This window comes from Leucopleurus acutus (genome assembly GCF_964270905.1).
Source record: "Leucopleurus acutus genome assembly, chromosome: 12".
Taxonomy (NCBI): domain Eukaryota; kingdom Metazoa; phylum Chordata; class Mammalia; order Artiodactyla; family Delphinidae; genus Leucopleurus; species Leucopleurus acutus.
In genome coordinates, this window is record NC_139154.1 from 13,476,841 (window position 1) to 13,545,890 (window position 69,050).

The 69,050-nt window shown below is 46.2% G+C and overlaps 2 protein-coding genes across 3 annotated transcripts; one reads left to right on the forward strand and one right to left on the reverse strand.

Annotated features, from left to right (window-relative positions):
• Nucleotides 1-7,548: 7,548 nt before the first annotated feature.
• Nucleotides 7,549-43,806, forward strand: SMYD1 (SET and MYND domain containing 1; the record flags this gene model as incomplete). 2 transcript variants are annotated; one of them, XM_082851243.1, is made up of 10 exons in its annotated part: nucleotides 7,549-7,685; nucleotides 22,751-22,927; nucleotides 25,477-25,690; nucleotides 28,310-28,440; nucleotides 30,814-30,852; nucleotides 33,539-33,728; nucleotides 38,798-38,890; nucleotides 40,933-41,096; nucleotides 42,253-42,421; nucleotides 43,648-43,806. In XM_082851243.1, 10 exons carry the CDS (start codon nucleotides 7,549-7,551, stop codon nucleotides 43,804-43,806), a joined length of 1,473 nt encoding a protein of 490 aa, XP_082707369.1. The 2 variants fall into 2 exon arrangements, with proteins under 2 accessions (XP_082707369.1, XP_082707370.1); XM_082851244.1 differs by lacking the exon at nucleotides 30,814-30,852.
• A 12,477-nt stretch (nucleotides 43,807-56,283) lies between these two features.
• Nucleotides 56,284-62,292, reverse strand: FABP1 (fatty acid binding protein 1). The gene is made up of 4 exons (XM_082851957.1): nucleotides 62,109-62,292; nucleotides 59,996-60,168; nucleotides 58,442-58,534; nucleotides 56,284-56,397 (listed from the first exon to the last, which is right to left on the reverse strand). Exons 1-4 carry the CDS (start codon nucleotides 62,173-62,175, stop codon nucleotides 56,347-56,349), a joined length of 384 nt encoding a protein of 127 aa, XP_082708083.1. The 5' UTR covers nucleotides 62,176-62,292; the 3' UTR covers nucleotides 56,284-56,346.
• Nucleotides 62,293-69,050: the final 6,758 nt, after the last annotated feature.

The window sequence follows — 69,050 nt, forward strand, 5'->3', positions numbered from 1 at the left end:
CCCTAACTAACATGAAGTATTGCTTTACATGCTTTAAAACTTTATATAAATGTTATTATGTCTGCTGTTTATTCCCCTACAGTTTGCTTTTTTCACTCACCATTGTTTTTTGTTTTGTGTTTTTGTGTTTTTTTGCGGTACGCAGGCCTCTCACTGTTGTGGCCTCTCCCGTTGCGGAGCACAGGCTCTGGACGCGCAGGCTCAGCGGCCATGGCTCACGGGCCTAGCCGCTCCGTGGCGTGTGAGTTCTTCCTGGACCAGGGCACGAACCCATGTCCCCTGCATCGGCAGGTGGACTCTCAACCACTGCGCCACCAGGGAAGCCCCTCACCATTGTTTTTTGATGTTAACCTCTGCTGAGATGTGAGGTTCTAATTCATTCCCTTTCACATCTCTATAACATCCATTGAATTAATGCACATGAGCTATCCGTTCTCCTTTCATAAGACTATGAGCTTATTTCCCATTTTTGCTTTTACAGACAGTGCTGCTTTAACCTTCTTGGGCAGTCTCCTTGTGTACACACCTGAGAGTTTCTCTGGCGTTTATACTTAGGAGATGCTGCTGCTTTTTAACTAGGAGGGCTCAATAATACCCACCTCAAAGGGTGCTGTGAAAACCTATGAGGTGGTGCAAATAAAGCACAATTTCAAGCATTCAAACATTAATTCTTGCTGTTAGACTATCTCTCAAATGTATATGAAAAGCTGGGACATAAAGGGTGATAGTCTGGTGCCAGAATGATAAAGAAGTATAATACATGTGCTTCTGTAGCTCCCAGAATACCTAGCTGATTGTAATTTTCTGCCCATGTCATGCTGTTTCTTCACCTCCACATCTCTGCTCCTGCTGCTGTGTCCTTGGGCTTGAAATGGTCTCCTCCAGTTCTGGTTCTCCCCCTCCGCACTTACCCCTGTCTGCTACTTCTCTGAAGCCTTCCCTGATTCCTTAGGCTGCCTTAAGTACCCTTTCCCCTTTGCCTCCTACATCTTTCTCACCATCTTTATATGCTTTTCCATAATCCTCTCTAAATGGTCAATGTCTTAGATACAGGGCCTATGTTTTAATCATCTTTGTATCGGGGCACTGAGTATAGTACCTGGTACATGTGCTGATAAATGCATGTGGAATGAGTGAATTTAGGAATTCTTGGGAGGAAAGCAGTTAGGAGCTAAGGATTTCTAAGAGCAAAGGAAGAACGATGGAAGCAACTGTGCTGCTTGAGTAAGAACACAGGGACCAGAGAGAGTGTAAAGTTTTGTCAATGATGTAATTATACAGGATATAATGGACTATTCAGGAGGGAGCCTGCTCCTGTCATTCTGGAATATGAGTGCTAGGTGTGCACAAGAACTTCTTTGATCCTGTGATTATGCAATGAGTGACTAAATCAGCCAGTGAATACACTTGAAAGCAGTGAGCAACCCCTGGCTTATTTAACACTGCTAGGCATTAGCTGTTATTGGTCTAAAGCAAGATTGGCAAACATCTTCTGTAAAAGGCCAGACAGTAAATATTTTTGACTTTGTGGGCCTTATGGTCTTTGTTGCAGATATTCAACTCTGCTGTTGTAGTGTGAAAGCAGCCATAGAAAATATGTAAACAAGTGAGTATGGCTGTTTTCTTATACGATTTAATTTGTCATCATTGAAATTTGAACTTCATGTAATTTTCATGTGTCACAAAATATTCTTTTGACTTTTCCCCCCAACCATTAAAGAAGGTACAAACCGTTCTTGGTTCACAGGCCCAAAGGAAACTTGTTGACCCCTGGCCTAAATGAATCTTAGCTCTGGGTACGAAGGAAGGTCCAATCCAATGATAAAGGGCTGTTCTTCTACTGAAAAAGGCCTTAGAAAAAGATTTTAAATCTTGCAGCTCCCTTGATTTGCCACCAGATGGTGGTCCCTGCAGATGTGTGACTCAGACAGTGAGCCTTTCAACAGAAGGGATGATTGGAGTTTTTCCAGGTTGTGGTAGATCAGCCAGTGCGGTATTAACACAGGCACACAGACTGTCTCAATGATTCAAAACGGTTACTCGAGGTTTCATTTCTCCACCTTCACACTTATTTGTACATATTCCCTGAACTGCAGCATATCCAACTGACGGGAACACAATCATTCTCTTAAGACCTCTGAGATTGTTTGCTTGAAGATCCAGGACAATAATACAAATACAGAATATGGTTAAAGATTTTAGGGCTGCAATGTGAAATCTGGGAACAGATTCTACCCAAGATGAAAGTTAACCAGTGGAGCTTATAGTAAGGGCTACTTGAAACCCATGTCTAGTCTTGCGATGTTACGCTACTAACTCTCTCCAAAACAGCCCTCAGTCCTGTCCTCTTCACAGCACCTCTTTCTACCCTTTTTTTTGGCTGCACAGCACGGCCTGTGGGATCTTAGTTCCCTGACCAGGGATCGAACCCGTGGCCCTACAGTGGAAGCACGGATTCTTAACCACTGGACTGCCAGGGAAGTCTAACCTTCTGCCCTTAAGGTGCACGACTGGGGAACCAGCATTACCCTTGCTGCCAACAGTTGCCCCACACCCCCTTTAGGGTATGGGAGTACTCAGTAGCCATAGTAATGTCCTTGGCATGTGTGTGTGTGGCCTGAGTCGGGAGGGAAGTTCAGCTAAAATAGAGGTAAATGGGACCATAATGGTCATTCTCGTCACCCCTTGTCTGGAATCTCCCAGCTCAGACCACTCTCCTGGACCAGGGGTCCTTTGACTTGAACAGTCTCATTTTTCTTCTTTTCTCACCACCCTTCTTTATCCAGACATGCCAAAGAAAGAGACTGGATGGTTATTAAAATCATTAACAATGGAACAATTTTCCATCTTTTTGGAGCAGAAAAGGGCTCAACAGAAACATGATTGTGGGGGTCTGTGTACCTCAAGTTTACGATCTTAACAGCTACACCACATTGCCGTATGGTTATGTCCACTCTGCCCTCCTAATTTGCTCTCTCAGGAAATGCAGAATGAATCTACTGCTTCTTCCTTACAGTGATGAATGACGTTGAAGAAAGGTTTCATGTCCTTCCTGAATCTTTTCTTCTCTGGCTAAACAGCCCCAGTAGAGCAATAAGAAAACCTTTCAAAACTCTAGATGTGCTTTTCCTGAGGACGAAGACCAGCAATTCTCGATGGAGGCAGTTCCACTAGTTAGGGGGCATCTTAGAAACGTGGGCGTAACTTTTGGTTGTCACGATGACTGAGGGCTGCTACTCACGTATTGTGGGCAGGGCTAGGGCCAGCAAGAAAGATTTGGATCCCAGTGGGGGAAAAAAAAGAACTGGAGGGGGGCAGATGAGCAAAATATGTTTACATAGGATTTGTGTTAATACGTAATATAGCAGGGCCCTGTGCTCCCTTCCCTCTCACCAGCCTGATAACTAGAGCCGATATCCCCTGTCTCACTGGTCCTGGCCAGAGGTGCTGGATGTCCTGGGAAGCAAGGGACAGCCCTGTACGTTAAAGTTTCTCTGCCCATCCTATACAACTTCAAATATCCAGATGTGTATTTCACTTATGTAAAATTGTTACCAAACTCAGGTTCTGCGGCTCGCTGCTCAAAAGCTAATAATTTGAGAGGCAAGTGTCAGTAGAAAGGAAGGATACTTTAATCAGAAAAGATGGCAATCTGGGGAAAAGTTGGACTCACGTCCAGAGGCCAACTTTGAAGATTCTGCTCAGCCGTGACAGTTTTTAAAGGGGAAAAAGGGGAAGAATCTCAGTGAATCATCGAGGCAGGAGGTTGGGTTCTGCATCATTCTCCGTTAGGTAGACTGGCTGACTCTCTCTTCAGATGTGATCTTGCCTGCGTGATCTACCTGCAGGATTGCTTAAGGGGGCTGTTGGGGGTAGAGAGCTAGTCATTTGTTAGCTGTTTAATTCTTCATTTTTACCTCTTGTTATCTAGGAAAAATATCAACAGATTAGACAAAGCATGGTGTGTATTCAGGAGAACATGTCAGGAGTTAGGTTAAATTGCCTGGTGATCTCATTCCTATAATTAGGTTCTTTCAAGGTTAGAGGGGAACAGAAATGGGCAAACAGGAAAGGGGCAAGAGAGCTGCTTTCAAAATCTTGTTTATATTTATCTGAGTCTAGAACTCTTTTATGTAATCTTAGAGCAGTTTTTGTAAAGTTTTAATGTACGGTAAATTTTCCAGGAAGGCAACTTCTTGTTAACCGAAGAAAGATTATACTTTCTTTCATTCAGAACTTACTAGGAGTCACTCACCATTTCAGAAAATCATGTCACAGACAACAGTGCCTTGTGTGGTATTTGTGTTCCCCAAATCAATCTACATCTTTAGCTCTCACCATCGTAGTGATTCTACTTAGAGGTGCAAACATCTGACTACTTTATCATGTTTTCTAGTGTAGTTGTACTCAAGCATGTGTCTTGTGAGCACATTGACATATTTAATTTACAATGAATATATATACTTTTATTATAATTTAACTTTCATTTTTATTTCTCCCTTATTATGTTAGACCAGTGTCTTAGTCCATTTGAGCTGCAATAACAAAATAGCAAAGACTGGGTAGATTGTAAACAACAGAAATTTATTTCTCACATTCCTGGAAGCTTGAAGTCTTAGATCAGGGAGCCAGCACGTTTGGCTGGAGGTTCCCTTCCAGGTCACAGGATTCTCCTTGTGTCCTCACATGGCAGAAGAGAAGGGCCTAGGGCATCTCTCTGGAGGCTCTTCTATAAGGCACTATGTAATCTCATTCATGAGGGTTCCACCTTCATGATTTAAGTACCCCCCAAATGTTCCACCTATTAATACCATCACCTTTGGGGGTAAGGATTTCTACATATGAATTTGGTGGGGGACACAAACGTTCAGACTATAGGAGTTAGTAATTTATGTTTTTTAAGTTTAAGAACTGATAAATTCTGTATGAATTTTATTTCAGAGCAGCAAAAGGGATTTTTTTTTTTTGCGGTACGCGGGCCTCTCACTGTTGTGGCCTCTCCCGTTGAGGAGCACAGGCTCCGGACACGCAGGCTCAGCGGCCATGGCTCACGGGCCCAGCCGCTCCGCGGCATGTGGGATCTTCCCGGACCGGGGCGCGAACCCACGTCCCCTGAATCGGCAGGCGGACTCTCAACCACTGGGCCACCAGGGAAGCCCAGCAAATGGGATTTTATATAATACTTACTATAATGAGAAACTAAGTATAATACTTTATGTGTTAGTTTCCTATTGCTGCTGTAACAAATTACTTAGTGGCATAAAATAACAAATTTACTATCTTAAAGTTTGCCGGTCAGAAGCCAGAAATGGGATTCACTGGGCTTAAATCAAGGTGTCGTCAGGGCCATGCTTCCTTTGAGGGCTCTTGGGGGAGCAGCTGTACCCCTGCCTTTTCTAGTTTCTAGAAGGTGCCAGCATTTCTCTGCCCATAGCCCCTTCCTCCAATTTCAAAGCCAACAGTATAGCATCTTCAACTGTCTCTCTGACTCTGACCCTCTTGCTTCCACTGTTACATCTCCACCTGACTCTGACCCCCCTAACCTCCTCGTATAAGGATTCTTGTGATTCCATTGGGCCCTCTTGGACAATCCAATCCAGGGATAATCTCCCTCTCTCAAGATACTTAATTTAATCACATTTGCAAAGTCCCTTTTGCTATGTAAAGCAACATATTCACAGGTCTGGGGAGTAGGACCTGGACATCTTGGGGAACCATTATTCTGTCTACCACACTTTAATAATATAATTCTTGTTGTTTTGATAAGGTTGAGACTCAGTTGAAGCTAAAGCACTGGGTTTGATGCTCCCTCTCTCCTTCTGACTTGGGGCAGGTAGATTTCCTCCTTGACCCTGGCTTGGGCTGAACCTGTTCCAGGGGTATAAGTGTCTAGAGAAGAACGACACCATCCCTACCAGGCTGAGCTGCTAGCTCCCAAGGGTGGACTCTGGCTGTTGCCAGGCAATGTGGATGCAGCCATTCTTTTGAAACTAACCAAAAGAACTCCTTTTTAATCATTTTTTTCCCCTGAGAACATGTGATGTTTACTTTTGGGGGGCACCCAGTTTTAAAGGTCTTAACGCGTTTTGGTCTTTCGGATACATCTGAAGTCACTGAGTTATCCTCTGGTTCCAGGGGCTATGCGTTATGACCTAAAAATTGGGATACGTGGTCTGACAGAGGATTCTGCACCTGCTTCCAAGAGTCAAAGAAGTCTCAGGAGATGCAGTTTGGTTAAAGACACTTCAGAATTTCTAGCATATCTTGATGGTTTGGGGAAGATAACGTGACAGAATAAATAAAATAAATTTGCTATCATTTAATAAGTTCTGTACTAAGTACCGAGTGCTGTGCTATGTCCTTTGTGTATATTATCTCATCTACCAGTGAGGTAGAAATTATCACTCTTGTTTTACAGGTACTAGCTCAAAGTTGTCCTAGTAGGCTCAAAAGTCAAACACAGATCTATCTGACTGAGAAGCCAGTTCTTGTAGACTACTACACTCACAGAAACCCGGAGCACAGAAATCTGTACACAGATGCATCCCTGAAATTAAAAATATTACCTTGAAGGTAAGCCATGCTCCAGGTCTGCAAATGTCTTTCTTTTCAACATCAGTGAGAGCTGCCTGGAGATCGAGATGAGTAGCATGTAGTTCAATAGAGATTTTAGAATAATCCTTCCAATGTCCTCATTCCTGGGAAAGAACAAGGTATTGGTATTTTTCTGGCAGCGGACACCCATTTAAGGGAGATTTGATAGAATGATAGACATGAGGCTTTTCATTTTCAAGGCCTACCTCCTCTCATAATACGGCCTGAGTAATACATCATCAGGGAACGCTCAGACCTCCATGCCCCAGGTGGGGATGTTGTGGGAGCCCCAGGTAATACTGGAGAAGAGGGATGTCCCTTGGAGCTTAAATAGTACTGTTATATACACGGCGAAGGGGTCAATTTAGCATCTGCTGCTCTCTGCCAACAATCTACCCGTGGGGAAGGGAGTAGGGAAACAAGGGGCCCATCTCACTTGAGAAAGTCCAAGCCTGACAGCTGAAGGGTCCCAGAGTAGCAAGCATCACCTCGCCTCTTCTCTTGGACCATGTCAGCTGTCTGCTTTGGATTGACAGAGGCATCTGGCTTCTAAAAATACCCTACTGACCAAGGGCTGCCTATTCCAGCTACAGCTGGGCATGACTGCAATCCAGGACTTAACGACTCCTTGCAAAGGAACTTTTCCAAAGTTTTCAGGCCCAATTTGAGAAGCACACCAGCCCATGGTCATTTTCGACTTTGTCAGTTTTGCTGGGAGGTGAATGGGACCCTTCCCAGGTCACTGTCCTCTGGCCTGGCCCATCCCCGTCTCCAGGAAAAGAGGCGGGGGGGGGGGTGGTGGTGAGGGCCCGGTGGCTGAGAGGGGGTAGGGAAGGGGAGGTGCCTGTCCATTTATAGTCTTGCTGTTGGGATGTTGAAGGTGCTGAAATAGCAGCGAGGACAAGGGACTTGGCTCAGTGTTAAATATCTGCCGAGCTGCCCGAAGCTTCTGAGATGACAATAGGGGGAATGGAGAACGTGGAGGTCTTCACTTCTGAGGGCAAAGGCAGAGGTCTGAAGGCCACTAAGGAGTTCTGGGCTGCTGACGTCATCTTTGCCGAGCGGGCTTATTCCGCAGTGGTCTTTGACAGGTACGGAATGTGGGTTGTCTTCTTTTCTCCCATTGGTTTGGCCGGTGCCGCATTCTCGAATACTTTGCTCTCAAAATCGGCAGGGAAAGGGATACAATCCATGTGACCATTGATAACGCAGGGCACTCGGACAGCTAAGTGTTTGCTGGCATGACTGTTTCTGCAGTCATGACCAATGGGATTCGCTCTGGTGCCCGGGAGGGTTGCAAAGGTGAGCAAAGGCTTTGGGGCACGGTCTCAGAACACCAGTGAACTTGGCCGAGTGCGAGTGCTGTGTGTGGAGAGGGTGGAGGGACAGGGAGTGGAGAGGTGGGTGTGTTGCCCTAGGAAATGTTCTCGTATGGAAGCCTCCATGATTTTAGCTTCTGAGGTGTAATAAATATATTAGAGGATTAAGTCATTGCTAAGACTTTAAAAAAGTAATTGTAAATACACAAGTAATCTGGAATCCACTTACCTTTAAAAATTAGAATATCTCCAATGAACTGGAATCCCCTTTCACCTTTCCCACCCCATGTCCCAGTCCCCTCTGTCTTTCCTCAGAGGTAACCCTTGTTATGATTTTAATGTCTTTCCTTCTAGAATGTTCTTGTACTATTACATATATCTCTATCTCTGTCTATCTATCTATCTATCTATCTATCTATCTATCATCTATCTATGTACCTGCCTGCCTATGTATATCTGTACTTATCAAGAAGTATGGCTGTCGTTTGTCTGTTTTTTCTTTTTAACAGAAATGGTGTCATACTTCTTTTTTTTTTCTGGCTGCGCCATGTAGCTTGGGGGACCTCAGGTCCCCGACCTGGGCTTGAACCCAGGCCATGGCAGTGAAAGCCTGGAATGCTGACCACTAGGCCATCAGAGAACTCCCAATGGTATCATACTTTGGATGTCATTCTGGAACTTGCAGTTTTCACTCAACAACATGTTTTGATATATATCCTTATGGGAATTATAAGTCTATAGCCACTTCTTTTAAATCCTCGAAGATCTGTGTTTTTCCTCCCCACACGTAGATCTATCCATGTTGATACATGTGCTATATGGACTGCTGTGGATTTTAACTGCTGTGGATTGTCTAACCTATAAATACATGAACTTTTGAAAATCTGTTCCCCTATTGAGAGACATTTGGTGGTTTCCAATTTTTCATAAAAACAAACATTTCTGTGATCAAAATCCTTGACCGTGTCCACTTGTATACATGTGTGATTATTCTCTAGGATAAATGGCTAGAAGAGGAATCACTGTGCCATAGGGTGTGCTGTTTTCCATTTTAATAGGATCTCCAAAGTGGCTCTATTAAATTACATCCCCATTTCCCCACAATCCTGTCCATACTTGACCACCAAACTTTTAAAGTAGTACTAAATCTTTCTTTATTAACAAAACAAAACCCTGCACTGTGATAGAATCATGGGCAGTATCCTCTGAGCCCCAGAACTGGGGTGACCTGCCTGACGTTGAAGTGGTCTGAATTAAGATGGCTTCTGATAATCTAGGCTTTGTAGTTGGCTCACTGTATGACCATCCTGAGAATAGGCACGGCTTTTCAGAGAGAATTTGAGTAGCATTCAAATTCTCATTTCTTCCAGTTTACCAAGACCTTCAGGGAAAAGGCAGTGAACAGAGTATACGGCTAGCTACAGCTGAAGAATTTAGGGGGGCTGAGATGACAGTAATACCTCTTCAAGGGGAGCGTGTCTTTATTTAGTTGTGTGTGTGTGTGTTGGGGGCAGTTGAGGAGTCAGTTGGATTCAGAATTAAGACATAAAAAGCTAGAAACACAGGAACTCTGAACAATGATCTTGTTACTATTGCTGAGTTGCCACCTTGCCTTTTATGGAACACCTCTAAAAGCCAATATAGCCAATCACGTTTCGTTTTCAAGAGCATTTGGAATTGAGCAGGTTTTCTTTCCATTACAAGCGTGAAACTTAGGAAGAAAAAAAAATGTATCTTCACGCGAAGCTAACATTAACATTGTTGTCTATTTCCTTCCAGCTTATTTTAAAACATAGGTTTCATTTGTACTATTAGCTGGGATCTTATAAACTATCATGGCTTTTCATTTAATGATTTAAGTACCTTGTGCGTTACTATACTCTCTTCATAAACATAGTATTTAACGGCTGCGTGCTTTTTGACCACTCCTTTATAACTGGACATTTATGTTGTTTACCTGTTTTTCTTAGTATAAAGAATTCATCATTCATTTGAAGTAATAACTATAAAAAACTTTAGTGTATGCTGTGGATAAGATTCTAATAAAATCTTATATTATTGTTACAACACTAATAAAAATTAGGATGATTGGAGTAAACAATCTTTAAAATGATTAAAAACAATCTAAAAGACTATTTTAAAAAGTGATTTACCCAGCACACCTGAAATTAACACAACATTGTTCATCAACTATATTTCAATAAAAAAGAAAGATAGATGTTCAAATTACTGTTTCACAATTTTAAAAAAAGTGATATACTCAAACTCATCGCTGCACAGATGAGGGAACTGCTCGGGCGCACCTGAGACAGCCCAGAGAGGCATCAGAGGAAAACTTTGCTCATCCTGTCTTCACTCCAATTTCAGGCTCTTGTGGAGACTCAGCCACTGTAGAGGAGAAAACTGACTGGAGAGGTAGGACCAGGTGACCCACAAAAGTCACTCTATAAAAGAGGCACCTTCTAATCCACGTTATTGCAAGCCATGTTATTTCTGCCTTACCCTCCAAACACAAACATGAAGAAAGATTTTATCTTTAGTTGAGTACTGCATTAAATGAAAATCTCTTCTTGCAAACGATACATGACACGTGCATGTACGTATATATGTATGTTATGAAGCATTACAACAAAGGAACCCCTGTGAAACCACCATCCTACTTAACTAGAACATTCTAATACATGCATCTTCCCTATCTTTCCCTATCCTGTCTCATACTTGTTGCAAAGGTAGCTACAGCAGTATCCTGAATTTTGTGTTATTTATTCCCCTGCCTTTTGAATACTAGTTTTATCACATATGTACATAGTCCTAAACAATATATACTTTAGTTTTTATAGTTTATTTTTCATCTTTTCTATATAGCTTTTTTTTTTAAGATTTAATTTTATTGATTTTTGGCTGCTTTGGGTCTTCGTTGCTGCGTGCAGTCTTTCTCTAGTTGTGGCGAGCGGGGGCTATTCTTCGTTGCAGTGCGCGGGCTTCTCCTTGCAGTGGCTTCTCTTGTTGCGGAGCACGGGATCTAGGCACGCAGGCTTCAGTAGTTAGCATGCGGGCTCCGTAGTTGTGGCTTGCAGGCTCTAGAGCACAGGCTCAGTAGTCATGGCGCACGGGCTTAGTTGCTCCACGGCATGTGGGTTCTTCCCTGACCAGGGACTGAACCCGTGTCCCCCGCATTGGCAGGCAGATTCCTATCCACTGTGCCACCACGGAAGTCCCTATTTATCATCTTTTAAACCATGGTATAATGTTATATGTGGTTTTATGCCTCTTGCTTCTTTCGCTCAAATGTAGTTCTATTATTCATCCATATGGTTTTGTGTTACTAATAAAACGAATAAGCTCTGTGTGTGTAGGTACCACAATTTATTTTTCCATTCTCCTGCAAGTGGTTGCTATGGCCATTTTTGTTTGTATCTCTTGGTGAACAGATACATGAGGTGAGTATCCTAGGAGTGGAATTACCGGTTCATAATATATTTGATATTCAGCTTTAAAATATAATGCTGCTGGGCTTCCCTGGTTGCACAGTGGTTGATAGTCCGCCTGCCAATGCAGGGGACGCGGGTTCGTGCCCCGGTCCGGGAGGATCCCACCGCGGAGTGGCTGGGCCCGTGAGTCATGGCCGCTGAGCCTGCGCGTCCGGAGCCTGTGCTCCGCAACGGGAGAGGCCACAAGAGTGAGAGGCCCGCGTACCGCAAAAAATAAATAAACAAATAAAATATAATGCTGCACTGTGTCATGCTGACTTGCAAGTTGAATTGCGTCTTTGCTAGAATAGACTGGGCTTAGCATTAAGAGCAACGATCCAGGACTTTATAATATAGTCCTTAGTCTGGTTAGGATCTCTTTAATTTTGCTTGTTGGAAAAACAGCTGGTCTGCTTAAACATAAAGGAGCAAGAATAAAAGAAAGATAATCCATTCAGACCTGGCAAATGTGTAGCACTTGGGCTACCATGATCCCTGGCAGACATGGCTAATCAATCAGGCAACTCCTTTCTTCTGAACTCCAATTTGGCCTGAGAGTTCTTTCTAGCAGGGTACTCCAGGGAGCCACTGCTAATCAACCAAAACTGGTATTTAAAAGAAAGCCTATTTGCCGTCCCTTTTAGGTATTTTGGGTTGGGTGCTGGAAAGGGATGAAGGCGAAGTAAGTGGGTAAGGTCAATTTACCAAGGAGTTGTTTTACATGGATTTGGTCTTTCAAAATGGATGAAACCCCAGGGGTGGTGAAGGGGCTGTTCAAGGTTTCTCTCTGTCCTTCTAGCTCTGTACTTTGAGGGTTCCCAGTTCCAGGGAGGACAGAGAATAGGAGCTCCATGATTCCTTAGCCTGACTGATCTTGCTTATTTCTGCATGAGGTGGGGCTAATATGGAAATTCATTATGCTCTCTTGTATAGATTTTTTAAAAACTTATTTTAGAAAATATAGGAGAACCAAAGTAAGAAAATAAAAATTCTCTGCAACCTTAGCATTTACAGAAAACTACTGTTAACCTTCTGGTATATATCATTACAACTTTTTTTTTCTTTAAAAATTGAGGTATAATTGGCTTCTTACAATTCTTTTATGCAAATATGATGCATATAAAATATTTTCTTGATCCCAGCGATTTGTAGGTGGAGGGTAGTGGTGGGAGAAACACTGTATTAAATGTATACCTTGATCATAAAATGCTTCCCTAAATTCAAGATATTAAAATATTTGGGGGAGGTTATTTTACAATGAAAGGAATGTGACACAATATAGTATTTTATCAATTCTAGAATACACGTTTCATTTTAACACCTCTGAAATCGTGATGTATCCTAAAATCTATGGCTCATTATGATTTAATTGGGAGCATTTTGATGCTGTTGTTTCTTAATGGTAAAAAAAAGTAATGCATTTAATAATTGATGATATCTTAGATTCAATGTAATTAACATATACATTTTTCCTTTACACGAAAGTGGAAGTATTGTGCAACTTGTCTTCTTTACGTCACGATATATTGTGAGCAACTTTCCAAACCTTGATTATCCTTTCAAAGCATTTTTAATGACTGTATAATATTCCTCTTGTTGACTGTTGTCCATCTATTTGACAAGTGTTATATTTTGGATATCAAGGTTCTTTCCTACTTTTCCTAGTAGATCTCTCCTTATGTCTCTGATTATTTATTAAAGATGAACTAGAAATATATATTTTGGATTCAAAAGACATTTTTAAGGCTCTTAATATAGATCTCCAAATCACCCCACCAAAGGGGATCAAACCAGTTTTCTCCATGAGTAGTAGAGCATTTGCCTGTCCTTCCCAACTCTGGCCAGCATGGAAAACTATCTTTTACTTTCGTATTTTCCACCTTAACCTTTAAAACTTATTTTAGCGTTATTTTGTTTTGAAATTTTTTATTATTATTAGGGAGATGAAAGGTCCTTAAAAATATGTTTATTGGGGAATTCCCTGGACGTCCAGTGGTTAGGACTCCGAGTTTCCACTCCTGGGGTCTCAGGTTCAATCCCTGGTTGGGAACTAAGATCCTGCAAGCTGCACAGTGTGGCCAAAAAAAAAAAAAAAAAGTTTATTGGTCGTTACATTTCTTCTTTTGTGATTTGTCTATTTTATATTGATGCCCTCATTTTAAAATTATGTGTAGCTCATTTGTTTATTACTTCTTAATGTTCAAGACTTCTAAATTTTCTGAATTCTTTTGCATCATTTTGGTTTCTTAGCTCATTGGATTTCTTTTTTTAATATTTATTTATGTGTTTGGCAGCACTGGGTCTTAGTAGTGGCAGGCGGTGTCTTTAGTTGTGGCATTCAAACTCTTAGTTGTGTCATGTGGGATCTAGTTCCCTGACCAGGGGTTGATGCCAGGCCCCCTGCATTGGGAGTGTGCAATCTTAGCCACTGCACCACTAGGGAAGTCCCCAGCTCATTGGATTTAAATTCTTTTATAGTCCTCAATTAGTTTTGACTTTCTTTAATTTTTCATGTCTTTTATATTTAAAACTCTCCATTTTTCTCATTTTACATGTATCTTTTAAAATGATGTCTAAGCTTTAAGTTTCTTTTTTTTCTTTTAGTTTACTTTTATTCCAGTTACTTATTGTCATTGCATCTTTCATTTTCCTTTTTTAGCTTATTTAGTTCATTTTACATCAAATGGAATGAGAAGATAAATGGTTTTAGTCTTAAGTGTGACTCAGGCCTCAGCAAGGAGATTGGATCCTTATCTTTTCTGTGCTTGGTCTTGGAAGGACCCTTCCAGCCCTCTGAAGTACAACCTCCATCTTTTCCAAACTGTAAAATCAATCAGTTGGTTAACCCAGTTGACCCACAGACTAAGGTCCATGGGGCACAATTTATTACAATATGAATAAAGTCACATCATCACCATCGCCTTCAAACAATACCCACAACCAAAAGATACATGCTCAGCCTGGAATAGATTCCAAAGAATTCACCACGGGCATGAATTTGAAGCATGTTTTACAGTAACATTGAAAAACTTCTCCTAATAGCCATCTACCGATAACAAACTGTTATTTGCAAGAAAGAGGGTTCTGAACTTTTTCTTTTTTAATTGACAGAAGAGTAAGAAATGGGCACCTCGAGCAGAAGATACGGAGTCATATTTCAGGTCAAAATGGGAGAGATAAAAAGTCCTAGCCAGACCTCAAGTCATTTAAGAAGGTCTTAGATATCCTTACCTTTAGAGACACCAACTCACAACATGTCAGAGTGTAGTTTTGCTTACCACTTCTGAATGGACTTTCATAACGCTGCTTTTGAAATTGTTATTAAATTCCAGTTTGCATTTTTGTTTTTGTTTTAAAAAAAATTGGAACTATTAAAAGGTGTTATCAGTTCCAATCCTTTTCCTGGGGCACCTGCAAGCTTTTAGGCCTTTGACACTGAGCTTCTATTGCCTGACAGGTAGAACAGGGCTGTTGGCACAGTCTGGAGATGGAAAGCGCTATTTTCAAGGTTGTATATTTCCTGGTGACAACCTGGCAGAGATGATGTACACGAAGAGTCGGGCCATAGAGGGGAATTGAGTCATATGACCCTGAGGATCTCTTCCAGCCTGAGATTTCTGGGTTGCACCATTTCTTCAGTACATGCAAAGGACTCCAGTTCAGCAAGAGAAGGGTGCTAAGCTAATATAGGAATAAAGCTTGTTCTGATTATTATTTTATTTTAGCATCAAATACAAGATATGGCATAGGAAATGTGCTTGTGGGCATCTCTAGAAGCCAAAAATACGATTTGATTATTCTTTTTTTAACAGTCCCAGATGTCTTGAATTTAGAGTATATCTAGCCTACTGGTTCCTAACCTGAGTCCACGGATCCTTAGCTAAGGAAACACCTATGATTGGAGGATCAAAGTTTATGTGGATGTGCAAGCATGTTTTTTATTTCTGGGGAGAAAGTTATCTCCTTCAAAACGATCCTCAACCCAGAAGAAGGTCAAGACCCACTGAATTCATACAATCGTCCCTTACAGATGAGGAAACTGAGGCTTTCGCCAGGTCACAGGAGTGAGTCATAGGGCAGGTATGAATCTCCCAGGATCTCGTCTGTCATCATTTCTCACTGCCTCCCATGCCCTGACACACAAGTGGGCCCAGCATTGCCTACTTAATTTTCTTTTGTTCTTGTCAGTCCAATGAATATTTAGCCTTAATAAAAGAAAGAATACACACCCATCAATTTCAGAAGAATAAACATCTGGTTCTGGGGCTTGAGAACGGTTAGATCCAAAAACTCATAGGTAAGAGATAGAAATATACATGTGATTATACAGGGAAAAAAGTGTTTATAATAACAAACCAATGTATTAGTTTCGTACTGTTGGTGTAAAAATTACTACAAATTTAGTGGCTTAAACAACACAAATTTATTATTGTACAATTCTGGAGGTCAGAGATCTGAAATGGGTCCACAGGACTACGTTTCCTAGACTTTTCTAGCTTCTACAGAATGCCTGCACCCCTGGGTTTTATCTTCAAAGCAGCTACGTAGCATCTTCTCCTCCTCTGACCTCCTGCCTCCTTCGTATTAGGACGCTTGTGATTACGTTAGGCCACCCAGATGATTCAGGATTATCTCCGCATCTCAAGGTCCTTCATCTTAATTATATCTGCAAAGTCCCTTTTGCCATGTAAGGTAATTCGCAGTTTCCAGGATTAGGACATTGACATTTTTGGGGGGCTATTTTACAGCCTATCACAACTAATCATATGAATTTCCTATTAATCCAATTTATCACAAAAGATGTTAAGTGGCAAGGATAGTGGATTTTTTTTTTAAGTTCTTGACTAGCTCCTAAATGATTCTGTTTAAAGAGTTGAAAGTGCCCAAGAGAATATGAGAATATCTATCTATCTATCTGAGTAGGGAAAAATAAAGATGAGAACATGAGAAAAAGAAAGGTATTTTAAAAGAAATTACTGTCAGCCGGGCTCGTTTGAAAATCAAACCGACTATGAGCTTCTTCAGGTCCCGTGGAGAGAGTTGGGCTTTCAGCCCATGTAATTCTATGTGGGCCCATGGGAACACCAGAATTAACCATGGCATATGCACAAACACAAGTGTAGCCTTTAATCTGGTAACAGCTGGTGGGTAGGTGGTGGGGGATAAATGATGCTATAAATGGAAATAATTTAATAAAGGGATTAGAGAAATTCCTGAACAGATAGTTCAGAAAATGAGTAACTGTGAAAGTATTCAGGTTACAGCCTTAAACATTGGCACTTGATTTTAAGGGTAACCACAGTAGATTTAGAAATATACTTTTAATTTGGTGCTTTAATTTAGCTGTGGAGGTCAGACGTGTTGAAATGTCATATGACCCGTTGTGAGCTGTGTTGCTAAATTTTGTTAACTAATCCTTAAATGCAGAAGTTTGGGGATAATAGCCTTTTAAACATAGATTAGGTCAAATGCCATGTTGTCCCCATAACAATGTCACCTTCACTCATTTGCCTCTAAAGATGTGTTCTGAGCCTGGGAAGAGGGGTTTGGTCTCAGGTAGAATGTGGGAGATGCGTCCAGGTCTGAGTGGGGCGTGTGAACCTTGTCCTGGGAGTCGCGGCAGAGCAAATCTTTGAGAAGTGCTATTTTAATGAAAGAGATGTTAAAAATAAATAGGTAATCCCTAGGTCTGACCTAGGGATGCAGTACCTCCTAACTTCTTCTGCTAAGGTAACTAATCATGCAGATGGGAACCCAGTGATACCCCTTAAGTGTCGACGTGGGCCGTTTAAAAAGGACATTAGGTAGATGCCATAGGGAAAAGAAAGCGAGTGTACCAACTCTGGCCGTGTTTCTCCTTTTCGCAGAAGCCTCCAGTGGCTTCCTTCTGCTGCAGAATAAGGACTTGCTACTGAGAGTTGCATTCCAGGTCCCCCACAGTCCGGTCATTTTTCCAACATCTTTTCCCCATACGGTGCATCCTATGATCTGGTCAAACATCTCCTCCTCTCTCCTGTATGTGCCTGCCCCGACCCCTCCCCCTATGGAAGCCTGTGATTCGTGCCAGTGCCTCTCCATGGTGGAAGAATTTGACCTTCTGAGTACAACTCAACTCATCTTTAGAGGGTCAGAACAGTGCGTCGCCCCCTCCTCGGTGATCACCTTACCAGATTCCTCCCTCCCTCACCTTGAACCCTGCAGCAGGTTCCCAGCACTCCTGGATGGCATGCCTCACCTTGCTTATATATGTTTATGCCCCAGCCCAGCCTTGGGACTGCTTGAAGGCAAAGTTTGTATCTTCTTTGTCTTTAAGGCCCTCTGTCACCTAGCTCAATGCACAGCACATAATAGAAGCTCAATAAATATTTTTTAATAAACTTAAACATTTTTAATTTACTTTTTAAAATTGAAGTATAGTTAAAAAAGAATATAAATAAAAACAAAGAATTAAAAAAATTGAAGTATAGTTGATTTACTATATTAGTTTCAGGTGTACAACATATTGATTCAGTATTTTTATAGATTATACTCCATTTAAAGCTATTACAAAATAATCTATATTTCCCTGTGTTGTACCCTTATGGCTTATTTCTTTCTTTTTTTTTTTTTTTTTTCTGTGGTACGCGGGCCTCTCACTGCTGTGGCCTCTCCCATTGCGGAGCACAGGCTCCCGACGCGCAGGCTCAGCGGCCACGGCCCATGGGCCCAGCTGCTCCGGGGCATGTGGGATCCTCCCGGACTGGGGCACAAACCCGTGTCCCCTGCATCGGCAGGCGGACTCCCAACCACTGCGCCACCAGGGAAGCCCGGTTTATTTCTTTATAGCTTATTTATTTTATACATAGTAGTGTGTACCTCTTAATCCCATACCCCTACCCTGCCCCTCCTCCTTCCCCTCTCCCCACTGGTAACCACTAGCTTGTTCTCCATATCTATGAATCTGTTTCTGTATTGTTATACTCATCCATCTATTTTATATTTTAGATTCCACATATAAGTGATAACAAACAGTATTTGTCTTTCTCTCTCTGACTTACTTCACTAAGCATAATACCCTCTAGGTCCATCCACATTGTTGCAAATGATGCCCAATAAATACTTGTGAAAGAAGAAAGGGGAAGGAACAAGGAAGAAGGAATTGAAAATATTGTAAAGTTCTCTGGGTACTTGAGGGATGTGATGTTCTTTAAGACATGTGCCCTCCCCCTCGATTTTTGAGGGGAGACCACTTTGCAGGATGAGAGTTTTTAAGCAGCCCAGGAAGCCAGCACTGCTGGTCCAGTTCTCTCTGGTTGTGCTCTTGGAGGACTCATCCACCTTGCAGACACCTTCTATTTGCATTTATCTGTCCAGTAACTGGTTATTTCCATACAAGGAGCTGAGCAACAGCTGCCTTTCCATCCCACTTGACTCTGACAGATGACATAGCCCAGGGCTGCAGAGCAAAAAGTGAGCGGGGACCGCTGGCTGGGTCAGGGCACACTCAGGACTGCAGGCAAAGCAGGTAGGCTCAGTGGCTTCCTCTGCCTTCTGTGCTGGGAGCAGTGTCAGCCCTCAGGGACCCCTATGAGAATACTATCCCTGTGAGGATAGTGATGACCTGTACTCTAGAGGGTTGTTGTGAAGGTTTAACACAAGAGAACTGCTAAAAAACATCTCTTTCAATTGCAAAGCATTGTGTGAATGGGACTCTTGTGGGGACTGGGAAAATGAGACTAAGGAGGAGAAATGAGGCTTGGTGAAGGTCACTAGCTAAGCTGGCTGAAAGAAGCACTCTTTCTCCTGTCATCTAAAAAGTGGTTTTAAGTGGGAGAGGGATAAATAGGGAATTTAGGATTAACAGACACACACTACTATATATAAAACAGATGAACAACAAGGACCTACTATATAGCACAGGGAACTATATTCAATATCTTGTAATAACCTATAATGGTAAGGAATCTGAAAAAGAATATATATTATATATATGTATGTATACTGAATCACTTTGCTCTATACCTGAAACGTTGTAAATCAGCTATACTTCAATAAAATAAATAAATTAAGAAGTGGTCTTAGAACTTTAATTGAGGTCTAGTTGATGCATGATATTATATGTTACAGGTGTACAATGTAATGAGTCACAATTTTCTAAGTTTATACTCCATTTTTAGTTATGACAAAATATTGGCTATATTTCCTGGGTTGTACAATATATCCTTGTAGCTTATTTTATACCTAATAGTTTGTATCTCTTACTCTCCTACCCTTATATTGCCCCTTCCCCCTTCCCTCTCCACACTGGTAACCACTAGTTTGTCCTCTATATCTGTGAATCTGCTTCTTTTTTGTTATATTCACTAGTTGGTTGTGTTTTTAAATTATTTATTTATTTAATTATTTAATTATTTATTTATTTATTTATTTATTGCGGTACGTGGGCCTCTCCCGTTGCGGAGCACAGGCTCCGGACGCGCAGGCTCAGCGGCCATGGCTCACGGGCCCAGCCGCTCCGCGGCACGTGGGATCCTCCCGGATTGGGGCACGAACCCGCATCCCCCATGTCAGCAGACGGACTCTCAACCACTGCGCCACCAGGGAAGCCCGGTCGTGTTTTTTTAGATTCCACACATAAGTGATATCATATAGTATTTGCCTTTCTCTGTCTTATTTCACTTATCACTTCCCTTTAAGACATCACGTCTTTTAGATGCTCTCATGGTGGGGAAGTAAAGAAGGGGTGGTATTTCTATCACGGAAGTACCCTTGGCCCCCTACCTATAGGTTCTCTTCCAGTTGGGAAGTCGTCCTCTGTGGCGGCTGCCTGGGAATTAGTGGATGCTGGAAGAGAGCAGGTGCTCAGAGATCACCTGGCCCAACCTCTGACACCTACTGAGGACTTGTTCTGTGCCAGGCTCTTAGCTGCTACTTTACACGTTGTTTCATTTAATCCTCGAATCACTCTGAGAGTGGGAGAATTTTGGAACTTCTTTGTAATTTTCTTCTTGCTTGAGTTTTTTAAGATACCAAGTACGTTTCATTAAAAAATAATAGTTGGACTTCCCTGGTGGTGCAGTGGTTAAGAGTCGACCTGCCAGTGCAGGGGACGTGGGTTCGATCCCCGGTCCGGGAAGATCCCACATGCGGCAGAGCAACTAAGCCCGTGCGCCACAACTACTGAGCCTGTGCTCTAGAGCCCATGAGCCACAACTACTGAGCTCATGCGCTTAGAGCCCATGCTCCACAACAAGAGAAGCCACCGCAGCGAGAAGCCCACACACCGCAACAGAGTAGCCCCCGCTTGCCGCAACAAGAGAAAGCCTGGGTGCAGCAACGAAGATCCAACACAGCCAAAAATAAATAAATAATTTTAAAAATTTAAAAAAGGTAATAGTCATTTGTCTAAATGATATCAAGATCTAAGTGTTGCTATTCTCATTTTCACATAAGGAAACGAAGGCTCAGAGAGGTTAGGGTACTTGCTTGAGGTCACACAGTCAGTAGATACTGGAATCAGGGGCTGAACTCAACTCTGACCTACTGCAGGTCTGACTTTCTGTAATACCCATCCCACCACCAACAAAAAGAGATGGAGACCAGAAAGACAAGCTTTTTTTTTAAACTTCCTCTTCCTGCCTACCTGATACTTCCATACATACTGCCCCCCTCCCGCCCCCCAAGAAAGGGTAGAATTTAGGTTATCTCTCATATCTACATTCATGCTACTTAAAGCTGCAGCATCAGTATCACCTGGGAGCTTGTTAGAAATGCAGAATCTCAGGCCCCACCCCAGACCCGCTGAATTAGAACCACATGATCTCTGAAGATGTGCACACACACTAAAGTTGGAGGAACCCCTCTCTGCATCAGACCCACCCTCTTCCTTCTTCCTAGTTCCAGCCTCGTGGCTAAGCCTTAATGGTAGGTGGGGTGATGGAGAGAAAGGTCAGCCTCATCTCAAGGGGATCTAAATTAGGAGATAGCTCATAATACTTCCTGGATTTCACCAGCTTTTAAAAATTGACTCTAAGTCCTAAAAAAATTGTGGAATGAGATTTAAACAAGTGTGTGAGCCTGTAGAAAATAATTTGGTGATTAACCTTTGGAACCCACTACGTGTTCACTAGGAGAAAAATCATTTCAGATTGATCACGTTTTCTTTTCATGAAAAGTAATTAAACGTTTATTATAGCAAAGTGATTGTAAAGACGCTCATGAGACAATAGGAAGGTGAGATATTATTGAACTGATAGTTGCATTGAGTCAAGCCTCATAAGGGATTATATGCATGACTGTAAAGGTCTCTCCATCACCCAGACTGGGGTGAAATCTATACTGCAGCATCTTGGGGCTCTGTCCCCAGCCTTCTCCCGGTCAAAGCAGCAGTAGCAGCATAGCTATGATGCGCTGCGGATTCTGTGCAACTGTAAGTATGTCAGGGTAATTCTACTCTTCCTCTCTCGTTGGGAAAGCTTAAGGGAATGCAAGGGAGAGAGGAAGACATTATTATGGGAATAACCTTGCATCTACTGTAAGTTATAAATAAGCACTAACCTTTTATGCCCTTGAGTACTTTACGACTAGTAACAAATTACTAGCATCACACCTCACAGCAGATGGGGACACAGCAGTTTGTGGAGTTGGCCACCCATCACTTCCACTCTCTCTCTGAGCCAGGAGAATACATCAGACAACATCTGTGACATCAGTAACCTTGTCCATCTTTACTCCTGCAAAACACGCAGAACTATGACATACATCATAACGTGTAGACTTCATTTTGTGTAAAACATGCCATGTTTCATGTCCCATCATATCGTAAGTAGTTACGATATTTTTATTCTTTGGGGAAAGGGACATTCCATTTCAACAATGAGAAGGATATGTCACACAGTATGCCCTCTCCCGGGCCACGGTGCCAATGACAAGTGACTTTTGGCAAGAGGATTGGGAGGAATTTCCAGCCACTCCCTTGACTTAGGAGACTTCCTTGGTTCCTCCGTTGTGATCCAGGAATACCCTGTGGTCCCCCTATTATAGTGGGTGTTCATGCTGCATGGTGATCCCAAGTTCAAGTGTTCATCCAGCAACTTGTGGTATTCCCGGTGGCTAACGCATAAAGGTTGTAACTCTACGACCCCTTGCTGAATTAAATTGAAGGGCTTATATGAAGAGCACAGTAGAGTTCCCTACATTGGTTTCACTGGAAAATATCTGCCAGAAGCGTAGCTACAGCTAGAGGGGATCTTTGGAAACCCAAGCCCCTTATTTTGAAAAATGAGAATCTGAAGCTTAGAAAGACAAGGACAGCCAGTACCCGAACCCCAGTCCCCCAAAAGCCAGTGTGGTGTCCTCCAATCACAGGTTTTCTCCCTCCATTTCCAGCCTTGTGAACGTTGTGTGCCACACTTGCTTCAAGAGGCAGGAGAAGCTCCACCGCTGCGGGCAGTGCAAGTTTGCCCATTACTGTGACCGCACCTGCCAGAAGGATGCTTGGCAGAACCACAAGAACGAGTGTTCAGCCATCAAGAGATACGGGAAGGTGCCCAATGAGAACATCAGGTCAGAGCTGGGCCCCGGGGTGGAGACTGGGATTCCCAAATGTCAGGCGGGGGATGGCGGCAGGGACAGCATGCCCGGGTCCAAGCAAGCTGGGATGAGTGCAAATCAGGAAAGAGTCCCAAAGAGACAGGATATGGTCCCTTCTTCCGTGCTCTCCCTTGGTCTGGGAAGCCCATCTATGAGGGGATCTCCACTGGTGGAGCTGGTTGCAGACTTGTTCCGTGCGGCTCCCCAGTGTTTAATTTTTTTAAAAAAATTTATTTTATTTGTTTATTTATTTTTGGCCGTGTTGGATCTTCGTTGCTGTGCGCGGGCTTTCTCTAGTCGCGGCGAGCGGGGGCTACTCTTGGCTGCGGTGCACAGGCTTCTCATTGCAGTGGCTTCTCTCATTGCGGAGAACAGGCTCTAGGCTCACGGGCTTCAGTAGTTGTGGCTCGTGGGCTCAGCAGTTGTGGCTCGTGGACTCTAGAGCGCAGGCTCAGTAGTTGTGGCGCACGGGCTTAGTTGCTCCTCAGCATGTGGGATCTTCCCAGACCAGGGCTCGAACCTGTGTCCCCTGCATTGGCAGGCAGATTCTCAACCACTGCATCACCAGAGAAGCCCCCAATGTTTACTTTTTAAAAATTGATCTGCCTGTGTCAAAAAATTAATGAGTGGCAGAGAGTCACCAAAGTGTCCCTTGGTCACAGGCTTTATCTTGTGGGCATGGGTTGCCTAATGGTTAACAAGTGGGCCTTCTCTGCCCTCAGAGTGAAGTAAGGCCCTCTGTCTCATACTCAAAGTTCTGTACTTTCTATGCTGTATAGCACGGGGAGATCAGCTTTGTGATGACCTAAAGGGGTGGAATGGGGAGGGTGGGAGGGAAGCCCAAGAGGGAGGGGATATAGGTATACATATAGCTGGTTCACTTTGTTGTACAGGAGAAACTAACACAACATTGTAAAGCAATTATAATCTAACAAAGATGTAAAAAAAAAAAAAAAAAACTCCCCAAAAAACAAAGTTCTGTGCTTTCTAGGACCCTCCCTCTTGTCCCACGTTAACCACCCGCCTTCTCCTCCAGAGCACTTTGCTCCTTCCAGACGAGGCCTTTCTTGCCCCTGCTCCCTGCATATGCACATTTGGGGCTGCCTCAGGGCCTTTGCTTATACTGTTTCCCCTCTTAGATTGTCTTCTCTGCCTTCTCTCTATCTAATCATTAAGAATGTGAATAAGTTCACACATGAGGTCGACATCCACTACCTCACTTTGTCTCCTAAACACCTCTGTGTTGGAGGAGGGCATTGAGAGGACACGACTTCTGGTTGACCTGCAAGCTGGACCCAGGTCTTCATCCCCTCCCCTGTCCTTGGAATGTGCTCGCTTGCCTTCCCCACCTCCCAGAAGCTGCCCAAGAATGTGGCATTGAGATAGCAAAGTGGTGTTGAAACCACCTGGAAGGTATGACTGAACCCAGTGAAGGCCTCTTTATAAACCCTAAAATTCGGCTGGCAGGGACCAAGATCTTTTTTTTTTTTTAATTTATTTTTTTTGCGGTACGCGGGCCTCTCACTGTTGTGGCCTCTCCCATTGCGGAGCACAGGCTCCGGACGCGCAGGCTCAGCGGCCATGGCTCACGGGCCCAGCCGCTCCGCGGCATGTGGGATCTTCCCGGACCGGGGCATGAACCCGTGTCCCGTGCATCGTCAGGCGGACTCTCAACCACTGCGCTGCCAGGGAAGCCCCCAAGATCTTTTTATCTGTGGCCGCCCAAGACAAGCCTCCTAAGTAAGTCCCCTGCTGATTCAAACTGACACCCACCAATCTGGAGTGGTCTGCCTCTCTTCCTGCCCTCTGTGGATGGGGGCCAGTTTGTGAACCAACACTCTGCAGGTTAGCACGGCAGGGGATACATATTATCCTCACTTTACTTGCCACTGGAGAGGTTCAGGGAGGTCAAGTGACTTGCCCAGGGTCACACAGTAAGAAGTGGAGTCGTCAGACTCCTTCTCCAGTGCTCATCTTAGCCGCACAGTCAGGAGAGACCCAGGCTGCCGCACCTCACTGTGTCCCCAGGCCCCTTCCATGATTACCCAGACCCACGTGACCTGGCTTCTGCCCACCTCTCCACCTTTATGTGATTTCCTCTCCTTGCTCCCTAGCTCCAGCACCTTGCTGTTTCTAATCGTGCCAAGCTCTTTCCCTGTTCCTTTGTACTCGCTGCTCTTTCCCCATCTGCACAGGGCGGGCGCTTGTTCACTCCGCTGGCAGCCAGGGGGTGCCGTGTCAAGCCTCCCCCCATCACCTTGGTTTCCCCTTCCCCAACCGCTCCCTATCAGGTCACCCTGCTTGATTTGGGGCATAGCACTTAACAGTAGTTTAGATTATCTTTTCAACTTAGGTCTCCCCCACTCTAAGAAGCTTCATGCTACAAGAAATTCCATCCGTCTAGTTCAAAACGGTGTCTTGGGCCCGACCCTGTGCCGGGTGTGTACTAGACTCTCAGCAAGCGTTTGTCGAATGAATGAATGAGCGCAGCGAGGCCTCTCTAACCCCGCCCCTCTGCGCAGGCTGGCGGCGCGCGTCATGTGGCGGGTGGAGAGAGAGGGCGGCGGGCTCACGGAGGGCTGCCTGGTCCCCGTGGACGACCTGCAGAGCCACGTGGAACACTTCGGGGAGGAGGCGCTGAAAGAGCTGCGGGGGGACGTGGACACTTTCCTGCAGTACTGGCCGCCCCAGAGCCAGCAGTTCAGCATGCAGTACATCTCGCGGATCTTCGGCGTGGTAAGATTTCTCCCAAAGTGGCCTTGGGGCTGGGCTGGCGCCTGGGGTTGTCCGACGAAGGACCTTCCAGATGCTGCCGGGTCCGTGTGGAAGGGGAGGCCAAGAGAAGCGCTGGAGGGGGGACAGAGACCTCACATGACGAACTTTTACCCAGTTCTCTTTCCGGTCTTCCTTTACTCTGAGGTCATGCCTGACGTGGCTGAAGTCAGCACCCCAAGCGTAAACTACTCATTAGCTCTGAGCGGTAGATTTTGATGGTGATTCACCTTCTCGTTCCTCTGCACTTCCTATATTTTCTCTTCTCCACATTGAAAACGAAGACCCAGTCACTATCCCTTCTTGCCCACCAGTCACTTTGGAAGTAAGACTCTTCCTTTTCCCACATCTGATGTGCTGATCGTGGGCAACCAGGGAGAGGAGAGTAGGGGCTTTCTGGAGGGCACTGCCTTGAGCAACCTATCCAGGCCTCCTGAAGCCATGAGGGTCTGGGAGGATGGGGTGGGAGCCCAGGAGGTCAGCAGTCTCAGGCCGTGGGCTATGGGGGCATGTCTCCCATCTGGCAGGCCCGGCCCCTTGTGGGGTGCTGGTGAGTGGGCTGAGGAAGGGGTTATTGTGATAACAGTAGCATGATCACATGCAGCATCTCTCACCATGTGCCAGTGCTTCTGTAATAGTGAGAGTTCTCCAGAGAAACAGAACCACAAGGACGTACTGTGTGTGTCCATGTATGTGCATATATATATATGGTATATTATACTCTATGCTTTATATTATGGATAGCATATATATATTCTATATGGAGAGAGAGAGAGAGAGAGAGAGAGAGAGAGAGAGGGAAGGAGATTTATTTTAATGAACTGGCTCTTGTGATGGTGGGAGCTGCTGGTAGACCATCAGGCTGAAGACCCAAAGAAGAATTGCGGTTCAAGTTCAAAGGCAGTCCACTGGCAAGATTCCTTCTTGCTCAGGGGCAGTCAGTCTCTGTTCTATGAAGGCCTTCAACTGATTGTATGAGCCCATCTCCATTGTGCAGGGTAATCTGCTTTACTCAAAGTCTACCAATTCAAATGTTTATCTCATCCAAAAAACACCTTCACAGAAACATACAGAATAATGTTTAACCAAATATCTGGTCACCACAGCCCAGCCAAGTTGACAGAAAGATAACCATCATAGCCTTCCAGATATTATTTTGTGCAAAACAAGATGAAGTCCGTGGTTTTAACATTCCTATTTTATAGAACAGAAAGCCTAGGGCCAGAGAGGTTACAGGACTGCCAAAGGTCACACAGTGAGCTGGTGTCCAAGGAAGGTCTAGAAGCAGTCTGTCTGATGCCAGAGTTTCTACTCTCATATGTGGAGTTTCTATGCTCCACAGCCTTGGTGTGAATGGGTGTCATAGACTATCTTGAGTATCTCTAAGGTGGTCTGGGGACTACAGCCAAGGATGCTGTAATCACCAAGGTGTAGAGCTGAAAGGACCCATAAAGATCATCTAGTCTAACTTATTTAACCTACAGATGGGAAAATAAGAGCTCAGAGAAGAAAGAAATTTGCCCAAGGTAACACAGCTTATTAGTGGCACTGACGGGCTTAACTTCATGTACTTGCTGAATGACCAATGAGATTGATGGAGAAAGTGACTGTCCTCTAGTATCAATAACAAATAGCTATGTGCTATACAGATCAGTATATATCTATAAATGTATATTGTGTTATAAATATTATGGATAGCATGTATTTATATATATGATTTTTACATTTGGCAGAAACTTGTGTGCAGATATTAATATATCCTAGGTAATATTTATTCTTATACACTTTTTTATACCCTGAGAGCAGACATTTGGAATCTATTTCTATAAAAAAATAACTTTTTTTAAGGAAAAAGAAAGAAATCAGGTGCCATATAAGCAGTAACCAATTTGATATGCCTGGCATTCAGAGATAAATGTTGCACTCATCAGATTTTAAAATTGTGGACAGGGAGTACAAGGTATCCACCAGACACAAAATAATCAAAAACAGATGTTGATTTTATTTTATGAATAGTTATAGGAGTTGAGAGTAGTCAAAGGTAGCAGAGGAGACACACACACACACAAAGCAGAGAAGGGCACAGAGAGAGAAACCAAGATAGACGCTGGGGAAGACTCGTGAGACCCAGATACAGGCAAAAGGAGAAACTTCTCAGAACCAACATTTCCATCTTGGGCCTTTTTATTTTTTTATTTTATTTTATTTTTTGACTGTGCCACACGGCTTGTGGGACTTTAATTGCCCGACCAGGGATTGAACCTGGGCCCCCAGCAGTGAGAGCACTGAGTCCTAACCACTGAACCACCAGGGAATTCCCATTTTGGGCCTTTTTAGAATACAGCTACCCAAAACTTTCAAGGTGGTGGTGCATTTTAGCAAATAGGAGACTCTCCCACAGTGCTAATCTTGAGGGTCATTTGGAGTCACACAGAGAACAGGAGACTGACTATCTCGTTTCCAGGCTCTCTAAGCATTTCCAGGATGAGACCAGGTTTTCTATTTTTTAAAAAACTTTCAACAGCTGGAGGGTGTTCTGCGCCAAGTCTATGTTAGCTGACTCTCCTCTTTTCCCCTGGGTAGATTAACTGCAATGGTTTCACGCTCAGTGACCAGAGAGGCCTGCAGGCAGTGGGTGTGGGCATCTTCCCCAACCTGGGCCTGGTGAACCATGACTGTTGGCCCAACTGCACGGTCATATTTAACAACGGCAAGTGAGTATGTCTTCAACTTGGGTTGGTATGTTGGGGATGGGGAGACCTTATGGTATTGTCTCTACCCTTGATTTAAACCAAAAGTAACCTGTTGAACCTGAGCTAGCATGGACTCCAAATGGACAGAACATAGAAATTTTATTGTAGAATAATTGTGAATAGGAGAAACATAATGAGGAAGATGGCAAAGAATTCCACGTGAGTAATTTTGGAGTCTCTGTATGTTTCTTGAGGTTGCCTAGATATGTTAGATAACCCTCTAACTACTACATAATTTAGAACTTGAAGCCTGAGATTTTCTATCTAGAGGTCATTGCAGAACATCATCAACTGAGAAGGCGCTTGGCAGGAACAGTCAAGTTCCCAGCAGAAGTCAGAAGGCACACGCAGGGGTTACCCTAAGAGAAGTTAGTAAAAACACAATTGACGGAAGTGTGGGTAGAGTTGAAGAAATTGACAAAGAATGGTGAAATGTCCAGGGTCTAGTGACAGAATGAAACCATTACCACCTTTTGACCTGGAGGGGCAATGGAGGAAGTACGGTTCTTGCAGCTGGTGAGAGCTGTAGCCATAGGAGGGGGCCCTTTCTCCCTGCCCACCCCCGCCACTCCAACAGCTTGGCTGTACCTGTAGAGAAACCAGCCACTGCTAGAACCGTGGTGTGGCAGAGGGAGAGCCAAGAGACTAAATACCCCAACCTCTTTCTCCTCCCATCTTCTGATCTCCTCCCATGGGCCAAACCCCAACCAGAAGCCAGAGGGCCAAGGAACCTGGGTGATGAAGCCCTCAGAGGTCAGCCCTGCCCCCCTGGAAGGCACAGGTCAGGGGACAGAAGGGCAGAGAATGGAATTTGGGGTGGGGCGCAAATGGAGAAGAGTCAGCAAACAGGATGAGCCCCTCGTTGTCCATGACTTAGGCTGGGGGGCTTTGGGGGAATGAGGCCTAAACAATATATCTTTTGCTCTTAGAGGCGAGCTCTTATGACAGGTGCAAGTTGACTCTAAGCCATCAACAATGAGCAGGCTTCCCCCCAAAGATAATGGTTTCTGGTTCTCAGCCAAGAGTCAGGCTTAAGTTCCAATAGAGCGAGGGCTCTGATTTCCCTTTTCCTTCCTATTTCTGGAAGCAAGGGCGTGCATGACAGTAGCACTTGAGAAAGTCACTCAAGACAGGACAGTTCATTTTGCACCCAGATGATTATCTTTCCCCTGCATTTGTATTTCCCTTTGTAAGCCTCTTGGGGTCACTGGCCTGGACCTCATGGAATCCTCCCCAGAGGAGCTGCTGTCTGGAGTTACCCTGGTTGGCAGAGAAGATCAGATTCACATGTGGGGCTGGTCTTTCTGGACACCACTCCCCTAAGTGGTGGTGACCCAGAGCTCTTCTTGTCACCACATGTAGCAGCCACAAGAACCCGGGGGCCCTTTCTTCAGATCATCACCAGTGCCCGCTCTGGCTTCCACGCATCCACTAATTTCAAGCAGCCACATTGTACCCGAGCTTCTTGGATGTTGTGCAAGAGGCGACTGCAGTCACTGTCTAGCTGCCTGCCATAGTGGAAAGAACACTGGACGCGGTGCTAGGAGCCCAATTCTAACCCCAGTAATTTCTGCATACTTCCTGTGTGATGGGTCTCCAGACACAGTTCAAACTGTTCCCGAAATAGACATTCAAAGAGGCCACCCTTATTTGTCCAAGATGCTTGTTAGTGGGACAATAATAGCCTCCCACGTGTTTTCTTAGCACTCTACTTTTATTTTATTCTTTTGGAAAAGAATGCCTGAAGGAAGGTTTATTTCAGTAGAAGAGAAAGCTGAGCCAGGGTTTGAATCATCCAAAGATCTCCTGATGCTGCTTCTTGGTGGCCACACAGCTGGGGACTCTAAGTTGAAGCCCTTATTGGTGTACCACTCAGAAAACCCCAAGGCTCTGAAGGGGTACTCCAAGCCCAATTTGCCCACGATTTGGCGCTCAGACAGGACTGGGCAACCTGGAGCATCTTTCATGAATGGTTCACATACCTTTTGTGCCCTGCCATTGAAAAATACTGTAGCACTCTACTTTTAAATGCGTTGTCTCATGACGGTCTCATGACCAGGTTACAGATGAGAATACCGAGGCCCAGGGAAGTGAAGCAACTTGTCCAGGGCTGAATCCCTTTGAACCCAGAACTTCTCATTCCAAATCCAGTGCACTTTCCACTATAGCAGGCTGCCTCTTGTCAAGGGAGCCCAGCTAGGAGCGGCTGGGATAGAGATGGTTGTGATGACCAAAGCTTTGATGGCATAACCTGGAGTGCTGTGCGCCCTTGCTAGCCATACGGGATAAGCCAATGGTAATGATTTCCATTTGGGTGTCTGTTTTGTTTTTCAGTCATGAGGCAGTGAAATCCATGTTTCACACCCAGATGAGGTGGGTCAGTCTTTGGAAACATCCCTGCTGCTCTGACCCATCTCCCTCACTTGCCTGGTTTGCTGGGGCTGCCCTTTCACGAGACTCCTTGGCTGTCTGTCCGTAATGTCCTTCTGCTCCCCAGAATCTTGTCTTTGCTGGATGCTACGTGTTTAATGCATTTATATTAATCATTTTGTTCCTCACCCACCCACTACCTGCTGTGCCTATGCTTCCCTCTCTTACTCCTCATTTCTCTCTCTCCTCCAACCTCAAAGCGTGAAGGTCCTTTCCCGTCACATCATCTTAGCAAAAACCCACACTCTCCCTTTAAACCCTGCTTATCGTGAAATGAGCACTGTTGATATTACTGACCTACTAAAGGACTCTGTGTTTTTTTTGGTTTTTTTTTTTTGCGGTACGCGGGCCTCTCACTGTTGTGGCCTCTCCCTTGCGGAGCACAGTCTCCGGACGCGCAGGCTCAGCGGCCATGGCTCACGGGCCCAGCTGCTCCGCGGCATGTGGGATCTTCCCGGATCGGGACACGAACCCGTGTCCCCTGCATCGGCAGGCAGACTCTCAACCACTGCACCACCAGGGAAGCCCAAGGACTCTGTGTTTGTTTATAACCTCCAACTTCTCACTCAGACTGGTTCTGAAAATGGTACCCATAACTGTGATGTTTTTGATAAATATTTATTCATAGTATTCTCTTTATTGCTTCTGGTCAACTATGAATTAGTGGTTTAGATTAGATTTTACTTCGGACTTTTCTTAATGACAACTCCACAGCCCCAGTGGGCCTTTTTCTCAAGGTGGGCTTGAAAGTACTTGAAATGATCTTCGGATTAACAACAAAATGCTGTGTGGAAGTTTGGGCCTTGGGAGGGCAGGGGTAGGAGTGGTTGGTGCATCTGAGTCTGTGTTGATGTGCGTTGCGAGGGACTTCGGACGATTCACATCATCTCCTGGGTGTTTGGTTCTACATTTGTAGGGCAAAGGTCAAGGTGAGAGCGTGTCTAGGGACCTTCCTAATTCTAAGTCTCTGTGGCCCTGGACTCTGCTCCTGACCTCTACAAGAAATACTTAAGTTGCCTACTTGTGGCTCAATTAGCTGAACTGTAGAACTGCAGAGCATTAGAGATGGAAGAGGTCTGGGATCCAAAACAGAATAGTGGTCACTATTCCTCCCCTGATTCCCAGTGCCAAGTTAGGTAAAGTGGGGCATATAAGTGTGCATTTCTTATACCTAAGTGACTTGACATTAATTTGGTTTTGAAAACTCTCTCATATCATTGAAATAATTTGAGATACTCTGAGACCTTGTGAGAATTGGATTAACCTTGGTGCGAAGCAAAGCTACTGGCCAACTCAACTGGCCACTGATTTACTGTTGAACGAGGACATGTCAATATAGTGAGCTGCCTCTGTGAAAGGGCTAGTGGGAGCAGAATTGCTTACTTATCCTGTATTATCACATATATTGGGCAAGGCAGTGTACCCCACTTTGAGAGAAGGTTCTTTAACCTTAAGTGGTCACCTCAGGGGCCTGGACATGCAAGTCACAGCTGTTCCTCGCTTGGCTGTCACCTCCGAGCACGTGGAAGGGGCTCCCTCTGACTGGGACCTTTCTCTGGTGCTGGAATCTTCTCCTGCCTTTCACATGGCATCTGAATCAGCCTCTCTGGGAGGTAAAGGAAATGACCATGGACTTCTCTGTAGATGCTTTCCCAGCCCTCTGCATCCTGCCCCTCACTCTCTGGGTGATGGGTTCCCTCTGGGCAGGGAGGCCCCCTGATGTTGGGGGGATACAGGAGCATAGCTTAGGATCCAGCTTGCCGGGCTCACCACTCTTTCTGTAGTTTCTGGACTCCTGGGTGGAAGATGCATAGCTGAGAGGCCCACAGGCTGGTCTCAGCTAGTTTGGCTTAGCTGGGTGTCAGTTGTGCAGTGGGATTTTGTCTTCAGTACATTCTGTATCTATCACATGGTGAGGTGTGTAGTGCTGTAGGTAATTGGAGGGTCAGGTCTAGGCTGGAAGGGGGTTACAATGTCATCTGCTCTCGCTAACCACCTTCAACCCCAAAGCCATGTCCCCCAGTAAACACAACAGTGAACAATGCAGTGGGCTAATAAAGAGCTAGCCTTTATTTGCCTCAGAGATCTGCAGGCATAAGTCTCCTCACATAAATTAGGTCTGAGCCATTGGACCAAAGGTTAAGGTAAGAGAGGGCTTATAATTAGAAACGGAACGGGCCAAGCTTCTGGGTAACTGAATGTGCGTGTTTCTGAGAGAAGCAGTCTCCAAACTAACCAGAAATGACTATCAAGGCTTCTCTTGTTTGGAGTTTTTGCCTTATTATTTCTCCATTCCTTTGTTACAGACAATCAGTAGCTAAATGCACTGGGAGAACTGCAGGCGTGGAACCTTTGTATGCTTTTATGATGGAGCCCAGACCTCTACTGGGAGTCTATTTGAGCTGATTCCAGAGCAATTAGCTGAATGGAGCAGATTTGATTGTTATAATGAGTAGAGTAGAACTCTCCAGAAAACTGTCCTTTACACCACATCTCCCCCTTTTGGGGGGAATGGAGTTTTCTCAGTGTTAGTGGAGGTCGTTGTCTTTGAGACTCAACTTCTTGAAACCTTGAAGAGCATACATCCCACCCCGGATCTGATGGACTCTTCTCCTTTACCCTGCTCCAGAATTGAACTCCGGGCCCTGGGCAAGATCTCAGAAGGAGAGGAGCTGACCGTGTCCTATATCGACTTCCTTAACGTCAGCGAAGAACGCAAGAAGCAGCTGAAGAAGCAGTACTACTTTGACTGCACGTGTGAGCACTGCCAGAAAGGGCTGAAGGACGACCTCTTCCTGGGTGTGAAAGACGACCCGAAGGTACAGGCAGCCCCACCACTGGGGTGCTTCTGGGCATCTTCCCCAGGAGCCAGGCGAGGGCAGATTCCACAGCTAACCAAGGCGCCACTGCCCTGGTGGACAGAGCGGGTGGTGGACAGAGCACGCAGATGGGTCCCAGCTAGCGTCCTGGTACCACTGCTTGCCAGGTGTTTGACTTTGGGGAAGTTACTCTGTTTTCTCATTTGTAAGATAGGAATGATGGCACCTGCTACAGGGGTTGTTATGAGGATTAAGCAAGATGATATATGTAAAAGGAGAGGCATAGAGACTAGACACTAAAGGAGAGGCATAGAGAGTAGACACTAAAGGAGTGGCATAGAGAGTAGACACTAAAGGAGAGGCATAGAGAGTAGACGCTAAAGGACAGGCATAGAGAGTAGACGCTGAAGGAGGGGCATAGAGAGTAGGCACTCAGTAAATTTAAGTTCCTCTTCTTGCCCCTTTGCAGGTTAAGTGATGCTGAGAATTCCATATAGAGAGACCAGATGGGCAAAGAGACTTGTTGTCGGGTTATCACAAAGATATTCCTAGTCCCATGGAAATGGGCAATGGGGAGATGGGGCAATGTTTGGATTGCTTAATATGCTTAATTCCTGAGTAACTGTTGCCTAATTGATGGTGAGACCACTGAGCACTGAAGTCTTACCAAGGGGGATGTCCCCCAGCGCCCCCTTCACAATAAGCAGGCCTTGTAGAGGCTCCTGAAGAAGACCACAAGACCTCAGATAATCAACTATACTTCAATAAAAAAAAAAAAAAAGAGAGAGAGAGAGAGAGACTTAGGAATGAAGGCACCTGGGCCAGGAATGCAAATATGCGAAGAGCATGACCTGCCGGGGGACCTGAGTCCTCGGCTGCATCTCCCTTCACAGACTGCGGTGCTCTGGCCCTGCACCAAATCCCCTGTGGGGAGGGCAGCTTTCCCCCCACCTGTGAGGCCTGCCAGGGAGAGCCTTTGGAATTGCCTATGGTCAGGTCTGAAAAATCACACGTAGGTTTTTAACCGGGAGCCATTCTCCTCGGGGAGGCTAACCCAGCACTTCTATATAATTCACAGTTCACCAGAGCATTTAAGATACAAATATACTTCTGAATTAACTTCTGCATCCTAAGTGTGGGCAGAAACTTGTCTCTGGTTAGAGCAAAGGCTACAAGCAAAACTGACTTCTAGGTTCAGATGGAGGGACCCCTCTCAATGACTTCATTACCCAGTGGTGTCAGTGCTACTGTCCAGATAGCTCTGTTCCCCCACTTGATGCACCTCTCTTTCATTTTCGGGCTATTTGAGGCTTCTTTTGCCACTAACTTATTTTTACTCTCAATATATAATGTTTTTTACCCTTTGGCCAAGCAGTTCTAAGAATTTACCCTGCAGATATACTTGAGTATGTGCACAGGAATATATGTGTAAAGAGATAGTACATTATGGCATTGTTGGGAACAGCAAAATATTGGAAAAAAGCTAAATAACCACCAATAGGGAAATATTTAAGTTAAGAAAATAAACTAATGAGGTAAATCTTTGTGTACAGACATGGAATGAGCTCTCTTTCTTTTTTTTATTTATTATTTTTAAAAATTGAAGTATAGCTGATTTACAGTGTTGTGTTAGTTTCTGGTGTACAGCAAAGTGACTCAGTTATACATACATATATATATTCTTCTTCATATTCTTTTCCATGATGATTTATTACAGGATTTTGAATATAGTTCCCCGTGCTATACAGTAGGACCCTGTTGTTTATCATTCTACATGTAATAATTTGCATCTGCTAGTCTCAAACTCCCAATACTTCCCTCCCCCATCCCCCTCCCCCTTGGCAACCACAAGTCTCTATGTCTGTGAGTCTGTTTCTGTTTCATAGATAAGTTCATTTGTGTCACATTTTAGATTCCACATATAAGTGATATCATATGGTATTTGTTTTTCTCCTTCTGACTTACTTTGCTTAGTGTGATAATCTCTAGGTCCATCCATGTAGCTGCAAATCACATTATTTCATTCTTTTTTATGGCCGAGTAATATTCCATTGTACCACATCTTCTTTATCCATTCATCTGTCGATGGACATTTAGGTTGTTTCCATGTCTTGGTAATTGTAAATAGTTGAGCTCTATTTCTTAAGGGAAAAGAGTTAAGGGGCTGAACATTGACATATGAATTCGTTTCCTAGGGCTGCCATAACACAGTACCCCAAACTGGGTGGCTTACAATAGAAATGTATTGTTTCTCAGGTCTGGAGGCTAAAATCTGAAATCAAGGTCTTGGCAGGGCTGGTTCCTTTTGAGGGCTGTAAAAGAAGGGTCTGTTCTAGGCCTCTTTCTTTGGCTTGTAGCTGGCCCTGGGCCTTTTCACATGGTCTTCTCCTCATGTGTCTCTTTCTCTTCATCTGACATTGTTTTTTTAAGAACACCAGTGCTGTTGGATTAAGGGCCCACCCTACTTGAGTATGACCTCATCTTAACAAATTACATCTGCAATGACCCCATTTCTAAATAAGGTCAGATTCTGAGGTACTGGGGGTTAAGACTGCAACATAGAAATTTAATTTTGGGGGGATGAAATTCAACCCATAACACTGTGTATGCTACCATTTCTGAAAATTAAATTTATTAAATTATTTAAATTAAAAGGGACACGTGCCCTGACACAGATTCACTCACCCCACCTGGGTGTGCAAGCAGAGTCAGTCTCCAAACAGACAGAAGTAGGAGGAGGAATCTGTAACCAGTGGATCAACAATGCCTAGTGTGGAGAAGTTGAGAGTCATCCCTCCCAGGCAGGATACAAAACAGGAATGTGTTCCTTATAGGAACAACCCCATTTTCACAGAATCAAAGGTTCTGTTTTCCAGGAAATGTGTATTGACACTTATGTGTGGGGCACTGAACACAGTACCACAGGAGCTACAGAAAAGAATAAGCCAACAGTGGGTTGGAGACTAGTGTGATTTTATGAGCCAACACTTGGGCAACAAACTATAGGTGAAACTAAAGATGTACGTTTGATGGATGGGTGACACACCTCCGAACCACCAGTCACAGAACTCTACACAACCAGGCAAGATATGGACTCCTCTCACTAATGTGCTTGATTCCAACGGGCTAAGGAAAGCAGACGCACGCTGAAATGACTGGTCTTGGGACCAAGGCATGGTCTGCTAACTAGCAGAATGCTGAGTAGCGCTCGGGCGGGAAGCCAACATTCGGGTCGTCAGGCAGGAAGGCAGCCAGAAGCCAGGAATCTCAGCCAAATCAAAGGTCAAGGTGAAAGTTAAGTCAGGAGTGAGACCTGCCAGAACTCAGAGCATTGATGGATGCATCAGATGCTGGAGTCAGGCTGTGAGACAAGTACAGAACAAATACAGAAGAATTGCAGGGAGGCCCAGATACAGAAGGATATGGAAATGAAGGTAGTCAGAATTTTAGGGATGATCAAGAACTCTGCAGAAGCCAAAGTAAGTGAAGTGGGGAGAAGCATAAATATAATCCCACTTCCTTAAGTGATCTCGACCCTGAGGCAAGCTGTCCTGGGTTCGGGTTCTCCTATTACAAGATGGACACTGTGGAACTGGCTCAAGACAGCTGGGAGCCTGAGGGAAGACCCTTGATCTCCACGTATTAGGGGGCTGTATTTTTAAGGGAACAGATGCCCATTCTCCTGTAACTTTTTGGTAGTTTAGTGACGGTGACCTCACAAAATAATGTGAGCAGCAGATATAAACACAGCTGTTGATCCCAATTCTTTGTGGTGAAAAAATTGGACGACCAGAGAACTGATTAAATTGCTCTAGTTTCGTACAGTGGAAAACTCTAGTTACTAAAAAGGCGATATAGGTATTTTTATATTTATATGCGAAAATATCCACAATCTACTGAGTGAAAAAAAGTAGGCAATAGGCAGAAATATGTTATTATTCGAGTTAGAAAAAGATTGATGCTATTGACATATACACCCTCATGCATGTGTGTACATGCAGAACACACAGTCATACAGACATACTCTTTGTTGATGTGTCTGTGCCTTTGATAGGTCGGTGCCTTTCCTGTACCAGTTGTTACATAGTGTAAATATTTTTCCTCTGTATACTCATTGGAAAATACTCCTCAACGTGCTGTGTCCATCTTCGTGTGGGTTCTGGGCATTTCTGCTGTTTTCTCCGTACTTTTTCATAATGTTTTAATTTTTTACAGTTTGCATATGTTAATTTTACAGTCAGAATAAATAATAAAGGTATTTTTATTTTGGAAAAAAGTTATATTAGATTTGCCCAAGCCAAAAAAAAAAATCTTTTTTCAGAAAAAACTTCTCTTTCTTTAGTATTTTTTTTTTTTTTTTTTTTTGCTGTTGAGTTTTTTGGGTTTTTTTTTGCCACGTGGTACGCGGGATCTTAGTTCCCTGACCAGGGATCGAACCTGTGCCCCCTGCAGTGGAAACGAGGAGTCTTAACCACTGAACCGCCAGGGAAGTCCCCCCAGAAAAGAGCTTCTGATATGGATAAACATAGCAAGCAAACTTTTCCTTTGGTCTTTGAGAAATTTGGCACTTTTTCTTCAAAATTATCGTGCCTTCATGGGAACTGGCTTCTTAATTATGGTACCTCAAATATCAAAACCTCATTTTTTTTTTTTTTTACAAGATCACTAGACTGCTTAGGCAAACATAGGGAGCCTGGTGGGTCTAGATTTCACGGCTGACAAGTTCTCTCATGGATATCCTTTTGGTCTAGACAGGGAAATAGGGACTGGATGCAGAGACACTTGGAAGGGTTGACAGCCCATAGCCACAGGGCCCTCTTTAATGAGCTCCAATGGCAAACTGGAGTATGATATTTTTTGGTCAAGTCCCCGGCCTCTGTCCTCAACCACTGGACCACCAGGGAAGTCCTGAGCTATAGGGACCTTGAGTGGCATTTACAGAACTGAAGCATTCAATGAAGAAGGCATTCATCTTGTGCTACAGTGAATGTCAAAGGTGGCAGCTGTTCAAAGATGCAGTGGGTTGCCTCACAAAGGGGTCTCCAGCTGAATGTCCCCCCCTTTCCCAGCCCTCTCAGGAGGTGGTGAAGGAGATGATACAGTTCTCCAAGGACACGCTCGAAAACATTGACAAGGCCCGCTCTGAGGGTTTGTACCACGAGGTAAGAATTCATTTTTCTTTTTTTGCGGTACGCGGGCCTCTCACTGTTGTGGCCTCTCCCGTTGTGGAGCACAGGCTCCGGACGCACAGGCTCAGTGGCCATGGCTCACGGGCCCAGCCGCTCCACGGCGTGCGGGATCTTCCCTGTCCGGGGCACGAACCCGTGTCCCCTGCATCGGCAACTCACTGAAACTGGGTTTGAGGAGAGCACAGGCAGCCTGACAAATGTCCTGGGGCTGGGGGTGTCTGTGATATCGGGGATGGAGGAATGGAAATGGCAGTGGGTGTCTTGCTTTCTCGCGTCCTGGCTACAGTGTCCAGATCTACTAACTGTGCATTCAACCCTGGCTCTAGAAACACCAGGCGTTCTCAACTGTCAGTACACAAGAATCATTGAAAAAATCCCGATGCTCAGGACAATTCCTCCAGCATCTCTAGGAGTGGGACCCAGACATCAAGATTTGTAAAGCTCCCGAGTGATTTCAACAGGCACCTAAGTTGAGACCCACGGCTAACACTGACCTGCAGAGCACGTGCCTGCACTGAATTCACAAAGGCAGCTTGTTGGAAGTACAGATTCCCGTGTCTCACCCCCTAAGGTGTGATCCGTCTAGTCTGCAACAGAACACAGGGACCATGAAGCAGTATTTTCCCCCCAAGCTCTTTAGACAATTTGGTAGCTAGATTTGAATGGCACTAGGGCATGGCAAGGTGGGAGATTAATTTCTCTTCGTTTCTATCTGCTTTTCTCTGATCTTCATTCGCCTCCTCTTCTCACTCATTCTTTGCCCATATTTGAGCCCTTACTGGGGTGACCAACACACGACATGCTCCTTGCCTCCCGGGAGTTCTGTCAGGTTGCGGGGAGAGAGTCCCATGAACAAAGTGTTGCTGTACAGTACGGAAAATCTATGGCAGCGGCTCGCGGTAGGAGCTGGAGCTCCGGATTCCATTCCTCTGTCGTCTTCTTCGTTTGTCCTCTTCTCTGCTCAAGCTTGGTGGGGTCGGGTGCAGGGCTGGACGCTGCTCATGGGCTTACAAGGATTGTCTTCAGGAAGGATTGTTTGCCAGCTCACAGTTTGTCACACCCCTACCCAGCTGCCTCATGGGCCTCTGGGAGAGTCTCAGAGAAAACTGGTTTCCACGCATTTGAAATGGAAAGGATTGTGTGACATTTCTCCCGTGAGAGTGGCAAGGGAAGGAGGGGAGAACTGTGAACCACTAAAATCTAGAGACCATCTGACTGTGTAGGGTGTAACTGAAGATACGTCTACACACGAATCAGTTGGAAAAGCCCAACTATAAAGGCGCTTGTGGTCGGGCCCGTCTTCTTCCTCACCAGGACCCATGTGGCCTCCTCCTGATGGGTCGCCTGGCCTCTCTCTCTGCCAATCCCTCCCGTACACTTCGAGCAGGGCATGACTGTCCACCTCACTGTGCATAAGGGCCACCCAGGGGCAGATGTGAAGAATGCCACAGTCCCTCCCCCGGGTATTCAGTTTCAATTGGTCTGGGGTAGGACTCAGACGTCGGGATTTAAAAAAGCTCTCCCGATGACTCCAGAGCACAGCCAGGATGCAGAATCATGGGAATGATGGTTAAGATAAAGCTCCACTGCTTGATTTGAATACTTGGTCCATTGCTCCCTTTCTGTGTGACTTTGGCAAAGCACTTGCCGCTCTGTGCTTCAGTTTCCTCGTCTGGGAGAATGGGAATATTAGTAGTGCCTATCTCATTGCGTTGTTGTGAGAAGAAGTACATATATATGTATGAACATGGCTTTCATATCTCCCTACTGACTTCTGTGATACCTCCTCATTCTGCCGTGTCAGCTGTGTCTCCCACTGTTACCCTTGCCATCCCTACATCTTAGCCAAACAGGGCCATTTTGCTATTCAGATCACAAACTTGTGCTTTCCCTTCTCTGCCGGTAGTTTCCTCAAGCTTCGAAGAGTGAGTGTCCAATGCCATCGTGATGCTCCCGTATGTGAGTCAAGCATGTGCTCTGGTGCAGGGATAACAGACAGGGCCTGTGTCTCCTAGGTTGTGAAATTATGCCGGGAGTGCCTCCAGAAGCAGGAGCCAGTGTTTGCCGACACCAACATCTACACGCTGCGGCTGTTGAGCACCGTTTCCGAGGTCCTCTCCTACCTGCAGGCCTTTGAGGAGGCCTCACACTACGCCAGGAGGATGGTGGATGGCTATATGTAGGTGACGATCCTGGGTCTCAGGTAGTCTCCTGGAAATGTGTCTATTCCAGGGATGGCAAAGAGATGGCGTGCCTGTCGCTACCTCTCCCTCCTGCGCCCACAGCAGGCATCAGTAATCGATAACTGTCCTCTTTATAACTGAGTCTTTGTATCGTGGTGTTCTGAGCAATAATGTCTAAATAATCAGATTTGGTACCTGAGATGAAATCTATTTGTCATCCCTGGTCTTTCCCAAATCCTCCAGCTTGTCTATCACTTGGGAGGCATCTTCTGCTTGTGGTTTCCTTAAGGCTAAATCTGGCTTGATTTTAAGTGCTTAGATAAGTTTCTCCCCCCTAACAATCAACAGAGGCAATCTTGTCAGCTTTAGATTTTATTTAAAAAAAAAAAAAAAAGAGGGACTTCCTTGGTGGTCCAGTGGTTGAGACGCCTCGCTTCCACTGCAGGGGGCATGGGTTCCATCCCTGGTTTGGGAACTAAGATCCCACATGCTGCACAGCAAGGTGCAAAAAAAAAAAAAAAAAAAAAAAAAAAAAAGAGGTGTCAGCCATTCTTGCTTATAAATGGTAAAAGGCAGCTCCTTTGCCTTCCCTCTGCTAACGTCCTCTCTTGCCTTATGTGTCCACATGGGCATGTGAATTTGTATTTCTGGCCAAATGAATATGTTGGCATAAGAAAGTTGCATTTTTTTGAGTGGATGTTACTCATAAACAAAATCTGGGAAACCTGTACACCATGTGAAAAGGAAGTCCTGTTAAGAGAGTGCCAAGGAGGTGAAGATACAACCCTGTCCCAAGAAGGACATTCGAATTATGTTTTTTCCCCTGAACTTCCTAGCCCTTTCAAAGGAGGGCTGAAGGCTCCCAGCTCCTTGTACTCAAGTTCCAAGCACAATCCTGACCCCGTTTCCCCATTAGGACTTGGCTCAGTAGCTAGGTCGGAGTCTCAGCTCTTGCAGCCTCACCGCGTGGGGTGTTTGGCATCTCAGTGCATCTCTGTGTGCCCTCGTCTCCCCTGATGGTTGATGCCTCACAGCGCTGGTGGGAGAGTATATGGACTTCATCAGTGAGGTCACTTTATAAGTTGTCAGATGTTGTGCAGATAAAAGGTAGGTTGGGAATATGTGTCATCATTACTCGCTCTGCCCCTGCAGGAAGCTGTATCACCCCAACAATGCCCAGCTGGGCATGGCCATCATGCGGGCAGGGCTGACCAACTGGCATGCTGGCAACATTGAGGTGGGGCACGGCATGATCTGCAAAGCCTACGCCATTCTCCTGGTGACACACGGACCCTCCCACCCCATCACCAAGGACTTAGAGGCAAGTGGCTTCTTGGGGCGAGTCTGGGCTCTCTGAAGATGGAAGCTGAGGGCTAGACTCTGCTTTTGGAAAGACCCTAGATTGCCTGCTAGACCAGAAGGGAATTCAGAAATGCTTAGTCTGCTCCCCTTGTTTTATATCTGAGCAAACTGAGGCCCAGAGAAGGGGAGTAACCTGTCCTTGGTCGCAAAGCGAGTGGATAGCAAAATTGAGGCTTGAACGCTGGGATGCTCCAGGCCTGGACTGAGAAAACCTAATGGTGTGCATGTGTGTGTGTAGCACGTACATTAGAAAACGTGCCGCATGGAGTAGAGTCAGGGAGCACAGGCTCTGGGACCAGACTGCTGGGATCCAATTCCGGTTGGACCACTTTCCAGCTTTGTGGCTACAAATATTGAGTGTGTGGGCCTCAGTCTTCTCATCAGAAAAATGGAGAAAAAAGGGTAAGGTTGTGGCAAAGGTTCAATGAATTGATGTGTGAAAAGCACTCAACAGTGTCTGGTGAGTGGCATGCTCTTCATAGCTGCTGGCTGGCATTGTGCTTCGAGGGCTGATTTATTTGAAAGTGACGGGGTTCAGAGGACTGTCCTCAGGCAGTAGTACAGGGAAAGAGGACAGACTTTGGTGTCATAGAATGTATGTCAGTACATTAAGCTTGTCAAATACAAGTGTTTGTCATTGTATTCACTGCTCTAACCTCAGCCCCTCAACGAAGCCTGGCCCTTGATAAATATTTCTTGAATTAACATATGGGAGAATGAGGGTTTTTCTGTGTGTCACATAGAAATAGTAATCTTCCCGGCCGTTGTAAAGTACGAGGGAATCTCACCCATTTCGTGTATGAGGAAACTGAGGGCTGAAGGGATTAAGTCCCTTGCCTGATGTCCCACAGTGTTGATGGGACTTAAGTTCAGGAACCAGGGTTCAAATCCAGGTCCCCACCTAGCAGTTCCTAAGAACAAACATTCTCCGCTGAGAGCATTCCCTCAAGCTACTCTCTCAGGTGTCTGACTCCCTCTTCCTAACAAATGGAGTCCACTGCCAGGACATTAGGCTCGCAGTGTATGAGTGTGTGTGTGTGTCCTCTGGGGAGGTACAGTTGAATCTCAGTGGCTGGGAGCCACTTACCCCATAGTCTGTCATTTCCAAAAGGGCCAAGGTAGGTCAGAAACCAACACATCCTGGGGGTTTGTCATCACTGTTTTCGGTGTATCCACGTCCCACAGGCCATGCGGATGCAGACGGAGATGGAGCTGCGCATGTTCCGACAGAACGAGTTCATGTACCACAAGATGCGCGAGGCCGCCCTGAACAACCAGCCCATGCAGGTCATGGCTGAACCCAGCAATGAGCCGGCGCCGGCTTTGTTCCACAAGAAGCAATGAGGACCTGCCTGGTGGGAGAGGGGCGCCGTGGCTGGGGAACTGGGGAGACATTCTGGAGGTGGTGGGTTTCTGGGGAGACCCTTGATGAGGAAATCAGCGTAACGCTCAGCCTTGTTGCCGCGGGAATGTCCTACTCTTTTTTCCCAGTGTCATTTCGGTTCAGTTCAATTCAATTTAACCCTATCCCAGACCAGTCCAACTCCTCCTACAAATATTTATTGGGATAAATATTTATAGGATAAAGAAGCTCTAAAGGTAGCTGGAGAGGCAAAATGTAAACAATTAAAGCACAGTGTGATGATAAATGCAATGGCGAACTCTATGGAGGGGGCACAGTGGAGGGCATGTGTCTGGTGTGTGTGTGTGTGTAGTGGTGAGGGTGTCATGGAGGAGATGACATCTGAGCCAAGGGTGGCAGGTACCTGGAGTCTCAGGTGGCCGCTCACCTATCTGTGCAGGTGTCTCTGGAATATTCGGGATTTGCTGACTGGGATGGGTGATGTTCAGTTTCCTCAGGCGAGTGTGGAGTTATGAAGAAGAGACTGTCTTTGGGCCTTTCAGGTCCTACTCAGAGAACTGAAACTTCTTCAGAAGGGCACGTATGCAGAAGGAGGGCTTTGCCCAGACCACTTGAGGCCTCAGTTTAAAGTCTGGGTTCCCAGCATTATTCTGAAACTACTTCTAGAACACAGAGGGGGAGTGTTTCCTTTCCACACTCTCCCTGCCAAGCCCTGTGATTCCCATGACGTGGGGCTACTTGGATAATAGCTGAGATTTTTCTGACCATTGGCCTCCTAGGATTGGAGAAGTCTCTTCAGGGTGAAGTTGAGGGAGAAACTTGGAAACCCACATACCTGATGATCATGGGTCCAGCGGAATTGGCTTTGCGTCTTTTATTTTGTCACGTGTGCCTGGGTGGCCTTTACCAGCTTAGAGTTCATCACTGGCCCCCAGTAAATCTCTATTTTTTAGTAATGAATAACTATGACTTCCCTTGCTTGATTTCTTTCATTGTCCATTCCCTGGGTCCTCTGCTTTCCTTACCAGAAGGAATGTCTAGTCTGGACTCTGCACACCTAGGTGAGGACCTCTCTGGGAGTGTGACCAACTTGCCCTCATCTCCTGGGAGGCTGCTCTGGTTTCCACCCAAGAGTGTGGGTCTTGGGAATCAACCAATCTAGTTGTCCCATTGGCCTGTTATCTTCTGGGATCCCAAACTTCTCACGAATGTTTTGGGGGATCCTGGACAAAAGCCCCCCCATTTGAGAGTGTCACCAAGTCTTCTCTACTCTCTGGGGCCACCCTTGACCCCAGAGCTCTAGCTAACATCTTGAGGTCAGGTGATCCCATCAGGCTCCATATTTGTCATCTGTGCCTAAAGTGTCAGTTCCTCCATCCCCACCCTTTCGTCCTCAGAATGATCCACTGCCTCCCTTGTAACCTGACCAACAGCTCTGCCCATGTGCCAAAAACTTTGTCCAAAAACTCTGCAAAGGTGCCGCCTCTGTGCGGAATACTGCCACCTGGCACCTGGCTCTTCATTGAGGACACCTGCTTCTTCAGAACTTTCACAGGGAGACTGACAGTTCTTCTAAGCTCACGTAAGGATGGCTCCAGCCCTCTGCCAGGGACCTAACTGTGCCAGTTCAAATGGTCTCTCTTCTATCCTCATATGAAACCTTCCCCCAAACCTCTTCCCTTCCTTGTCACTGTCACCTGCCACACCGCTGGTCATTCCCCCACATTCAAGGTCTTCTTTTCCATCCCCTCTTCCTCAGATTTGGTGTCTTCGAAGTCCACTTTCACAGACCATCTAAACACTTGTTTTACAGATTCTTCATTTACTCAATTCCAGGTGTCTTTCCACTTCCCCCATTAAAACCCTCTCTTAGTTACACCCTGGACACTGTCATCCCCCATAATTCCTCCATTTTTTGGTCGCCCTCTGTGGCATGCGGGATCCTAGCTCCCCGACCGGGGATCGAACCTGTGCCCCCGTGCAGTGGAAGGGCAGAGTCTTAACTGCCGGACCGCCAGAGAATTCCCAAGTTCTTCATTTTTGATGTCTGATTCTCTGGTCATTGCTTCCCCTCTGTTCACTTCTCTTTTTCCTCCACCCCTGATTGCTAGATGGCATCGTATTTTCTCCAGTGTGTCCCCCCCTCCTCCTGTCTTCACATCCTTCCAGATAACCAGGGCGTCAGCATCTTTTTCTTTTTGCCCATCCCCCCTTCCTACTCGGCAGAGTCCAGGCCTGGATGAATTCAGCTGTCTTGTTGTTCCTCTGTTGCACCTGGAGGTCTGAGCACAGCCAGGAAAATGTACCTCTCAGCTCGGGCGCATCCACGGCCTCTTCTCCAACCTTAGCTGGCCTTGGGGTGCAGCCCAGGCGTGCTCCCTGTGCTTCTCCCTTTGCCCAGTGGTTATTTCAGGTCCTCACTCCTGTCCTCGAGCGAGTCCTCTGCTTTCAGCAGAACCTCATCTCCTGCTTCACCCAGAGGCCAGGAGATGGGGTTCCTCAATTTCCTCTTCCCGCGTTCACACGTGTTGTGTCTGTGCTCATCCTTCCCGCTTCCGTCTCACACCAGTGGAATGAGAGCCCCTCTCCTCCAAAGCCAAACGCTCCACCTGTGCTTTGGACCCCATCCCCTCCTAGGTCCTTGGGGCCTTGCTTCCCGTTTATTCCTTCTCACCCTGGATTCTTCACATTTCTCTGTCTACTGGCTTCTTCAAAGCAGTTAATAGATGTGCTGGGGAAACTCTGATCATAATCTTCAAGGCTGAGTTTTTTTGTTTGTTTTTTTTTTTTGCGGTACGCGGGCGTCTCACTGTTGTGGCCTCTCCTGTGGAGGAGCACAGGCTCCGGACGCACAGGCTCAGCGGCCATGGCTCACGGGCCCAGCCGCTCCGCGGCATGTGGGATCCTCCCGGACCGGGGCACGAACCCGCGTCCCCTGCATTGGCAGGCGGACTCCCAGCCACTGCGCCACCAGGGAAGCCCAAGGCTGAGTATTTTTAAAAAAGGCTTTGTCTCCCACAGTTATTATCTGCCTTCCTTTACTTTCCATTTCTTCCTGAACCCACTGCAGCCTGGCTTCCTGAGTCCATGAATGTGGCCCTTCCCATGGTTCACTCTTGGGGGGACTTTTCAGCCCTCGTGTGATTTGGCTTCTCTGCCTCAGTTGGCATCACAGCCCATGATTTCCGGGCACCACATCCTTTGCGATGATCCTCTAATGAGGTTTCTCCCCTGGCCCCGTTTCTCTCCTGCCCCTGGCATTTCCTGGAGCTGGTTTTGTTCATTCGGGTCACTCTCAGTTTGTCCTCATCTCTCTCTGCACACCCTCCCCCGTGAGCTCAGCCAGGCCCTTCGTTTAATCACTGCCGTGAGGCTGATGTCCTTAAATCTGTATCCCTCGACCTTGGTCCGCATACCCTCAGCCCCGCATACCCTCTTGAACATTCTGCAGGCCCATCAAACTTGGCGTGTCCAAAAGGAAGCTCTTTCTCTTTCCCTTCTCTCCACCCCGACACCTGTTCCTGCTCAGCGCTGCCCTCCTTCCACCCCTGAGGAGAACATCTGACTTCTAGTCACTTCCTGAGTATCTACCGCATTGGAGACGTTAGTCAGGTCCCTTCAGTCACGGGTCCCCGGGTGGCCCATGTTCTTCTGTGCCTCTCTGAGTTTTGAAACATTCTCTCTAAAATACCCGAAACCTGCCAACTCGTATTCATCGTTCAACACCCACTTTGGAAATCACCCCTTCTGTGAAGTCTTCCCTGAAAGCCTCAGAGTCAGCTGGCTGCCTGTCGGAGTCTGTCCTATTATCCTTGAGTCTCCCATCATCACACTCCCCTCATGGCCCTGTAATTGCCTTTTCACTTGTCTGCCTCCAGCGTCAGATCGTGAGGCTCTGGAGGGCGGGAGCTTCGTTCCTTTATTCATCTTTCTATCCCCAGAACCTAGCACAGGTCCTGGGACCTAGTAGGTGGTCAGTTAATGTGTATTGAATGAATGAATGAATAAGTGAATGAATTTGCTTAGATCAGAGCAGAAGAGACATGAAACTGTGTATCTCGAGTTTTTATGTTATTGCAGTCCACAGAGGCCATTAAATTTTCTGTATTTCCAAGCAAATGAGTGTGGCTTCTTTCCTTCTGACAGTCTATTCATAGAACCCTCTGTCATGATGGAAATGTGTTCTATCTGTGGCCAATAGAGTAGCCACTAGCATCATGTGACAATGGAGAACTTGAAATGTTTCTAATATGAATGAAAAACTGAACTTTTAATTATTTCATTTCAATTATAATAGGTAATGTGGTTAGTGGTTACTGTATTAGTGCAGTTTTAGAGAATACTTCAGTGTAGTTCTCAAGATTATGGACACTGACACAAATTAAGTTCATATCAGCTCTCCTGATATTAGCTAGATGACCTTGGACTGGTTATCTCATCCATGCCTCAGTTTCCTTATTTCTGCTTATCACATAGTGTTGCTATAAGAATTACATTTTTGGGCTTCCCTGGTGTTAGAGTGGTTAAGAATCCACCTGCCAGTTCAGGCAACACGGGTTTAAGCCCTTGTCCAGGAAGATCCCACATGCCGTGGAGCAACTAAGCCCGTGTGCCACAGCTACTGAGCCTGTGCTCTAGAGCCCACGAGCCACAACTACTGAGCTCACGTGCCACAACTACTGAAGCCTGCGCGCCTAGAGCCTGTGCTCTGCAACAAGAGAAGCCACTGCAGTGAGAAGCCCAGGCACCACAATGAAGAGCAGCCCCTGCTCACTGCAACTAGAGAAAGCCCACACGCAGCAACAAAAACCCAACGCAGCCAACAATAAAAAATAAATTAATTAATTTTTAATAAAGAATTACGTTTTTAAAATGTAAGGCTCTTAGAACAGTGCCTGGCCCATCGTAAGTGATCCATGAGCATTCCAACCATGCTTCTATCAGGGTGTCCCTTCTCCTACTAAGAAAGTGGAGGTGAAGGGTAGAGACAAGCAGTGGTATGCTGGACCAGCTCGAGACAGCCAACCGCATACACTTCTTCCCACCTCTGCATCTATCAGCATCATGTTGATAGCCCGCCATTAGCCACAGTGGGAATATTTACATCATGGTAATCGGTTTAACTCTAGAAGAACACATTAATTTGTAGTGTTGTCAATCTATAAATATGGGGTTTGCTACATAACTGTAGCAGAACAGATACTTAGAAAGACCATTAAAGAAATCTTTACTTCAGCTGGGGTGAGCTCTGCATTCTGTAACCTCTATCCCGCAGGGCCTCACAAACAAGTCTAAGACTCTGATTACTACCCCTCCGACTAACCCACGTGTTCACTGCCTCACCAGTGTATTGACAGACATGTGTATTAAAGGCCAGATATAACCACTGCTTGGGAAGATTGCTCAGGGCTTACTTCTCAAGGATGCAGAAGGGAATCTGTATGGAGGCCCTTGGGGAAGAATCTGTTTCTTGTCTTTTCCAGATTCTAAAAGCTTCTTCTAGAATGCCCACACTCCTTGGTTTGTGGCCCCCAGTCAACAACACACCACTCCTTCTCTGACCCTCCTGCCTTCCTATTTACTGACAAGAATACTTGTGGTTCCACTGGGTCCACTGGGATAATCCAGGATAATCTTCCCTTTTCAAGGTCTTCGCCTTAATCACATCCGCAAAATCCCTTTTGCCACGTGTCACTGGTCTGGGGGTAGCATGGGGACATCTTCAGAGGCCATCATTCTGCCTAGCACAGCAGTCTTGTCATCAAGCCCTCAGACCAGTCATGCAGACACAGCAGCAAACCTCTGAGCAGAAGGCTTGGGACTCGCATCCTGATCTCCAGGCACCAGGTGAATGAACCTTCCTTCCCATCCATCACATTGACAGCCATGTCCAACTTACCTGCTTTCCCTTCCTCATTCACCCAGCTTGAACCTATGATGGTGCAGCATTTCCCGACCCACAATGGTTTGCTGGTAAACATTCAGCAACTAAGTTAAGAAGAACCCTGATTGGTAATGTTCGCTGATTTTTCTCAGTGTAACTATTCTCACCATGGCCAGTGCCAAGCTCCCAAGCTGTATGTTGAGTCAGGAGCTGGTCCTAGCTGCCTCCAGTACCCCATGCGACCCATGCCAGGCAGTCGGCCCCTTGCTGGGTCCCTTCTGAACTGGAGAAGGAGTCCCTGCCCTTCTCTGGGAATAAAACCTCTCGGTCTGTGACCCTAGAGATGCTGGTAGTCAGACTCACTGCTGCCTGGAAAGTTCTGGGAGAACACAGCTGGCATCGAGGGAGAAAAAGGAGTTGACAGGGAGAGAGAGAAGTATTGATGACGTTCTTGTAAGGCTTTGGATCCACTCCTGCTTGACAGTTACATGAGTCAGTGAACTACCCCGTCCCACCTTTAATTTTGGCCTAAGCCAGTTTATGTGGGTTTCTTTTTCTTTTTTAAATTTTAATTAATTTATTTATTGGCTGCGTTGGGTCTTCACTGCTGCGCGCAGGCTTTCTCTACTTGCGGCGAGAGGGAGCTACTCTTCGTTGCGGTGTGCGGGCTTCTCATTGTGGTGGCTTCTCTTGTTGCGGAGCTCGGCCTCTAGGTGCACGGGCTTCAGTAGTTGTGGCACGCGGGCTCAGTAGTTGTGGCTCACAGGCTTTAGAGCGCAGGCTTACTAGTTGTGGCTCACGGGCTTAGTTGCTCTGCGGCATGTGGGATCTTCCCGGACCAGGGCTTGAACCTGTGTCTCCTGCCTTGGCAGGCGGATTCTTAACCACGGCGCCACCAGGGAAGTCCTGAGTGGGCTCCTTTGATTCGCAGCTAAAGGAATTCCCATTGTGCTAGTTTGTCTCCATCTTCCCTACGTTCCTTCTCCACCCTTCTCTGCCCGGCTCTGCGCCCAGGAGGGCTGACTTCTGCTTTCTTGTTCAGCCAGTGGGAGGCACTGGCAGGAGATGGGATGGCAGAAGGAGAGAGAGGTGGGTGTTATTCCCCACCATGTTCCCTCTTCCCTGGCCCCTCCCTGCCTAACCAGCGCCTGTTGGGTGGTTCTCGAAGGGTCCCAGCTCTCACTGAGCTCCAGTAATGCTGTCCTCCAGGTTGCCGCTTCAGGCGCATGGGTGGTAATGGTTTTCTGTGGTTGCGGGTCCCTGGGTGCCTCACCTACCCCGTAAGCTCCCCTTATTCAAACCACACCTTTGTATCTGGTGCTTTCATTAAATTCTCATCAAGAAAACCCTTTTGAGTGAGGCTTATTTCCTGCTGATACATCCCTGACATGTATCTTTCTTTTCTAAAAAAATTCAAGTATAGTCGATGTAAAATATTATATAAGTACAGGTGTACAATATAGGGATTCACTAGATAGGGAGTAAGTTTTAAAAGTTATACTCCATTTATAGTAATTGCAAAATTCTGACTGTATTCTCCATGTTGTGCAGTATATCCTATTTTATACATAATAGTTTGTACCTTTGACTTCCCCACTTCTATATTGTCCCTCCCCTCTGCCTCATCCCCACTGGTAATCACGAGTTTGTTCTCTCTGTGAGTCTGCTTCTTTTCTGTTACACTCACTAGCTTGTTGTGTTTTGTAGATTCCACATAGAAGTGATGTCATACAGCATTTCCCTGACATATATCTTTCCAATTTACTTCTCACACCTAGTCACTAGATCCCATTGACTCTAATTCCTAAATGTTCGTGAACCTTTCCACTCTGCTCCATCCTCACAGGCACTGCCTTGGTTCAGGTCCCCAACATCTCTTGCCTGGACCATCGCCGCTGTCTCTTCATGGTCTGTCTGTATTCAGCCGTGGCCCTCTCTTTGATCCTCGACACCATGGCCAGAATGATTTTTCTACAGTGCCTTTAGTATCATGTTCCTCTTGCAGCTGAAAACCCTTCAATGATTCCCTACGGTCTCCAGGGTCAAGTCTAAACTCCTTACGAGAACATTCATGACAGAGACTCTGTGTCCTTCTCAGCCTCATCTCTTGCCAAGCCGCCATTTATACCACACCCCCCTGCCAAGCAAACACACTCAGATGCTTTGAGAGTCGGCTGAAACGTCACTTCCGCTGAGACGTTTTCTGAGGCAGACAGGCTCTGGTGATTGTACACGTCAGCATCACGGCACGGATCATACTGTCGCCGTGTGGATTATGGGTTGGTCTCCCCGCTAGACATCACGTCTCCCAGGAATTACTGTCTCCTCAGAGCTTAGCATTGGCCAGCCCTGATCTGGCTGAATGAGTCTAGGTTGTAGAGAAGATACATGTAATTCCACATCTCTGTGTTTTACTGGTAAGAAATACTAGAAAATCATAGGATGGTCAAGATGCCTCTAGTATATGTAGAAAAAATGGTCTGAATATTGAGTATGAGCTGTTATATTCAACCCCCCAACCCCCCCCCACAAAAAAAAATCACTTTCTTTATTCTAATGACAATCAGTTGAAACAACAACAACAGAAATGTCTACTTTTGTGTGGATATAGACACCAAAAGTGACTCTTTACAAGTCAATCCACTGTCACAGGGGAAGAGCAGTCTCTGGTAGTGGGATGCCCACAGGACAGGCGGAGGGAAGAGGGAGGGGTCAGAAGAGGCTAGGGGTCCAATTAAAAATAGCTGATACCATCAACAGCCGTTTATTCAATTTATTTAAAGCAGGCTTCGGGCCCAGATTTCTCTAGGCACCTGTACGAAATCCAAATTCAGCATTTAAAATGAATTCTCCTTTTCAGGCAAAAACATACAAACAACACCCTCCTAAATCCAGAGCTGTTCCCAGTTAGGAGGAGACTTTGGGAAGTTTGTCAGATCCCTAGAGGCTTTGCTGAGGAGAAGACCTTATTTCTACTACTTTCTGCCTCCTGTGTCTTAAGAGTCAAAGAATGTCAGGTGCACCATTTATCAGCTGGGTGGTCCTAAGCAAACCTTGTTTCCTCTCTGTGCTTCATCTGCTCACAGAGGTTAATTTCTCTGGGCAGTAACAGAGCTTCTGCTACTAAAAGTCTAAATGTCAAACCCAACTGCAGTTCCCTAGGAATCCAAGTGGCAATGATGACATGTTTTATTTGCATGGTACTGGCATCATTTCATGGGATCCTTACAAAAGCTATGAGAGAAGGTGTTGTATTGCCCATTTTACAGATGAGAAAACTGAGGTCCAAAATCATGGATTAGTTAACTAGAACCGTGCCTTAAAGCCCACTATTTTTACTTGAAATCATCTGCTTTTTAAAAAGTCATTGCTCATTTTAAAAAAGTAGTTCCACAAAATTAGTTCCTTGTAAAAGGTTCAAACAATAAAAATAATGCAAAAAGCTCTCTTGACCTCCCACCCAATTCCTGTTCCTGCCACAGAAGTCATGGCAATTATCTGGTGTTCCAGCCATCCATGGTCATAGACATATCTGTATATCTATATAAATAGATAATTTTGTTTCATATTTTAATAAAATTTACATGATATTGTACTGTTGATATTGTTCTGAAACTTACTTTTTTTTTTTTTTTAATGCTCGGTCTTAGAGATAGTCCTATAACAGTACATATAGATCTACTCGTCCATTTAATCTACCAAAGGTTATTTCAGAGTGTGGCCGTAGCACAGTTTATCTAATCCTTTTTTTACTGGTGGACATTTGTTTCCAGTTTGGGGCTGCTGCATTTTTTATATGCTTCTTTGTGCATGTGTTTAAACACAACTCTAGGGCGATATACAACAGTGGCATTGCTAGGTTCTAGGAAATTCGCATTGAAAATATTAACGGATGCTGCTAAGTGGTGCTCCAAATGGGCTGTACCAGTTTACGTCTCCACCAACTGATGGGAGAGCCATTCATCACATCCTTGCAAACACTGGATGTGGTCAATCTTTTTACGTTTTACTAGTTTGATGTGTAAAATGATATCTCATCTTACATCCCTCCTCTGTGATTAACAGTGAGACTAAGGATATTTCATATTGTGAATTCCCTGTATATGTCCTCAACCCACTTTTCCATTGACTTGTTGGTCTTATTGAGTTGGGGGAGGTTTTTATATTCTGTCTATTAACCTCTGTTATGTGAGCCACAAATATATTCTCCCACATTATTGCTTCTTTTTGGAAACTGTGTTTACAGTGTCTTTCTTTCATATCAAATTTAAAATTTGTAAGGTGGTAAAATGAATTAATCCTTCCCTTCATGGATGTTGCACCTTGTTTAAGATGGTCTTCTATACTTCAAGTTATTTATCTATCATCATATCTATTTCTAATATTTCATATTGATTCATTTAGCTCTTTAGTTCATCTGGAATTTATTTTGTGAATGGCATATTGTAGTCTCCTATTAGTTGTATTTTCCTCTGTATCTTCCAACTCTGAGTTCTTACTGAAGCTCTGAAGCACTTTCCTTAAGTCTGCCCTAGTTCCTGAAATAATTGTCTCCCATTTTTTCCCCCAAGGTCCTGCTCCATATGGAAGAAGGAGAGCTAACATATGGAGAAAACGATAGAGCAAGGAAGGAAGAACTTCATCCAATAGACTGGTGCAGAGAAAAAGCCAGAGAGAGGGAAAGATTACTTTCAGCTGTGCAGTTTAGGAAGCCTTCTTGGAGGAGGTGGCACTTAAATTATGAGAGGAATGAGAGGTTGTTTAACTCGATTGCAGTGTATATTATAGGAAGGGTGTAAAGCTAGATAAGGTGGGACAGGACATAATGGAGCAAAGTTCGGCAACCTATGGTCCATGAGTCAGATCAAGCTGCCACAGTGTGCAGGAATCTTAGTTCCCTGACCAGGGATTGAACCCGCACCCCCTGCAGTGAAAGCGTGGAGTCTTAACCACTGGACCCCCAGGGAAGTCCCCACCTGTTTCTATATGGTGTGCGAGCTAAGAATGGTTTTCCATGTTTAAATGGTTGAAAAAAATCAAAAGAAGAACAATATTTTATAACATAGGCAAATGATGTGAAATTTAAATTTCAGTGTTCATAAATAAAGTTTCATGGGAACACAGGCATGCCCACCTGTTTGGGTATTGTCTGTGGCTGCTTCAGTGCTACAACAGCAGAATTAGGGAGATGTGGCAGAGGCTGGGTGGTCCACAAAACTGAAAATATTTTCTTTCTGGCTTTTTACAGAAGAAGTTTACTGATCCCTGTTACGGAGCCTTGAATGCGGGTTGAGGAGTTTGACTCTTATGTGTAGGGCAATGCATTATGATCAGTGCTGTTTTGAGGGAAGATGACAATTTGTGGGGTGGCGATTTGCAGGTGAGAGAGAAGCAGGGAGATGACATAGTGGCCTGTGAAACAATGCAAGTAACGAGTAACGGGGTTTCAACCCCAAAAGAGGGAAGGTGGGAAAGGTGATAGATTCATTCATTCACTAAAGCATCTTTGTTGAGAGCTTTCTGTGGTCTGGGCACCGTTCTGAGAGCTGAAAGATATAAGGTAGAGATGCTCGAGCTTGGTAGCTCTTTGGGTATGGGAAATGAGCCCTGTGTTCATTTGCTAAGGATGCTGTAACCAAGTACTACCGACTGGGCAGCTCAAACAACAGACATTTATTATCTCAGAGTTTTGGAGGCCAGAAGTGTAAGATCAAGGTGACCAAAGCTACGCTCCTTCTGCAAGAGGTAGGGAAGGATCTGGTCCAGGTCTCTCTCCTAGCTTCTGCTAATTCCTCGGCTTGTGGCTGCATAACTCGTCTCCACATGGCAGACTCCCTGTGGGCGTATGTGTTCAAAAATTTCTCCTTTTTATAAGGACACCAGCCATATTGGATTAGGGACCCACCCTACTCCAGTATGAGCTCTTTTTAACTTAACTGATTACATCTGCAACGACTATGTCTGAATAAGGTCACAGTCTGAGGTAGTGAGGGCTAGGACTTCGACATGTGAGTTTTGGAGAGATGCAACTCAACCCATCACAGCTACCAGAGCCTGGTACAAGGTGCCGTTTGGAGAAATCCCTCTTCTCCCATATTCTGCTTCTGCCCGCAGCATGGAGGGAATTTCTACCTGAGATTCCTCTGTCTGCTTCTGGAAGCTTCTCACTCAGCCCTCCTCTAGGAGGGAGAATTGTCCCTGGGTGGGCCAGTGCCCGATCTTTTTGTTCATGTCCCCTGGTGTGTGGGGCTGCTGTGAGCATAGCCTCCCTTCGCCTGCCCAGTGTTTCTGCTGTCTCTGTCCCCATGGGGATGACCCAGCACACAGCCCCTCTCGTTCCAGCTCCTTGCCATGTGGCTGACTGGGACAGCTCATTCCAGGGCTGCTCTACAGATCCAGCCACATCATGTGTCCCTTACAGGGTCACCTGAGCGGGCAGCCTGGGGTCTGCTTTCAGGCTGAGAATCAGACCTGACTCTGTAGGATGGAATGTGCAGATGATCAAGATTTACAAAAATAGAGGTGATCGGCGTTCAATAACCACATCAATGAAAAGAGGAAAACACACTTTTTAAAAACAAAGTTCACTTTATTACATTAATTGTATATACTAAAAGGATGTGAAATGCAGCCTTGTCTAAATTTTCTTGCTGATTCTCTTGAAGACGATGTCCCCCAGTGTCATGGTCTGAAAGCCAGAAAAGACATCATGAAACACTCATCTGATTGTAAATGATAGTTAAGCTCCCAGTGTGCTAACATATGTAGTAATTCAAAGACTCCTCTGTTTTCTATAGGACCGGAGGAAGGGTTGACAATCTTTTCTAAAATCCCATTGGTCACTTTACTTCCTCACGTGCAGAGTTGTCCTGCCTTTTACTGAATTCCTTTCTACATCAATGACTGTTACAGCAAGACCATCCAAACCAGTCCAATCTGATCCAATTTCTCAAAGTTTCATTGAGCACCTACTACGGACCAAACATGTGTTGAGCACTGAGGACAAGTGTATGGGGAAACACCTGGGCATCCAGCCTGGGACTTAGTAGGTAGTGCATAATTTCCCTCCCAAAGCTGTGGAGCCTATAAAAACATTAGATTCATTGGATCCGTAAGTGTTTGAGTTTTTGAGGGTTGCTCCTTTCTCCCCCAGCCCTTCCCTCCTGCTGATTCTCTCGAACAAGACTATGGCAATGATGTGGGGTGATGTCATCAGGGTGAAAAGGCAGCCCTTTAGTTTCAACAGCAATGAAATGGAACGGAAAGATCTAGGTATGAACCCTAGTTCTACAACTCATTAGCTGGATGACCTTGGACAGGTCAACCTGTCTATTAAGTCCCCCATCCTGCCTCCCTCACAGGACATGAGAGGAATAGGGGCAATGGATCATATCAAAGCCATTGGCCAGGACTGAGTCCAGGACAGCTTATCTACCACTGCCCTGCAGGTGCCTCTCTCTGCTGTGAATGTGCTGGGGACCGCAAATTCATGGTTGACCCTCACTCTCTCCCTCGTTGAGGGATTTCTCCCCTTGAGCAGTGTTCTGCCTCTGTTACTTCCCAAAATACAACCTGGGGGCAAGGAAGAGCCGGGGGGACACTGTACTATAACTGCAGGAGAAACACTGTACTATTCACTCCCATATGGGGGAGAGGACGTGGCCGACAGCCAGACACCAAGGGTGAAGTGGCACACGCAAACCGGAGTGTCAGGTCCATAAGCTGCCATGAAATTGCCGAGAATACGATTCTCCTTATAAATGCCCAAAGGGCAAAGGCATTTACTGAGTTCCCTGGGCTTGCAAGGCAGATGGAGGCCTCTGTGTTCATTGGTTAGTGACGCAGAAGGGAAGGGTTATGGCTAACAATTACCGCAACGTCATAAAATAGAAAAAGCAATGAAACAGCCCAACTTTCTGCCAAACCGAGCCTTCCTTGAGCGTGGGTGCTGCGTCCATGGGAAGGTTGCTCCATGAATCAGAGGACCACAGGTGGGAATGAATGGATTTCTGTCCTCCAGCCCGTGAGCGAGACTTGTGTCCACATCCCAGCAGAGTCTAAGAAGTGTGACCTGTGCTGGTGGCTTTGCACGACCCTGTGTCTCCTACCAAGATCCTCTCCTATCCCATCCTATTTGGGTGTTGGGGGAGGAAGGGGAGAGGAGGCAGGGGATGGCAGTGAGGAAGGAAGGAAGTGGGGGAGGTAGGAGTGGTCGACCCTGACCAGGAAAGTGGTGGTGGAAGGACAGCCTGAAGGAACTGGGAGAGGCAGGGAAGCACCAGCTGGAGCCAACACCAGCACATGGGGGGCTTTGATGAATTAGAAAAGTGTGCCCCTTCCTTAAGACACCATACTTCTCTACTGGAAAACTGCCCTAACACACTGCACTGGTTTTATTAGAACAAGATGACTTACTAGCATGCATTGCAAGCCAGTAAGAAATGTACAAAGCTCCCCCGTCTCCAATAGGAGCTGGCTTCTCCTAGGGTGGTGCAGTGTACCGCCGTGGACTGCTGCCTTGTGAGACAGATCCAGCTCAGGGGAACCTTAGCTCTGCCATTTCCTGGCGGTATGATTGCCTCAGTTTCCCCATTAAGAAAGTTCAGTGTTGGTGGGAAGATTCGAGATAATGTGTGAAAGCTTCCTGGGCGCAGTGGGTGCTCAGTAAGTGGTAGCAGAGATGGACCCCTGGCCCCAAGCACGAGGAGCCACAAGTCAGAGCGTCAACTTACGCTGATGGCTGTGTCACCGTTGAATTCAGTCACGGACTTGATGCCTTTGAGAGTTGTCACCAGTTTATTCTCACCTTCCAGCTGAACCACCGCCTGCATGGAACAAAAGGAACAGCCTGGGAGGAAAGTCTGCGAGGGAGTAAACCTCTCGCTCATGAGGTTGGCTCCCCTGCATAGGTCTCTGCTTGCAGCAACCAAACCCTGTTCTCTGGCTCTGAACGGAAGTGAGGTGCGTGTAAGAACTGAAGAAAACGGCAGGGCTTCTTTTGCCAGACTTTTCATCTATGGGATGTGATCTAGGAGTCAGCATAAGACCCCTAAGCTGTCTCAAATCAAACACAAATAAAATTGATTCAAGTCGCGATTCTCCAAGCCAATGGAGGGAGGGAGTAGCAAAATTCAAAATCCTGGCCAGCTGGAAGAACACATATTTTTGCTTTGTATTATTTTATATTATTCCTTCTAACACCTTTATCTTTCCTCCTGCGGACTCCTTTTCATGCATCCAGGAAGAGGTAACAGAAACCCAGCACGGAGCAGAAGACACTGGCCAACGTTAAAATTTGCCTCCAAAACGGACAATTGTAAAAGGCCTGTGGTAAAACCCATGACAGCCTGCCCCTTACCGCGGGCCGTATAAGAGAATTTCCCTCCTAAAATGTATCGCACATATCCTGACCTGTAATGTTATATCTAGAGAAGCAGAAATCAAGAGCCAGCAGAAGAGGTAAAAAAAAAGACCAACAGTTGTGCGGAGACAGATGCGCAAAGTTGTCTGGGGTCAGGGGATGTTGGGGGAGAGGAGTGAAGATGGCCATTCAGTGGTACTGGTGGTGCTGGCGTGTGTGGCGTTTCGGACGGAGGAACAGAGGCCCTTTGTGGGGGGCGCCCCCCTGCCTGGATGTCCCTGCCACCGCCGGCCCACCATCACACATCCCACACCCAGCTCTCATCGCACACGTCAGCCACAGCCCAGCGGAGGTGACACCGCCCCGCCCGCTGCCTTTGTTCTGGGAAGGGTGACTGTGCCCATTTCACAGAGGAGGTAGCGAAGTCTAGGGGCTCATTGACCAACCCACAAGGCTTGGTCTGAAGGCCTGCTTTGGTTCTTTGGTGTCACAGGCACCTCCTTCAGGAAGTCTCTCCCCACGACCACCAGCTCTAGGCTGAGCAAAGCCATTTCCTTTGGCTCACGGATGACCTCAGGGCTCTGTTAGGGGTTTTGCACAGACTGCCACTTGCCCGTTGCTGGGCCTGGGAGATTCTGAGTCTAAGACTCCCGCTCTGGGCCTGGTTCCCCATACCCTCTATATGGGAGAGCTCGGACCCTTGGGCCAGAACTCCTCCAGAGGGTCGCAGGAAACTGGCAGCTTCCCTAAGAGCTTCTTCCTTAAGAGCTGTCTTTGTCTCTCTGCCTCTCACCCCGGCAGTGGGTTCGGAGATAGGGTATCAGCAGTGGGAATTGTGAGGTGGGAGCCTTGAGGGAGGAAGCCTGGGACCAGGCTCCAGGGAAAGTCCTGGAAGCAGAGGGTGGCTCGAGGGGGCATCTCCTACCTTGACCTTCTCCCCAGTCAGGAATTCCATCTCACACTCCTCCCCCAAGGTGAACTCGTTCTGGATCACTTTGGAGCCGGTGATGATGGTGAACTTGAAGTGGTTTCCGTTATGCACGACTTCTGACACCCCCTTGATGTCCTTCCCCTTCTGGATGAGTTCATCAGGCATACCTGGTGGAAAGCACTGGAAGTTCAGAGGTGGGCAGAGGTGGGAGCTGCAAGGTCACAAGAGAAACCCCGTGATGTGGAGGGGGAGGGGAGATGCCGTGTTTTCCCGGAGGCCCCAGCACTTTCTGGAGTCCTGTGAGCAGTGTGGGTTTTGACCTCTGAAAGGGAAGGTCAGTGGCCTGACCTGGCCTGATCTCATGCACCTACTATCTTGCCAGTTGGTTTATAAAAAAAACACACCCCTCTACCCAGGGGAAGCTTTTCTCGGCCGAGCACCTGCTTCTTACTTGCTCTCCCTCTTCGCTCCTCCTACTTTAAAGCCTTCAGACTTTGCTCTTTTGAGTGTAAAGGATTTTGTCCTCCACATTCAGGGGACCATCCAGCTTGTCTCCCAAGCCAGGTCCCCCCCGAGAGTGGAAGGGGAGCTCTGAATAATTATGCCAGAATGGCAGGCACACACCCAGACTGTGCCTGGTAAACCTATGTCCCCCTATCCTTACCTCCACCTCTGCCACTGAGGCTCCTGAGGAAGACGGACAAGGTGTCCCTTGCCCGGGGACAGAGCTTTACGAATTTCAGAGCATGTCTATGTTCTTACATGAATTGAGCTTCATGAAAACCAGGTGCATTGACAGCGGTGGGGAGGGTCCTGTTGCCCAAGTGAGGGATGCAGGACACAGAGAGGTGTTACGACGTGCCCTACAGGAGAAGGTCCTAGCTCTCAGCTTCCCCGAATCTCCTCCTCTCTTTGCCTCTGCTGTCTTCCCCACCCTCTCCTCTCAGCATCCTTCCTTGTCCCCCCGCCCCTTTGCTCCCTCCCCCTGGAGGACACTCCCCTCCCCCAGCCCCACAGGGGATACCTGCTCATCTCCCAAGGCTCGCCTTCGCTCCTCCCAAGGCTTCCCTTGATGTCCTCCCAGGACCACCACATCCTCCTGTAAGTGACCCGGTGGGGTGGGGCGAAGGGATTTTAAATGTGTCTCCGGGAACTAGAGCCGGCTTCAAATCCCAGCTCAGTTTGGGATTACTCCCTGTGTGACCCCGGTTGGGATTACTTCACCTTTCAAGGCCTCAACTGCCTCAATTATAAAATGGGAAAAATAATAGTATCCAACTCAGAGTCTTCTGGTGAGGCATTCATGGGATGTTGCCTGTTCAGGGCTTAGCATGGGCCTGATGCTGGGTCAGCACTCAGGACACGTTAGCGCATGCTTGATTGCATTTATTTCTTCTCTTTTCCTCTAAATTGTGACCTTGGAAACGTGGCTCATTGTAATCTGTCTCCGTGGCATCTGCCCAGCACAGCACTCATCTCAGCGTGCGGTTGGCCTTGAATCAAAGTTTGTTAGAAGAATGAATAAATGGGGCTTCCCTGGTGGCGTAGCGGTTAAGAATCTGCCTGCCAGTGCAGGGGACACGGGTTCGAGCCCTGGTCTGGGAGGATCCCACATGCTGCAGAGCAACTAGGCCCGTGAGCCACAACTACTGAGCCTGAGCATCTGGAGCCTGTGCTCCGCAACGGGAGAGGCCGCGACAGTGAGAGGCCCACACACTGCGATGAAGAGTGGCCCCCGCTTGCCGCAACTGGAGAAAACCCTCGCACAGAAACGAAGACCCAACACAGCCATAAATAAATAAATAAATATTTTTAAAAAAGAATGAATAAATGAATGAACGAGTGAATGAACAGGGTCACGCAATGAGGTACCAGTAGAGGCGGCTTCAATCCAGATCAGACCCTAGTTCAGTGCTATTTCCACTTGCCTAAGGCGTGGCCTTGTGCAGGGAGGACTAGCATGCGCTTCCAAAGTAACAGAGCAGGACCCTTGGTCTGTGTAAATCTTGCACCGCTCCTCGCATCCAGACCTCAGGACCCCAAACGGCCACCACGTGTAGGACCAGACCGTCATGGCCATGGCCCCCAGCCGTGGCCCAGCACTCACCGACTGCCTTCATGAAGGTCTCAAAGTTTTCCTGGCTCTGCACTTGGTACTTGCCGGAGAAGTTCATGGTGGCGACGAAGCTCCCTTCACAGCTGAGTCAACAGCTCTGCTGGCAGGGCTGCCAGCGTGGGCTGATTTATAGGGGGCTCCTTCCCCTTCAAATGTAGGTCATAGGTCAGCCGCTGTCCACTCCTTTATGGCCAGGTTCAAACATTAACTCCTGAGAGCAATGGTCAACGATTAAAAAAAACCAGGTTGGGCGCAGCAGTGATTTGCTCCAATTCAGCAAACGTTGATGAGAGCCAATCGGGTGCAAAGCCCTATGGCTCTGCAGACTTTAAGGTGCTGCTATCCCATGAAATGTGTGTGTGCGTGTACGCGTATGCATACATACCTGCACACGCATATATGTGTGTGTGTGTGCATGTGTATGTATACGTATATACGTGGAGATGTGTATGTGTACGTGTGGGTCTAGATTTAGACACTCAGAAAAATACCAAAGAATCCCTTTAATCTCAAAACCTCACCTTAGTTACCTTATGATCTCTTCTCATCTTTATCATCACACTAAGTTAATTTTTACCAAGTTGTCATCAGTCCCTAGAGCTGCTTTGTATTCTGGGAATTCCTCACAGGCTCCTCCACAGTCCAAATCAATCTCCTTTTGGCGACTTTCCACTAACCACTTTGGCAGGGGTTAAGAATCCACCTGCCAATGCAGGGGATACGGGTTCGAGCCCTGGTCCGGGAAGATCCCATATGTCGCGGAGCAACTAAACCCGGGTGCCACAACTACTGAGCCTGTGCTCTAGGGCCCGTGAGCCACAACTACTGAGCCTGCGAGCCACAACTACTGAAGTCTGCGTGTCTAGAGCCTGTGTTCCGATACAAGAGAAGCCACTGCAATGAGAAGCCCGCTCGCTGCAACTAGAGAAAGCCTGTGTGCAGCAAGGAAGACCCAACACAGCCAAAAAAAAAATCTCCTTTTGGAAGTGTGAAAGGGTACCTTTACACCAGGTGTGTGGAGATTGAGATGCATTTAATTAGGCAGGGACAAGATAGGGGAAGGAAGAAGGTAGGACCTGTTGGACCCCCTGAAACTGTCAGGGTGCTCATGCCTCTATGTTGGCTTTCACAGGGCTCCCCCTGCCCTTCCGTCCTTCTCCCCCTGGTAGCCTCCTCTATGAATCCTCTGGGCTCAGAGAACACTTTGCAAGTACCTATATTGTCATTCCTACTGGGATTATTTCTCTCTGCCTTTTTTTTCCACTGTACTTCTTCCTTGGTATTCCCAATACTGGCACGTAGTAGACGTCCAATTAATGATGAGTCAGCAAATAAAAACATCAGCAGATAATGAGTCCACGGTGTTTCTCGTTAAACAAAAACGAGAGATACAGAGTAGTCAGATTGGGCAGGGCTGGGCAGCCAGGAGATTAGTGTGTGTGTGTGTGTGTGTGTGTGTGTGTGTAAGAGAGAGAGAAAATGACAGGATAAGGGAGAGAGGGTGAGGGAGCCCGGGGTCTGTGTTTAGTGGGGCTGAGTTGATGAGGCAGCAGGGCTGTTCTGGGCAGGAGACTGAGAGAGACACATCAGTGGCATCTTTCTCCCTCCTGGATGATGGGGGAGGAGAGAGAACAGTGCAGCAGGCAGAAAGGAGAGGGGCCAGCAAGAGGGTGTGGGGTGGCCGAGTCCCTAAGGCATCCTCAGTGGCAGGGAGGCAGGCAGGCTTCCAGGAAGGCTGGTGTTGAATTTGAAACTGCCAACTGAATCCCCATCCCTCTTTCTTCAGTTTTCTCCCCAGCTACTTCCATGCTTCAGTAAAGCGTAACCCGTGAATCAATAGATGTGCAAGAGGAACATGATGGGCTGAGTTTCATCTCTGGGTTGATGTAATGCAGCCAAGACAGCACCCTGAAAACAGTACCAGGAAGCCGAGTGGCCATGGGGTGCATTTTCCCCAGGGATCCCCCTAAATCCTAGGTCGGGCTTTAGAGGAATTCAAACTAATTTTGTCCAAATCCCAGAGTACCATCTAATCCCTGCTGGCATCTGGGTTACGCAGGGTAACGCACCGGCTAATAGCTGACGTGTGTCTCCCTAATGACCGTGCGCTGGTTGAGCCCCGGGCTAAATTCAAGTTATACCTGAGACACTCCCCAGTCCCTCCCCGCCATCAAGTGCTCTATCTGGGAGGATCTACTGGCAGTGCCCTGGACGCAGCACGCTCTCTCAGGCAGCCACTGCCTGCCCAACACCCCTCCTCGGGTACAGGTATGCCCGGTATATGAATTCCACATCCAGACCCTCTCCGCTTGACCATGGATGTCAAATGACACAACCCACAGCACTGCTCATTGGGCTCTACGGTGGCTAGGGGGACAGAGCATCATAAAAGTTTCCCCATGGGGCAGGACGCACCAATCCCAGGGGCCTCTCAGGAAGCCTGGACCCTCTTCTGGTGTCCAAGGAAGAGCAGTGCCTGTGAACTGACTCCCTGCAGACCCTTCTGCCTGCCCTGCCCTTCCTGCCTCTCCGTCCAGGCAGTGCCTGGTATGACCAGCTCAGAGGCTGGTCAAGGGGCTAGCACAGCCGTTGGAGACGTGACAGCTCCCATGGCAAAGGGGCAGCCTCCTCTTGGCTAGACTGTATGTGGGTGTGTGTGTGGGGGTGTGTGTGTGTGTGTGTGTGAGAGAGAGAGAGAGAGAGAGAGTCTTGAAGTCACAGAAATTAGTAGCCATTTCAAAATTTACCACTTGTAAGTATTTTTCCATAAAATTAAAAAAGGGTAATGACATCTCCCGCCCACAAGCTAAGTAAACACAAGAAGAGATAAGCCTAATTGCAATGACAAAGTTCAAGTGGCTTTCAAGAAAGAAAGAATTCCACTTCACGGGCCCGGCTTCTGATTTTTGTCCACTCGCAGACTCCAGCACCCTCCAAGCCCCACCAGACATCCCCTCTCCTCACTTTCCCTACTCAGATGAGCAACGTGGAGGCGTGGGAGGGGTGACAGCCTCTTGGTAGCCAGGATATGACTGCCAGTTATTTGAGGCCAGGCACCTCTGCACTTGGATCTGATCCCAGGATGTCTGCAGTGTCCGTTTCCCCACTTCCTGGGTGTTTCAGGAGATGCCATGTACTTCACTAGAGGCAGGGCTGCAAGAGGGGAAGGACTTGAGTTTGGGTCCAGCTCTTCTGGCTAACAGACGTGTGACCCTGGACAAATCATTCAACCTCACTGGGCCTCCACTTCCTTATCTAGTAAATGGTCCTGACATTCTCTGCCTTGTGAAAGCCCCGTGTCAACCCAAGTCCTTCAGGAAAGTGAAGTCAGAGGGGATCAGAGCCCTTGGCGTCTGCTCGTGCCAGGTGTCCAGAGGTATCTCCAGCCCAGGGCCGACTTTCATGTTTATCTCCTGACTTGGGGACTAGCTTCCTTCCCGTCTCCCTGGGCCAGTGGTAATGTCTCCAGGTGCCCCAGCCTCAGCTCACTGCTTACTTCTCTGACTTACAATTCCTACGGTGCTCCTGGCATCTGGGGGTTTTTCTTTCTTTCCTGAGACCTCAGCTGTACATCGGAAAAGGCAGTATGGTTCAAGCTGCACATTTGATGCGTCCTGAGGGAAGAATTTGTATCAGCTTCGCGGGCCGTGTCATCAGTCCTGCAAGTCCTCTGTTTTTATCATGTGCGGTTTCAAATCTTTTTGGTGGGGGGACTTCCCTAGTGGCGCAGTGGATAAGACTCCGCGCTCCCAATGCAGGGAGCCTGGGTTCAATCCCTGGACAGGGAACTAGATCCCACATGTATGCTGCAACTAAGAGTTCGCATGCCAACTAAGGAGCCCACATGCTGCAACTAAAGGAGCCCTGGAGCCGCAACTAAGGAGCCTGTGAGCTGTAACTAAGGAGCCCACTTGCTGCAACTAAGACCTGGTGCAACCAAATAAATAAATAAATATTAAAAAAAATCTTTTCATTGGAATTTCAGGATGTACATCCTTTGACAAAAACTTTTAAAAGACATTCTTAAGCCTTGCTTTTCATATGCTTATTCTGTCTCTTCAATCATTGTAAATTCCTTCAAGAATCCCCCCTTTAAAAACTGTCCGGTACCTAGAATGGGATCTGCCTTGAAACCACTCAATGTCCTTGGCCTTTTAGAGGTCTGCCTCCTTGAAGAGGCCACAGTGGGACAAAAGGACAAATATGCCAAACAAGAATTGCGGGTTGTGGTTTGCCCTGTAAAGGGAATCACACTTACACAGACTATACTGAAAAACGCATTCAACAAAATTTCCCTTTACGCCATAACTTTTAGGAATATCCCTATTGTGTAAAGTGAGACTTTCCTGTGATTTCCTTTGGGCCCCTCAGTGAGTTCTCCTTTCCCGTGACACGGTAGAGTAGAAAATCCTGTGGATTACGTGGCAGGGAGTGGCACTAACTTGCGGGCTGATGTAATTAAGGAAGAACTCAAAACTTATCTGCAAGGCTGGTTCCTAAGTCTCCTGTGTTGGCTGTAAAAGCTAATCATGTTTGCTTGTCCTGTGTCCCTGTGTCCTTATGTCCCTTGCCCTCTGAGGGTTGGAGGCTTCCAGTTGGCTTCAAAGTCAGCCTGACACTTCAAAGTGAAATCTATCTCCAGCAGCCCTTGGCCAGCTAGCCACCCCGACCCTGCAGACCTGCATTCTCTCTGCCTTAGAATCATCAGCCCCTTAGAGCCAGAATGGTCACTCCACTGACACCCCTCCAGGCTCAGCTCCACAGTCCCTCTCCATATAGCCTTCCTGGGGGTTCTGTTCCTCTAGATTGACATCCCCAATCGTCACTTCTATTTGATTCCATGAATTCTATCACGTTAAGAGTGATAAAATGCGGCTTCCACTAATTGACTACTAAGTAGGTGCTTTCTCTGAAAATTCTTCCTGAATTCTCAAAGCAATACTCTAAGGTAAGCACTATTATCCCCATTTTTCAGGAGAGAAAACTAAGGTAAGAAGAGGTTAGTAATGGCTACCTGGCTACCCAAATAGGAAGTTGCCAAATAGGAGCTTGAACCCCGTCTGCTGGACACAAAGCTTATGAGCTTTTTTTTTTTTTTTTGCGGTACGCGGGCCTCTCACTGTTGTGGCCTCTCCCGTTGCGGAGCACTGGCTCCGGACGCGCAGGCTCAGCGGCCACGGCTCAAGGGCCCAGCCGCTCCGCAGCACGTGGGATCTTCCCGGACCAGGGCACGAACCTGTGTCCCCTGCATCGGCAGGCGGACTCTCAACCGCTGCGCCACCAGGGAAGCCCAAAGCTTATGGTTTTGACTTTTGTTTTTTCCACATTATAATCTTTAAATGTATATCTTGGTTATTCTGATAAAAATTCTTCTAAACCAGAGCTTAACATTACCCTCTCCATGGAGCACGGGTCTAGAAAATGTTGACAAGACAATAGTCCAGGTGCTGTTGACCTCTTGAGTCATTGATGGTTGGGTTACTGTTGGTTTAGAAATGTCCTGTTACTCTAGGTCAAATGACTGGACAGTCCATGTGCACGAAGACTGATCTCGAAGAAATGAAACGTCCTGAAGTGGCTGCTGAGCCCTTGTCCAGTAGAGGCGCCGTGCAAAGCATAGTTTATCGAATTCTAATTCTTTAAAGCTAGTATCTGCTGTTCTTCCTGTATTGGATTTACTGGAATATCCAATTTGGGCCGCTCTGGAAGCACTCACCTGGTGCTTCATGGTGACTGCATGCATAATTCTGTTCCCTCCTCCAGGGTAGACTTTCCCCGGCCTCGGATCCCACCGAAGCCACAGGCATCGGATAATTCATCTTCTTCTTGACTATTCACTCAACAAGCAATACTCTGACCTACGGTGTGAAGTTCCTGCAGGGGTTATATTTTGAATCTACAAAGGAACTCTCTGTCTAGTAAGGAGCGTGAAGAGAGTCAAAGCTGCCCTTTGAAGAGCATGAAGTTTAAATAATACTTCAAAATGTAGGGGATGATTGAATTAAGAGTAAGAAGTAATTTTAAAAATATATTTATTTATTTATTTTACTTTTATTTGGTTGCACTGGGTCCTAGTTATGGCAGGCAGGCTCCTTAGTTGTGACACGCATGGGGGAATTGCGTTCCCTGACCAGGGATCAAACCCAGGCCCCCGGTATTGGGAGCACGGAGTCTTAACCCCTACGTCAGCAGAGGAGTCCCAAGAAGAGATTTTCTGGTCAGGGAAAGAATCAGGATAGTTTCATGAACAGAGAACAAAAAAATATACTGTTGTTGAAGAAAGGCATGTCATTTGGGGAGGAAGGGTAGAGAGGAGGATGGAAGAGTCTGTGTAGGGGAACCGGAGATGGGAGCTGGAGAGGGAGGCCACAACCAGATGGTGATGGGGAGGCTGGACTGTATTCCCTAGCCTATAGTTTCCCCAAATGGGATATATATCAGTACAAGAGATGATTTTAGATGGGATATAGATGGACAATTTACATATTAATTGTTTTGCACTTAGTCGAACATGTATTAGAAAAATATACATCAACTTATGACCTCATGAATATTATTGCCTTGGATAAGGTCAGGTTGTTTTTTTTAAGGAGTCATTTAGAGAAAAATAGTACATAACTAATGGTACAGGAGTCCAGGGTGGAGAACAGATATTACCCTAGGTATTTCAAATGCAGGAATTGAATATGGGAGATTGGTTACCAAGGTGATGGAAGAGCTGGAAGAGCAAAAGGGAATTCGAAGCTGCTGAGGCCTCTGGGCTGGAAGCCAGGGGTCTACACCTGGTTCTACAAGGTTGGAGGTTGCTGGTACCTTCAGTTCTGGATCCACCTTGACCAGGCTGCTGAAATCTAGAGCCACTGCACTCCTGCTGTCACAGCAGCAACCACGAGAACTTCAAGTAACTGCTGCAGAAGGAAGAGTGTCTCCTCC

What these genes read in the sequence shown, in the direction of transcription:
- FABP1 (XM_082851957.1), bottom strand. Translation starts at nt 62,175, where the DNA reads ATGAACTTCTCCGGCAAGTACCAAGTGCAGAGCCAGGAAAACTTTGAG. An exon ending in GACCTTCATGAAGGCAGTCG is followed by an intron (nt 60,169 to 62,108) that starts GTGAGTGCTGGG and finishes GCTTTCCACCAG; the next exon opens with GTATGCCTGATGAACTCATC. An exon ending in ACGGTGACACAGCCATCAGC is followed by an intron (nt 56,398 to 58,441) that starts GTAAGTTGACGC and finishes TCTGGCTTTCAG; the next exon opens with ACCATGACACTGGGGGACAT.